The sequence below is a fragment of the Hakea prostrata genome, chromosome 10, assembly GCF_041222555.1.
Source record: "Hakea prostrata isolate BN-2017 chromosome 10, UWA_Hpros_2, whole genome shotgun sequence".
Classification (NCBI taxonomy): domain Eukaryota; kingdom Viridiplantae; phylum Streptophyta; class Magnoliopsida; order Proteales; family Proteaceae; genus Hakea; species Hakea prostrata.
Genome location: NC_142609.1, coordinates 3268140 through 3336911, shown reverse-complemented (window position 1 = coordinate 3336911; position 68772 = coordinate 3268140). Strand labels below are relative to the sequence as shown.

Here is a 68772-nt window from a genome sequence, read left to right as displayed (position 1 = left end):
ATAGAGAGATTTCAGAGTCGAGTAAATCGAGGGGTTTGATTTTGTAAATTAGTTTACTATTAAACCCTTATAATGTAAAATTAGAAAGTAATATTTATACGTAAAACCCCCACCTCCACTATTCGATTTTATTTTGATTGCATGGCGTCTGGTGGTTGTATGTAGCAGTGGCTGCAACAAATAAAAATCTTACTTTCACCCCAATAATAGTGGGTGCCAGGTAAAAAAAACTCTAAAATTAAATAGATAATTATTTAAAAATAAAAAATAAATATAAGTAACCAAGGAAGTTTTTCAACCAACTTTAATTAAATAAAAATCTATAAATGCAACAATAATGGCTTAACCTCTCTTTGTTATAATTTGAGTAGAACATTAAATTTGAGCACTAACTAAAAGTCAATAACATTTCTATCATACCAAGTATTGAGATTTCAAATGATTGATTTACCCAAAAAAAAAAAAAAAAAAATTCAAATTATAGTATGGCTTTCCATTCAAAAAAGTATACCAAAGAGAGTCGAATCCATGACCTCTCCGTTAAAAGATGCTGGTTGACTAACCGTCTAAACCGAGTTCGGATCAGCTCCCTCGACAGCGCACAAAACAAAACAGTGGGGCCCACGGTGAAAAATACTTTTTGAAAAAAAAAAATTTAAAATTTCATCCATGGGCCCCACTGTTTTGTGTGGTCAGGAACCCGTCGGGAGCACTCTGTGCTACCCCGACGGGGTGAGGATCCGGATTCGTCTAAACCAAACTCATGGTCACACGTAAAGATCATATTACTTTTAAGATGCCACGTGTCTAAAATCATAGTTTTGAATTTTTTTTTTTTTTTTTTTTTGGGGTTGTAAATCACTTTCACTGCAACGGTCCATCAATTTAGGATCTGTAATGGGTTTTTTTGGGTAAGCCTCTCCTGGTAATGGTAAGACAGGTAAGTCTCTTTTTGGTAAACTTGTAATGGCAAGTCTCGGTTTTTGAATGGTTGGTAAAATATATGCTCTGATACATTCCCAACGGCTAACAAAATCCTCTTCAAAGTTCAAACTTTGATAATAATAAATTAATAATGAAGAACTAAAAAGGAAAAATGCGACAAATGAAACCCTCAACGTTTAGCTAATTTCCCTCCCAAATCTAAAAATTTGAATCTCTCTCTCTCTCTCTCCCTGTGTCTCGATCTTACAAAAACCCAATTTTTATGTTCAGACAGAACCGGAGCCTCTCCGGAGATTCCGAAGGAGTGATCAGCGAAATCCTCCTCGCTGAAATCACGCCTGCGTTGAAGATCTTGGAGCCATGGAAGACGATCAAGAGTTTAACTCTGACGCCTTTCATGCTGCCCCAGCTCTTGTATCCTTGGCTCCATTCTCGCCTTCCTTCACGCCCTCTTCTCGACGTTTGTCGAGCCATTTCAGCCCTATTGGTCGTCCGGTTCCTGCATCTCGGCAGCTGGCTTGGGTTTCTCTCCAAGGTCGTCTCGTTGGTGCAGAAGAATCCAGCTCTGCTAAGGCTATTGGAGGTTCCTTCAGCCCAACAGAAGCTCTGGCGTGGGAGCTATTTACCCCCATTCAACGAATCCTCATTGTCGCCGTGATTGCTGTGGCTGCTGCTGATTCGAAGAAATCTCGACAAATATGTCAACTTAAAAGATCCGTACTTCTCAGGGTTAGTAGTAATTGCAACTTCTTGATGAAACTTCGAAAGTTCGGGATTCATTTAAACTGTTACTTCGGTTACATTTCCTCCTCTCGGCTGATACGTCAGTTACATTTTTGGGATTAGGGTTTCTCCTGGGAATGATTTGAGCCATGCGCTGCCTGTCAATTTCGAACATCCCTGCCATGGCAGGATTAACCCCAAATTCCATGATTTTGGCTCCCATCTAATGCTCAGCTTATTCCAAGAAAAGAAAACTTGCTCTCTAGGCAACTGATGATATTGGAAAGGAAAATCAATAAAAAACAATCAATTGGGAAGGTTGTGTGGTATTTTGTGTTATATATATATATTCTTTAATCTTCCTTGTAATTTACAATTATTCTGTTGGCTGTATGTTTTCTTTCTATATGATTTCCTTTCACATTACTTGGTGGCTTGGGCCAATAGACTCTCTTTGAAATGGAAGGTAGCCCCTTATAATGCATCAATTGCCGGTTGAAGTTGATATAAACCCCAGCTCTAATAGTTGCCTCGAACAGAAAACTTAATCTTACAGTTTGTTCAAAAAATGGCTGTCAATTGTGAATAATTTATCTTATGTGGGTTTAAGGAATTGATACCACGGTTTAGAACCAGATTGCAAGGTCAGAAATAAAGAGAGCATAGGTTGAAATTATTGTCATCAATGGCAGCATAATTTGTTGTTCCCCTTTTTATTTTATTTTTTTTAATTTTAGGGGGGGGTTGGATTGGTGGAGATCCAAGTCACTACTTTGTCTGCATTTTCTTTATATATTATTCCTTCATAGTTTTGCTCCTTTTTCCTGTATACATTTTATGCATTTTATTTGCTAATAGTTAATAGTTCCTTTTATTAGTGGAGTTCTGAATTTCCATTTTTGCCTTTCAGGATCAAGTTTTATCCAGCATGCAACAGAAGCTTGACGATCTATGCAACCAGATGAGCATAATGAAAGACCAGCCTGAAAAAGATGTTGACTTGCCACCAAATAGTGAAATCAAACTTGGTGAAACTACAATCTCTCCTTGTGGTTGCCAAGTTTGCCATGAGCATCTTTTTTCTTCAAATAATCCAATGGTAAGCACTGTAATTGATATTCTTCTATTAGGTGGGGTAGGATTCTTCTTCTGTTGTTGTATTGGTTGTCATATGAGGTTGAAATTGTGATTTGCTAATTTTGACACAGGTTCCCCTTTTTGAGAATTCTTGCTGTGGAGATGAGGTATTCAGGTACAGTATACCTTCTGCCAATTTAGCGGAGCAAGAAGAGCGCCGTATGTCCAGCTTGTCTGACTGGGCTTCAAGTGTGAATTCCTTAATAGATATTCAGTTAAGAGAATTTGATCCAAAAGCCAAGTTCAAGACACCTTCCTCAAATATAGCAGAGCAAGAAGAGCGTCGGATGTCTGATATGTCTGACTGGTCCACAAGTGTGAATTCTTTAATTGATATTCAGGTTAGAGAATGACATAAAAGCCAAGTTAAGTAGTTTGTTCTGAACTTGTATTCTAGTTTGGGGAATACTAGAAGCATTAACTAGTAACCCAATGTATCTGGTAATTTGGGTATTAATGAGTTCACTCTAGACAATGGGTGCCTGACCAAGGGAAGGTTTACGAATCTAGGTTTGAGTTTTGAATATGATTGTTCTGTTTGAAATTTTTATATTACCAACTGATATTTTTCTATTTCTATTTTTTGTTAATACATGACAATGATCTGGAAACTATAGATTTTTGCCTCTTTGTTTGGAAAATGTTAGGACTTGAACAATGAACATACAATCTTACTTGGATCAAGTTATGCTAGCATTTTAGAAACATGCTCCCTAGGGATGATAGTCTCACAGCCTCGGCTTAGTACATTGTGATACTACCTAGAGAAGGTTCTGTTGTTCATTTATCAAATGTTGAATCTGCCAACATGATTATCATCAAAGTGAATTTTCTGATAGGCAGTTCTTAGCAAACCTTTTGTGGTAAACATTTTGGCTAAATTTGCAATCTAAAGCATATTAGAGCTTACATACTATCAGCTTATTTTTTTAATGCCTTGTTGCACTGCTTACAGCTAAACTCAGAGCAAGACATCTACAACCTTCAGCAGGAATGTGATGAAAAGGATGCCATCATAAAGGAGCTGTCAGCTTCCCTTGATAGATCTGAAGCTGCCAGTTCCAAGGTAATTAGCATTCTTTATATTTTACTTAAACCTTGTTAGAACCTTAATTGCAAACTTATTATAGTTCTCTTCTTAATTACAGAGGATTGTGGAGCTAGAAGATGTTATTAAAAGAAAAAACGTTGTTATCACAAAACTGAAGAAAGATATTACAGTTCTAGAACAAAAGGTCAGAACAGTTAAATTTCGACTTGTATGTTTATCTTAAACTTTGTCTGGTGGTAGCAAAGAATTGCTATTTAATATCTTGAGCCAAAACCCCAGTACTTAATTTGGAAAGCTAAATGCAGGTGACACATCTAACAAGGCTTCGGAGACCCTCCTTCACTGCCTCAAACTCAAACATTAAGCAATCTCCAATCATGGCAGATAATCTCCTTTATGATATGGAGAGTAGCGCTAGTCCATCATCTTCTGACCCAGACTCTCCTGTCAAAAGTCAATTGTATGAGGATGAGAAAAGACCTGCTCGTGAGGAGGGAACTGGTTTGAGTGGAGAACTGATGTTGGGCAAGGCCAAGGCTTCAGTATCCCTTCCAAAATTATCAGACAGTTCTCAGAAGCCACATTCAAAGGCTCCGGTCTCCCTTCCAAGGATGGCTGACATTTCTCGGAAGCAGAGACCTGCAAGCCCTCTGAATGAGAGCTCATTAAATCAGAGACTTGATTCAACAACGAAGCAGAGGCAGAAAAGATTAGCATCAACTGAGAGAGATATGAAGAGGACTAAAAGACACACTCAGACAGTGTCAAAGGACAAAGTACAACCGAAGAGAGCCGTATAGTAAGTTCTATTTGTAAGTTCTTATATTAATGCATTGAGCCTTAACCAAGTAAGATGCGGTAGAGTCTACATGAATTATATTCCATTGTCCATTTACCCAGGGCCAGATCATATCAATAGTATTAAGTATGTAATAATAATTTTCAGGATTTATGTTCTGATTGGCTAAAAATTTTGCACGCTGAAGATTTGTCCACCTATACCCAGATTTATCCGTGTTCACCATGATCATAAATTTTTCCTTCAGTATTACTCAAAACCACCTTATTGTTTGAGGCTATCTTTCCTGGACAATTCATGTTATGGGCCTTACTGAGCCATACTCATGTTAGACATCTCTGGTGACCCAAGAGAGTGAAAATAGTATCTTTGTAGTGCCCAACATAGATGATTTGTTGTTTCCAGGTATGAAGATTCAGGTCTAATGCTTTGATCCTTGGCAAGTGGAACGTATTGCATAACATGGTTCATCATTTAAAAGAAGGATAGATACTAATGCCCATTGGATATGTTTGAACAGACAAACATTGAAACTTCAAAACCAAGACGTGTGAAGATTTTCTTGGAGTAAATCTTCCCACTAAACTTTTTCTTCTTTTCTTGCTCTCTAGGCCCTTGAAGGTGTAGCCCAAAATGATGTTTTGTTACTTCCCACCTCACTCCTACCCATATGGCCATATGTTATTTAACTTCGACATGGAATTCAGCATTCCTGGTATAACAAACTTCAACAGAGAATGAATATTCTGGGTTTGTTTTCTAATTTTTTTATTGTTTCTTTTTTTAATTAACAGGTCAAGGTGGGGATGTGATATTCAATGGATTCTACTCTGTCAAGCATCGAGAGCATCAAGGTCCTGCATGGCATAACCCTTCACATTTTTAAAACCACACCGTCAAGCATTTGAGCTCAGCATGGATACTGTGAACATAATAAGATGATAGGCTCCATAATATTTGTTGGTGTAACAAATCTTTTTGGTATTATGTATTTAATACTGTAAGGAAACTAATTACTTGGGGTGATTATGTAGTTGCAGAACAAGGAAAAACTCATTTGGAAGCCTGTCTTTCATAAGTTTATGAAAGTTCCTAATTGAGTACCTATATTGTGTCATTTGGGATTATAATGTGGAAATTTTGACTGTTGCGTGGGTGGTTTATGGTGAGGATTATCTGAATAGCCATAATTTCAAAGTTTAATTCAGTCAATACTCTTCCATGTTCTGGCATGTATCCTCTCGAATGCTAATGCATGGTTGATTCTTGTAGCACTCTGGTCACTGTTGAGCAATTCCCAAAGTTGTGAATTCGGAAACTGGGAAAAATTCCTGTAGTTTTTTGCTCTCCTTGTCCCAAATACGAAAGAAAAAGTACCAGACTTGTCATTCATTTGCCTGTGTCTCTCCTTTCTCCTCCTCTTCTCTCTGTTTGTCTACTTTTCCTCCATTTATGGTTGTGTACATCTCATCTGTGCAAGATTGGCACCTGCATCTATCTTACAGTCTGCAAGAAGGAACTTCACACAATCATGGAACATGCTCCTTGCCATCTGTTGTGTATGGCGGCTACCCTGCTGCTTCTTTGCCTCTGGTTTTAGCTGCCCTGTGGCTGATTCGCAATGTCAGCCCTATTGTTGCGACTTCAGTGTATCATGTGATGCTACAACCTTGATGCCCTCTGTGAGCTACATTACTCCTTGCTGAGATGCCCACTGTGAGGCCCCTTTTCACCACACGGACAGGATACTGTCTTGGTGAGCTTCGCCTACTTGTTTTATACATTTTGGCCAAAAATTGTGGTTGTGTTGTGTTGTGCTTCTAGCTTTTCTGAAGTTTTTGAGCCATTTGTTTGAGCTGTAATGAATTACTTACTCATCCAAAGAAAACTTCTTGGTAAATGATGTTTTGAGTGTTTTTATTTTCTACAAACTTGCCTGTTTATGGATTTAGACTCATTGGAGATGTAAATATATTAATTTTGAAAGATTAAGTTCTACATTTTAGGTTACTTCTGCATTAGTAGATGATAACAGTAACATAGATGCCAAAATTACCCTGGCTGTGGAATCTCAAACTTAAATTTAAGCAAGTTTCTTCTGTCTCATATAGAAGGGAGTGATCAGCCACTATCTCCAACTAATTTTATAACCGTTGACAATTTGAATTGAAATTAATATGCTTCCAAAGATTTAAATATTGTTTTAACAAATAAAAGTGGATTATTTATAATAGCAGCTGTAGATCATCAGCTTGTTACATGGAGTTGGGGCCACATCGTTTGTTTGTATATAAATAAACACACTCTCACACGATTGAAACAAAACCAAAGCAAACTCAACTCAACTGCTAATAACCGGTTTTGGTCCAACCCATGAGCGGTCCAGTTTCAATCCGGCTTAGTATATCTATGCAACTGATAAAGGGTCCCAAATTGATCCAATAGAGTTATAAATTTCAAATTTAAAGGCTTGTTTGGTTATATGAATCCAAGGATTTGAAATGAAATGGAATTTCAAATCTACAGATTAAAAAAAAGATTAACTGTTTGGTTAGCTTCAAATCTATCGAAGTTTGGAGAGTTCTGCTGGGTTACTCTACGTAAATCTACAAATTTTATCAATTTTATACTTATTGTGGAATTCATGGATTTCACTCAATATCCAAGAATGACTTAATTCATGATTTTAGGCAAAAAAGTGAAATTCCTGGATTTCACAAATCCATTAATGTTTTACAACCAAACAGGTATAAATTTTCGATTCATGAATCCAAGGATTTGAAATCTCTAGATTCAGATAACCAAACAAGCTCTAAATGAATCTCTTAGTAATAATGGGTCAACCATGTTGATCGTTACTGGTTCTGAATTCTGATGCTTTCTGAATTGAACTAGTAGTGGTTCGATGGGATTCCAACCGTATCGGTATCTGCTGCACCCGATTCCGGAACGGCCCTGAGTAGTCCGATACCGATACTGAATCCAGGGCGCGTGAGAAAACCGTTAAAAGGGTCCGAGCAAGCCGTTGGTTGGTCTCATCTTCTCCAGCTCCTTTTCTATTGCGGGAATCAGGAGATTCAGGAGAAGCTGTTCTTCCATGTCGTGAAGACCATTTCATCTGAAAACTGAAAAGTCATCTCTTTCCTCTTCATTTCTTCGCTTCTTCCATTTTCTTTACTGTAACCCTAAACTTGTAATTCGGTTGTATTTCTTCTCTGTTTCTGTCTGGAGAAACCTCATGACAATTCCTTACCTCTCACAATCTCCTACATTATCCGATTATAATTGGAACCCACTTGATCCTTCTCTATCCTGACTTATTTTGGATTTTAGTCCCTTTCTTTTGTTGCGAATTTAGGGAGGGGTTTCATTAGATTTGCGAGGGAGAGAGAAATGTCGAATTTGTATGGGGATTTCAATCAGAAAATTGATTATGTGTTCAAGGTAGTCTTGATTGGAGATTCAGCAGTTGGAAAATCCCAACTTCTTGCGCGGTTTGCTCGCAATGAATTTAGTTTGGATTCAAAAGCTACAATCGGAGTTGAGTTTCAGACAAGGACGCTTGTTATAGATCACAAAACTGTCAAAGCACAGATATGGGATACGGCTGGCCAGGAAAGGTACTCTTTTTGCACCCTTTTCCTTCCCTAATTCTGTGTTCTTCCTATTGTAAGTCAAAACATTCATTTTTTGTTTTGTTTTTGTTTTTGTTTTTGTTTTTGTTTTTTATCTGTAACTATATGTATGTTCAACCAATTCACTTCATCCTGTGTCATTATCTTTCCTGAGATTCTGTCATGCGTAGGATAAGAATAGACATACTGATGCTTGTGTCAACATTATTTTCAAGAGAAACCAGCTTGCTTCTACTAAAATCATGTATTACATCCTTATTTGTAATCTTGTTCGGCTGTGAAATCTTGGTGTTGCTTATTCATTTTAATGGTATTCAAATAGTCAACCTTCAATCTCTGTAAATCCTTCCTAGTCGCCTGCATGATCGAGAAAAAGAATTATATTCTAGAGATTATTATGAATTCTCTATATTTTTGTGGCAGTTTTCCATCATGATTGTAAGGCTAGGAGAGAAATCAAATGGAGAATTACGGGCAACATATTTGATCGTGCTTAGTTATTGAATTGATCTAACACAAGAAGCAGTTAATTTTGTTTTTAAATCCCACATAATTTCTCGGTCTTTGTTTTTCAAGGATTACATAGGAAGTCACTGGTTGCTTCTCTTCACTGTTGTAGGACTACACTTAGAGTTGCTGCCCAAAACTTCCGATTCTAAGATACTATATCCCTTTTGTGTCTTCTCTCTCTCTCTCACTCCCCCCTCATTTTTAATGAGTATCTGCTTGCTTATTCCGTATGTTATAACCAATTGGATATTACCTTCTTTGTCTAATGGTGGTATTATTAAAGCACCAGATTGAAACCTCAGTGATACTGGCAAGAGTTTTCTCAAATTTCTTAAAATACCTTTTGATGTGAACCAAGATCTAGGGTGAAGTTGATTGGAATAATGCCCTAGATCTAGGCTTACTCCAGGATCTTCTTCCCTGAGAATCAGCAGTCTTCTAAGGCTGGAATACCCTTCGATGGAGAGGTTTTTTGACAAATTCTAGTGATGCAAGTGTTAGGCTAGGGTTAAGGTAGGTTTGGCCAGGCTTAGGGGTCTAGGGTTTTATGTTTTCAATCCTTAAACCTTGCTATACTTGTAATTTCAGAACTGTAATTTTGAATTAGGGTTTGAGAATTTTAGATTTTAAAGAATTCTAGGGTTAGGACTTCCTAATAAGAAAATAACTTGTAGAATTCTAGGGTTTTATAGATAGGAAAGGGCTAGAAGTTAGGATCAAAGGTAGCGGACTGTAGTTTGGGTCTAATTCTGAAAGGAAAAGGGTTTAGGTCTTGGGAATAGGTTTCTAATTATTTTACAAAGCTGCTGCTGCAACTTAGGTTTTTAAAATCGGGGTTTTCCAGAAGCTGGTGCAGGTTTGTAAGGAAGAAAAGAAGAAGAAATGCTAGGGGGAAACGGCTGGAATGGTAGATTAGGATCAGGGGAGGGTAGGGGTTAGGTAATAGTGAAGGGGGAGGGTTCCTAAGGCTGCCACAGGGGTTGGGAGGGGCAGGGGGTTGTCTGCAATGGGGGGGGGGGGGAAGGGGCTGGAATTCCAGAATTAGGGTCATAAGGGTTGGGGAGACTTGTGGGAGAGAGAAGAAAAGGGAATGGGGCTGAGGTGGGGGAAGGGGGCTAGTACTTACTTGAGATCTTATTAGGACTGACTGGACTGAGGAAGAATGCTGGAATCAATGAAAAACTGCAGAAATCTCTTAGTTGAAGTAGCCACAGGCCCCCTCTAGGGAAGCCACAACCTCTCTAGCTTGCTTCCATGACTCATTAAATTTTTATTCGTCAAATCAACTTGCTGTTTACAAGGTTTGACGGCTTATTTGTCACGAACCCAGTTCTTAAGACTAGGTGGGACCCATGTTAAGGACACTAATGTAGGTGCTGAATTTGATTGAATCAAAACAGTAGCCAAATGAAGTAGATTCCGAATTTGATAAATCAAAACAGTACCCAAATAGGACCTTTTCACAGGGAGTCAATTGCAGAGTTGATAGACTTAAGGAGAAACAGAGTTTAGATGGGAAAGAGGACGGAAACTAAAGTGGTATTACAAGGATGATAACAAATAACCAAACGGGCTGAATCGATCTTCAAAACAAGGGGCAGAATTATGATGAAGAAAGTGACAATAACAATGTAACATGTAACACCCGGGCTTCTCACCGCAAGGTGGATTGACAGAGTTTAGATGGGAAAGAGGGCTAAAACTAAGATGGTATTATAAGGAAAATAACATATAACGAAATGGACTGAATAGATCTTCAAATAGGGGTAGAACTATAATGAAGAAAGTGACAATAATAATGTAACATGTAACACCCGGGCTTCACACCGCAAGGTGGATCGATTGGATCGAACACCAACCTACCTTGATCAAACACAAGGGTTCTCCAAAGAGGAGGAATGCTAACAAGCAATTTAACTTCAATTCATAAGTTCTTCTTTCCCTTCTTACATGAGTCTCTTATATAGCACTCTAAAGAGACCAAAACACTAGTGGAAACATCCAACCACTACACTCCACCACTAACCAAAACACTAATGGAAACAACCACCTACTACACTCCACCACTAACCAAAACACTAATGGAAACAACCACCTACTACACTCCACCACTAACCAAAACAATAATAGAAACATTCAACCACTACACAACACCACTACAAGCATTAATGGAAACATCCACCTACCACACAACATTAACCTACTACAAGCATTAATGGAAACATCCACCTACCACACCACTAACCAACACTACCTACTAGCTCCTTTTGTTGACTTTTCAAAGCTAGATTTGGGCTTAGTTCAAAATAGGTGGGTTGTTCTTCTTCCACTAAAGTGTTCCAAGCCCATGAAACCATGGGCTCATTTTAACCCACTCCAATAGTCCTAGCCCATGCAAGACATGGGCTGTTTTGGGTCATGTCCTTAGGCTTTAATGGGCTTGAGCTTTGGGCTTTTATCTCTTTTGTATCTGCTGCCAATTCTTCATCAGACACTCAACTGGGACAGGTGACAGTTCCTCTCAGTATCAATTTGTTAAAGAGCCACTAAAAAAAAAAAAATAACACTATACTAAACATATCCAAGGACAAATAGATAATCTATTTGACAGTTTGACTCATATACATATGTATACGGTCCAAAGTCCTATTTTACTTACATTTGAGTTTTCACCCAGTACCTAGTTAAATACATACAATGTCAAAAGAAATATATATTCCACAATTAAGTTTAACGAACATCAGTTGCAAAAAGAAGTTCTATCTTCTACTTTAAATGCGTTCATGGGTAGTAGCACCCTTGCCCTTATCATGTATCTGGGGATCTGTCAACATTTATAATAATGAGCTTTGTGATCCCAATAAGTGATATGATCAGCCCTGTAAGCAAACCAGATAAATCATCATGTATCCATTTACCACACCAAAGTATCATATGATATAATGCATTTTTTTTCTTTATTAACCCAGACCTATGCTCAACCTGTAGAGAGGACACCCTTAATCTAAACCAAACAAGTGGCATCAATCTCATCTCAGTCTTAGAGGTTCTCATTAGGAGATTCTCTTTTCAGTCTCTTGGCACAAGGCCAGGTGTTCTCCACCAGCGGTTATCATCGGTTTAGTCTCTCTTTTCACTTTCTGTTTCGATTCATGCCTTCCCATTTGGGTACACTAGGTACCAGGAGTTATAAAAGCCGTTAACATATTATTTCCTCCATTTTCTTTTCTCTTTTTATGTTCAGTTTCAACCTTGCATTACTATACCTCTTCCATTTTAGTGCACCTCTTTCATTTTAATTATCACTTAACCTTATGTGAACAAGGTTTGACACCTTTCATAAAGTTATCAATACAATCCCATTCTTTAAATAAAGAAACATACAAATTTCAAATTCAACGAGTATAAGCATTGTTTTTTATTCCTAGTTTAGCAGTTCGAGAATGTTACTAGTACTTCAATTCAAATATTTAAGTCAGGTACTTCAGCTATCATTCAATTCCATGCACTTCTATTTTATTTAAAAGGCAACATATCACACACTTTAATAGATCGAACAAGTAAAAGAACTAAGATAGGTTTTATATTAACAAGTGAATATTACCTGTTTTTACTGAGTGAAACCATCCACTTACAACATACATGGGTTAGTCAATACCACTTACCTGTTCTTGTTCTAGGCACATGGCGCACCTCCTAATCCCAAATCAATTAGAGCATGCCTTTCTCCTATATTCTAAATGGTTCTCAACTATTTAAGAATATGCGGGAACCAAACAAAGCTTCCCCTCTCTTTCTCTCTCCTCTCTCTCTCTTCTTCTCTCTTTCTCATTTCCTCTTTCTTCTTCTTTTCTCTTCTATCTTTGTTCTTTTTCCGTTCTCTCTCTTCTTTTCTCTTTCTGTTCTCTCTCCTCTTTAATTTCTCTTTCTCTTTCTCTTTCTTTTGTTTTCACGTACAAACTTTATCTTATTCTCTCTCTCCTCGCTTTTATTTCTCTCCTCTTTCTTATCGTTTCAATATTATATATATAATAATAATATATGTATATTCACTTAGTTAATAAGCGACACCCCACTTCCTCTTTTCTCATTTTAAAAATAAATATCATATGTATATTAATTTAAATGACACTTCACCTCTATTTAATCCTCGTTAGGAGGTGGGAGGGGGAGAGAGAATATGTGCCACCTCCTCCTTCCACTTGTCAGTATGTTTATATATAAGTTTGCATTTATACTATATTCTTAATATTATACATACATATATACACATATATATACATACATAAATGGTATTAAATAATCAGTGGGATTGCCTTATGGGCTTGTGGGCCCACTCAATTTTCTTACATAGGGCCCCACCCAAGGATGCGAATATTAACACCTCCAAGTTCAGAAAATTGCGCTGATTTTTTTCTTGTCATCAATTCAATCTCACTTCGCTGTATAAGAGACAAATGGACGGAAATGCGTATCAACCCGATTATGGATCGGGGGTTCAAACATTACTAATTATTTAAAAAATATATGGGATTTGGAACATATTAGTACAACATCAAAATAATAGTATAATGAGATGCAGGGCATCACATTATTTATTGCCTACTAAAAGAAATTAGACTAGGTCTCAACTTTAGAAAAGAAATCAAATTGTGACTCTAACTTGCAATTCAAATCAAACTGAAACTCCTAACACTTTGACTCACACAACAAACCTTCATAACTTACTCTAGAGGAATCCAACTTGAATTCTTAGAGTAGATGTAGATTCCTTGCAAGGAGTAGGACAAGTCTAGTGGACTCCTTAAACTAGGAATCCATCTCTAATCAGGACTCTTTAATAACTTGCAATAGAAGGACTCAAATTTAAAAATAAAAAATAGATCTTGGGCCCCACAGACATATTGAATCCAACTGAACCCTAATCTATACTCAACAAAAATAAGAAAATTACCAAGATACCCCTATGCTTGGACAAAATTGCCTATGTTGCTGGTAGGGCCGTAGGGTGTTAATAAACCCTCTGGGCCCTCTTTGGCTGGTCCTGGATCTAGTTTACATCACCTTCTAAAGCAACCAAGGAATTGGCAAAGGAGACAGGAAGTTAATGAAATTTTGATTTCTTTCCTCTTATCCAATTGTTTCTTGGTGAAACATTAGTTGGAAAACATCTAATAAATTGTTGCAAGCATCATTTATTCTACTTGTAGGCTTTTCTTTTCTGCTCTAATGTTCTAATAGAATTTAGAATTTCTTAGCAAGTGCCCCAGACTCATTTATGTTGGTTCCAATACCCTCCTTTAATTGAGAGCAGGTGTGACCATATGCTACTAATTACATCATTCACGGTTTCAGCCTGCCTTGGTCTCTTTTTTTTGGCAGGCCTAACCTGGAATTGGGTAGGGCATTTTGGTGAAGAAGCATTAATATCGGTATACACATGGTAGCTTTGGGGTAAGTATATCCCATATGTTAGATGTGGCTTGGCAGTGAGGTGGAAAGCCTTAGGATTGAGGATTTTGTTAAATGTTCTTTGATCATTTTCATACATTGGATCCTTTGGTGCCATTTCTGTGGAATATGCGCATTAGGTTTTGATTTTGTACTTTATCCAATGGGTCCATGAGGAGCCTTCAGTAGCATAACTCCTGGTTTCATCTACAAAGGACTTATAGTTCCTTATAGCTTCATACATGGTTAATCAAGTTTTACTTTGGGTTATTCTACTTTGATTTACTTCACCCCATTTCTTTGATCTCAGTTCTCAATGTGTGCTAAATTCTGATTTTGTTGCCTGAGTGGAAAAGGTGACAGAATTATGAAGTTTTTGTGATTAATTAGCAAAAGTTTGTGTATGGGGGCAGATTGGTGACTTGAAACAATCGCAGTCCAATATAAATGGTTGAGATGGTCAATATTTAATTCTTTTGTTTCCTGATATGTCATTTTAAGATAATTTATATGTAAGGAATTGAATCTCTTGCCAAATTTTCTAGATGGAAGAGAGATCATGAGTTTGGTTTGGTGGGTTTGGGAGAGATGGGCAGTACTTAGAAGGGAGAAGACTAAAGCCTGTCTGATGCTACTTCATGTCTTAAACAGCAAAAGTTTTGAGTGAGGTCAAATTCGGGAAATGTCTTGGTCTTAAACTTACTGAACTTTTGAATATCTTTCCCTAGAAGATACAAAGTTGGGAACATTTTTTCTTCTTGATTTTTTGAGTAATCATGTCCCTGAAATGCTTACTAGTTTTGCCAGATGCTATATGTGCACAAACTGAAGGGTTCCAAGTTTGTGCTATCGTATGTCGAGTAAGCTAAATTCTATTGTTGTCTTCTGGTTTTGTCAATCAAATTGATTCACACTATTTATTCTTTATTACTGTTCAGTTTCTTACACAGACCATGGGTAATGAATCAGGTACCGTGCTGTGACAAGTGCATACTATCGAGGAGCAGTGGGGGCTTTGCTCGTATATGACATGACAAAGCGTCAATCATTTGATCATGTAGCAAGATGGCTGGAGGAGCTTAGAGGGCATGCTGATAAGAATATTGTCATTATGCTCATTGGTAACAAGTCTGACCTAGGAACCTTAAGAGCAGTTCCAACTGAGGATGCCAAGGAATTTGCCCAAAGAGAGAATCTTTTCTTTATGGAGACATCAGCCCTTGAGGCTACAAATGTTGAGACTGCATTCCTTACTGCCCTTACAGATATATACCGGATTGTTAGCAAGAAGGCTCTCATTGCAAATGAAGAATCAGAATCCGGAGGGAAGTCAGCACTTCTGAAGGGAACAAAAATCGTTGTGCCTGGCCAGGAACCAGAATCTAATGGAAAAAAATTCTCATGTTGTTCTTCCTCTTAAGTATACCACTGACATTTATCTTGTTGAAACTGCTTGTGAGAATCATTATTTACTCTCCTGAGCTTTCTTACATTTTCTTCTCTCTTCTTTTTTATTTTCTGAAATTTTGTCATATGTAGCTATATTTTTTTCCTGTTTCATTCTTATCTTAGTATGAGTTGGGAAATTTGAAATGACAATCACTTACAGCAGACGATGAGTCATGCCATTTGGTATGTGAAATCATTTGCATTCTCTCTTCTTTGAATGTTGAAAAACTTGTACAACACTGATATTGTGATATTGTGACCAATTATTCATGTAATGTATCTCTTCTCAGTTAATACACTTCTTTTCTGTTGGCTGTTACTTTATATCAAGAAATGAGCAATCCTCTCTCTCTCTCTCTCTCTCTCTCTCTCTCTCTCTGTTTCTGTGTGTGTCCGTGTGTCTTGATGTACAATGTCGTTTGTTTGTATGCCTATACATATCTGAATACATGGTGTCCCAACATAGTAGCATAATAACCTGTTAAATTGGAGATGGTATCCTGCACCCTAGTTCTCAGATGCATCCAAGAACAAGCAAGAGAAACCAGAATCAGATGAGTAAGTCACCCAATTTGAACTGGAACAAATAGACCCAATCCCAATTCCTGCAACCCACTTCTGAATCGCCAAATATTCATATTTGATCTTATGTTTTGGGTTTTTGTCATTGTTCCCTTCTTACAGCAAGTGAAATTGCAGAATATCAACTAAATTTCTTACTTTGTGTGCTGCTTTCTTTTGGAAAAATGTTGTAACACAATGAAAGGTATAGGTTGGATAGAAATGAAACTAAAAAAATTACAGAGTTTTAAAACAAGAGAAAAGACAGGAAGAATTATACAATAAGTTGGGCACGAAGGAAAGGGGAAAATATATTTATATGATAGCTAAGATGAGGGATAAAAAGAGTAGAAATTTTGACCATGTTAAATGTATTAAAAATGAAGATAATAAAGTACTAGCATATGATGAGGATATTAAGAAAAGATAGAAAATCTATTTTTCTAATCTACTAAACAAGCATACTTCAAGCACTTATGATTCGGACGATTAAACCATTCACCAAGGCACCAATTTTCGAACTTATATACGGAGAATTTCGTTATCAAAGTAAAAGAAGCACTAAGGATGATGAAATTCGGCAAAACACAAGGTCCTGATGAAATCCTAATATAAATATAAAAGAGCTTAAAAACCTATGGACTAGTTTGGTTGACTAAGTTGTTTAATAAAATTATCAGCACAGGGAAAATGCCAAATGAATGGAGGAGAAGCATTGTGGTTCCAATTTACAGAAATAAATGAGATATTCAAAACTGTAATAACTATAGGGGCATAAATTGATTAACCATACTATGAAATTATGGGAGAGAGTAATTGAAACCCGTTTGAAACACTTAACTACAATTATGGAGAACTAGTTTGGGTTTATGCTAGGAAGATCTACAATGGAGGCTATTCACCTAATTAGGAGACTTATGAAAAAGGTATAGAGAATGTAGGAAAGACATTCATATGATATTTATTGACCTAAAAAAAGTTTATGATAGAGTTCCTAGAGTGTTAATTTGGCAAGTACTAGAGAAAAAAAAAGTGTTGAAGTAAATATGTAGACATAGTTAATGATATGCATGATGGTTTGGTAACAAGTGTAAGAATAGTGGGGGGACAAATGAATAAATTTTCAATTGTAGTTAGGCTACATCAATGATCAACTTTAAGCCCATATCTATTTACACTTGTAATGGATGAATTAACCAAAGAAATTCAGGATGAGGTCCCTTGTATGTTTTTGCTGTGTTGACTGATGAGACTCAGGTAGAGAGTAATACCAAAATAAAATCATGGAGAGCAGCTTAGAAATCAATAGGCTTTAAACTAAGTAGAACGAAGACAAAATATCTAGTTTGTAACTTTAGTCATGATCGGACAGATGATGAGGCAGTGATACTTGATAATAAGGAGATTCCTCGAAGTGATTGTTTTAGGTACCTAGGTTCAATTATAAATAAAAGAGGTGATTTAAAGGATGACGTTTTCCAAAGAATTAAAATAAGGTGGATGAAATGGAGAGGTGCGTCCGGGGTCTTGTGTGATTGGTGTATTCCATTAAAGCTTAAAAGAAAATTTTAAAGGATTGTTGTTCGACCAGCTATGATGTACAGTGTAAAGTGTTGGGCTGTTAAAAAAGACCATATAGATAAACTCAGTGTAGCAAAAATGATGATGCTAAAATTGATGAGTGGTAAAACTAAGAAGGATAACATAAGGAATTATCATATTAGAGTTGGTTTGTGAGTTGCTCCCATAAGTGACAAGCTTCGAGAAAGTTGTTTGAGGTGGCGCAACCACGTTCAATGGAGACCCGTAAATGCCCAAAAATACGGAGAGGTGATGTAATCCAGATTGAAGGGACTAAAAGAAGCTAGGGGTAGACCTAAGATAATTTTAAGAGAAGTGGTTAGAAAGGATATGTATACCTTAGGCTTTGTATCTAGCATAGCCTCAAACATGACTGATTGGAAGACAAGAATCCATGTAGCCGACCTCATTTAGTTGGGACACGGCTTATTGTTGTTGTTATTGTAACCCAGTGAAATTGCTTAATGTTGTTGTTCTTTTCACTTACTAGGTAAATCCTCTGGTTTCGCATATATTCTAAATACTCTCAGAATATAAAATAATGACAAGTTATTTTCAAACTATTTTCAAAGTTCACTAATTCCTATCTTAACTTTTGAGAATAAAGCATAAACCAAGGAAAAGAGATAAATTTGATTGTTTTCACCTTGTGTTTTTCTAACAAACAACTTTTCTACGATTACAATCTTGTTCCTCTTCCATCATCCTCAGAAATTTTACCAATAATTTCTTTTCCCAAATCTCTAATGAAATCAAGCACGGCTCACTCCATGTAGTAATCTGTTGGATGATCTTTCTTTAAAACTTAAAAGCATCACTAATATTTAAATTAATCTTAACATCATGGAAGTAATTTAAACTTACGTTAGTGTACTATAATTGTAGGCCAGAGGTCAATGTATCGAAACAGTTTCACTAAAAATTGTTAGGATAAGTCTACATACTTGCCAGAGGTCAAGGTATCGAAACCGTTTGGTTGCATGAGTCTAGAGATTTCAACTATTTAAAAAATTGCCAAAGGTGGTATGTTAAAGCGGTTAAAGATCTAACTTCCCTAGGGGAGATTTTGGGTTTGCACCCACTCGACGGCATTAATATAAAAATGCTCCCTTGAGAATGTAAATGTGTTTGGTCCAAGTGATTTTTGTGAAAGCATAAATGTTTAGGGCTTTTATAATAAATGTGAAATATCTGGATTTCACCCCATATCCATAAATCTACAGATTCACATTTTTAGTGTAAAAAATGAATCTCTAGATTTCATGATTCTAGGAATTTTCACAACCAAACATGTATAAATCTCATATTTATGAATCCAGATATTTGAAATCTCTAGATTCATGTAAGCAAATAGGCCCTAAGGTAATTCTACATACTTGTGAGGTAAAATTGCCCTCAAGACTTTGTTTGTGCATAAGCCTTTGGGATTGCCTCTGTTTAGAAAGTAATTTAAACTTAGATTGGTGTGCCATAGTTCTAGCCCAGAGGTCAAGGCATCGAAACAGTTTCAGTAAAAATTGTTAGGAAAAGTCTACATACTTGCGTGGTAAAATTGCTTTGGGGACTTTGTTTGTACGGAAGCCTTTGGGAGCAAGTTTACCTTTGTTTAGAAGTAATTTAAACTTTAGTTGGTGTACTATAGTTGTAACCTAGAGGTCAAGGCATCGAAACAGTTTTAATAAAAATTGCTCTGCCCTCGGGACTTGTTTGTATGGTAGCCTTTGGGACCGAGTTTGCCTTTATTTAAAGCAATTTAAACTTGGTTTTCCTTCTAATGGCAACTCAAAGGAGAATGAATTTTGAGTTTAGAGTTAATACGCGTATGACTATAAAAAGGGGCAGATCCAAACCCTCCATAAAGCATAAGTCTCGTCCGATTATAGATTTCATGCTTCTATAAGAATTCGGATCATCACCCTGAGGAAGTGTTCCCCGACGACTTTACCACCACAAACCCTATGGGACCCACAGGTAAAAAAAAAAAAATTAAAAAATAAAAAAAGATCCTATCACCCAACCCCTGGGTCCCCCTGTATTTATAATGGTAAACTAGACGGATAGCTGATCCGGACTCCTTCCATAAAAGATAAATATCCGTCCTCGTCGGTCAATCATGCCCACATGGGGAACCGATCCACATGACACTGTGGCTATGTTTGGTAGCGAAGAAAGAAAGATGTAGATGATACAATGATTGTTTTTTCTTTTCTCGACTACCAAACGCAGCTTATGGTAAGCCACGTGTACAACTTTTTATGAACTTCAATCATCATCACCATGTGACGAAAAGTTAAAACCGTAAACCGGTTGGTTCATAACACAACCACGGTTAAACCAAGCTCAACTCAAATGCCACCTAAAAAGTAACTTTTTAAGTTTCAACATTTTGGCCGCTCATTTTGAAATTTGAATTTCATTTTATCAATTCGTCAACCCTCCCAGAGAAGAGAGAGAACGAAGGAGCCAATTTTTTGTTTTTTCGCTTCTTCAAATCCAAGAGAAGCCTCTCTGTAATGCAGAACCCTCGAAGCACTCTTTCTTCTCTTCCTCAGTTCTGATCCCAAGGTTAACACCTCTACTCTTCTCTCAGAAATCTGATTCTTTGGTCGCCAGGAAGAATAGATTGGTTTCTTTGTGAACCTTTTTAATTTGTGGGTTTCTTCCTTCTTTCAGGCACAAGAACGATGCCGGAATCCAGAGACAGACTAGTGAGGCCGGATGCAGTGGAGCTGCTCTTCGTTCCTCAGCGACGGGTTGTAGGTATTCATCAAGATGTCCAGTCGCAGAGGAGTGATTTTGTGTCGCCTTCAAGACCTCAGCCGCAGAGGGGTTTCTTCGCTTCACCTTCAAGGACCATTGATGTTAGCGGCGGGAGGAATTTGTTTGCTGGGAGAACTCTGCAGCAAGGATCAACTACGAACACTCTTCGACGATGGCGTACGGGAAGACCCACTAGGCGAGGCCGTGTGAGTGGAACGACCAATAATAGCCCCTTGCCTTCTTGGTACCCAAGGAGACCTCTTCGGGATGTCAGTGATGTTGTGAGTGTAAGTGGGTTTCCCTAAAGTCAATTTCTCTTTGCTCTCCAGTGAAAACCTAACTGGATTTCTTGCATCTGAATGAATCATGTTACTTTTGCCCTGTACTTTCCGTTTTGGGCTTTATCTCTTGTGGGTTCATCTGCATTTCAATGTTGATCTATTGTAAAACTGAAGATGCTTTTCTGCTGATCTTGAAAAGACTGCTCAATCTTTGTGCCTCGATGAATGTTTCAGTATCTCGCTGAAATGTAGCTTTGATTTAGATTTCTATCCGCTCTTTGTTTGATGTTGTGACTGTAAGTGGGTTTCCTCTAAAGCCAATTTGTTTTTGCTCTCCGGTGGAAGCCTGATTGGATTTCTCTCATTTGAATGAATCACGTGATATTTGCCCTGTACTTTCTGTTTTGGGCTTTGTCTGTGAGTTGATCTGAATTTCAATGTTGATCTATTGTAAAGTTGAGATGCTTTTCTGCTAGTCTTGAATAGAACTACTAAATCTTTGTCCTACATGGGTATTTCATTATCTCGCTGAATGATGCTATGATTTATCTGCTTGTCATTTGCTGTACCTTGTGGTTTAGGCCATTGAGAGGAGGAGGTCTCGTCTTACAGATCCTGAAAATCTTCTACTCCAAAGCCCTCTGCCTGCTGTTCGGGACCAGAATACATTTTTCAGAACTCCCAAACCAAGAACTGCAGTAAAGCCCAGTACACCTTCCAGCAGTCGTTTATCAAAGGTTTTACAAGACTTGGATAAGAATAATCCTGCAGAGTCTGGTTTTGTTACCCCACAGAAGAAGCTTCTCAATTCCATCGAACAGGTTGAGAAGGTTGTGTTGGAGGAGTTCAGGAAAATTGAGAAGTCCCGCAGTGGTAAAAAATTGGAAAGGGAAAAGAAGGTGCACACCTTGATGTCCATAAGATGATTGGAGAGAGAATGGTTGAAGGGAAGTATGAGAGGTAAGAAGGGCTCCATGATCATTCTCTGATGATCAACTATGAATCTGAGGTTCATTGGGTGGTTAGATTAGTTTCACTTTCACTACGTAGGCTATTAATGCGTTCTGCTGAAGGTCTGTTGTAGGATTTGTAGGCAGGTTTTGCTTCTTATAGTCATGGGCTGAGGGTCTTGACTAGGACTAGAGGACATAGCCTTTAACAATGTAAATAGGGGTGTTTCCTCTTCATTTCTCATGAAATTCTTGGACGAATGTATGATTTCTGACATTGTTCAATAAAATCTAGTAAGCATTTTTCAGTTAATTTTGGTTCAATTATGGCTTTTCCATTACTGTGAGACAAAAAGATTCTATCTGGTTGTAAAATTTCGAGTCTTTTGTCTGATGGTTATAGCATTTTACTTCAATTTCCCTTATTTTGCAATTTGGGTTTGTCTGCAAAATTTTATTTAGTCTTACTGGATCATGGTTTTGCGCTTTTGCTGCTCAGCATGAGTGCAGATGAGATTGAATTTTCTTCTGTAAATTGTGCTCGTTTGATCATATTGGATGTTGTTTTTGGGTGAATAAAATTTTCTATTAACCAAATTTGGGAAAACTCTCTCTTAAGCCAAGTGCTATCTGCCCCGAAAATTACAAATTATGAGCCAGCCTGCAAGCTGAACACACCAAGGGGCAAAGACTATATTGCGCTTGGTCAGGTTGAATGCTGGTCTGACTTAAGTTGAGATCTTAGTGCAATTGAGATTTGAATTAATAAACCCATGGATGGTGAGCTAAATATATTTGTTTTGCTAAAATGATGTCTGTTGATGTTTCTCAATGGAGATTCGTAGCAAAGGAAATTGAAAAAATTCAGTAATTGTGAAGAAATATTGTTATATTCTGTTAAGTGATGATACAAATAATTGCTTATTTATCACGAAACTTTTAAATTTAATTATCTAAGAAACCCCATATGTTGCTGATGCATTAGCGGTGCAAACTGTTAGTTCTTTCTGCACTCCTAAATGGATCTTATGGATTGATGTATAAGACCCAGAGGACCTCTGAAAACTCCTAGCAGAGAAATTTCCATTTTGAATGTGATTGATGAACTGGAGATTTTTTCTCTCTTCCAGCATTGATTATTGGTACAAAGTCTTGCATACCACTTAGGAAGGTATCTATCCTAGAATGTGAATATTTAAAACATGATGATTTCATTTATTTGTTATACAACAGTTTATAGCAGGAAACAAATGTCTGAGTGAAAACAGAGCACTTTCTAGTACAGTTCCAATTGAGTAGGATTTTTTCATCACCAGGAACATCTGAAGAGTCATGAATCTATAGCTCACTGATCTATTTTGGTTGGATCAGCCAACTTGGATCAGAATTGGCTGAGCTCAGTCCTGATTTTGGTTAATATGGAGTGGCTGATCCATGCAAGCTTTCTAGGGTTCAGTCCAAAATCCGGTCAAGCACCAATTTTTACAAAGTTTGTTTTGCTGGAAAGGATCTTAATCATGATACTGGAGTCGGACCAAAAAACTTATAATTGACTGTCGGGAATTTTCTAAAACCGGACTTGGTCCTGGCTGATTCTATTCCTGAATCAGATTTTTGAATCTGTAATTAGGGGTGTTACAGTTGAAACTTTATGAGGGGGGGGGGGGGGGGGAGGGCTGATGTACATTGATATTTGATGGGGGAAAAAGAAAACCAAACATTCCAGGTGAACATTTTGAGCGATTCATCTGCTAAAGACCATCTTAAGCATGGAAGCACAAACTTTCAAACCAGCCACAATGGGAGTTTCATTTATAATGTCTTGAGAGATGGGCAAATGGAAATCTATCTTCTCAGTTGATACAGTGACTAAAAAGGAAAAAGAAAAACAGAAAAATATCTTATATGGAGTTCATGCAGAGATGAAATGCAAATTGAACTATACTAGGGAAAGAAAAATGACTTGAATGTGGAATTAACAAAATGTGATCAAATAGTTAGCTCCCTTGCATGTAAATGTGCTTGTGGAATCATCATAGGCATAGCTATATGCAGATGGGCAAGCAGCCTTGAAGGCCTTTGAGAAACTAGTTGGTTTGCAAGTAGCTGGAGAGCCAAAAGCCCCAGTGCAGCAAAACTCAGGTTTATTGAAAGCCATGCAAGCACTCTTGCATGCAATCACCCTCCCCTTGGTGTTCTTCACTCGCAGACCTCTTGGGCAGCTCCTGTTCAGGTTTGAGACACACTTGGTTGATTTACAATGACCGGTACCGCCGATGGGTACTATGGAGACCGGCAGGTCATAGCCGTCGACGAGGCTGACATCATAGAAATCCATTGGGCTATCAAGGGTGAATTCTGCAAGAGTTGTGGGTGGTGCTCCCCCATTACCATGACATTCTAAACCATTCCCACAGTCACCTGTTAGACAGGTTCCCTTGCCGGCATGATCGAAGGAGCATTGGCGGCGACCCCAGAAACGGCCTGACCACTTTGGTGGTGCATAGATGGTCACAGATTGACCGGGGTGTAGTCTGAACCCACCATTTTTCAAGAGGGGTTTGCCGGAGCCTGCTTGGATTCCAGGCCAAATGGAGTTCCTACAATTGTTCTTCAATGTGAAAGTAGCAGCTTGGGCTCCTGCAAAAGGTATCAGAACAGACACATTATCAAACTGAAATCCATGGAAGTTCAAATCATAACAAGAATGTGAACATTACCTGTGAAGGAGAGAAGAAGGAAGAGGTTGAGATACCACATTGCCATTGTAGACCTGCAAAGTAAGATAGATAGACAGTGAATGAGGGAATCTCTTAACAAGGGAGAATGGAGCAGAGACTTAAATAGATTGAGTTGCCAAGGAAGGATTGAAAACCATTTAAATAGATGGAGTTGCCAAGGAAGGATTTTCCATTTGGTTAAATACATATAACAACCCATTGTACTTGAATGGATGATACGAGTCTCTCTACGTGGACAATCTAAGTCAGTTTTGCCATTGTTGAATTTGACAGAAAACAAAAGCATGTATGGGTGGTAGTCACTCCTTTGTCCAACGAACTGCCCGGGCTTTGTGATAACAACATAAACAGAAAAAACACTAGTCAGTGTAGATGGGCTTGGGCCGTAGGTGGGCTTTTAGTGAAGCCCAGGCCCATTATAGTATTTTTGAACTGTATGGTTCTTATTTGACTCCTCGTACCCTTGGGCTACTCATACGGGTTAGGGCCAAAATATTCTGGCCTTGAACTAGGGCCAAGGGCGGGCCTGGGATTACTCTCTGGCCCGCCCAACCCATCCCGGCCCATCCCTGATTTTTGGCCCTGACCCAGGCCCTGATTTTGGCCATGATCTTGGCCCTGACCCATGCCCTGATCCTAGTCCTGATTTTGGCCCTGATCTTGGCCCCGATCCTGGCCCCGATTTTGGCCCTAATCCTGGCCCCGATTTTGGCCCCGATTCGGCCTTGATTTTGGCCCCGATCCCCCCCGATTTTGGCCCTGGTCTTGGCCCTGATCCTGGCCCTGATTTTGGCCCTGATCTTGGCCCTGATTCTGGCCTTGATTTTGGCCCTGATCCTAGCCCTGATTTGAGTCTAAAGACTTATCTGGACCCTCCACCCACATGGAGAGGAATTAATTGTAATACATATGGGTGGATACTTGACACGTGTCAAATTTTAGAAACATGATCATGTTTTGTAGAAAATTAATAAATATAAATTATAACCTCATTACCAATGTAATAAGCATCTATTTGATTTTGCACCTGATCCTGACCCTAATTTTGGCTCTAATCTTAATATTAATTTGACGATGATCATGTACTACAGTACTAGATTTTTACCCTGATCTTCATACTAACATTGATATGAGTCTTGATTTTGACATTTAGTCACTTTGATCATATTGGACTATAAATTCACTTTTTATATTATTTTTAAGGTAATTTTTACTTTTTCAACAAAGTCATTTTTAGTTCAATAAAATATTAATTTTGTTTTTTGCTTAAGGCGATATAATATATTATAAATAATAAAAACTATTACATAAAGAATTAATATTTAAAAAATCTATAACCCAACTTCTCATCATGAATATCTAACAAATCTACTGTGATATTTCAAAATTTTTTTATTAAAAACATATAGTTATGTTTGTAACTAAAATATCATTTTCTTTAACTATGAAAAAAATACATTTTTTTTGTTGAATACTAAATTATCGTCGATTTACTTATTAACAAGGTTTTGAATATGATTTTTTTTTGCATTGAATAAAGATATCAATTTATTGAACAGTTGTGAATAAAAACATACCTACCTACGGCTTAAGTTCTTGACTTTGAAGATAAAATTTTCATTTATCAGATTCCTTTTGAAAAATAGAATCTCTTTTCTAAGTTTACAAAAAGAGTTTTGTGACATTCTCTATAATTGACTTGACTTTCAAATATGCCTAAATTTAATTACAATTCTTCTCTCTACTTATTATATTTCATGAATAATTTTAACTCTTTGCTGTTGGAGAAAAACCAAAAGAAAAAACAGAATGAGAGAGAGAGAGAGAGAGAGAGAGAGAGAGAGAGAGAGAGAGAGAGAGAGAGAGAAACTTGGGGGAAAGACAAATTGGAAATTTGAAATGAAGTTTTACCATTGTCTTAGAAGTTAGAAATTAATTGAGAATTGAAATAAATCTTTTTCTTTTTCCCTTCGAGCTTACATATAATAACCATAATTTTCATCGAATAGCAAATTAGAAAACCCTAGAAATTTGAATTTATCTATTTCTCTAAAATCTAAATGGGTATAAATAGTTAAAAACATATTGAATATAAGTTTTTGATTATTTATTGACATCTTTACTATTTTATTTTCCAGAACTGAGTTTGGAATTTAAGAATTAATTACTTTAATATGTATTTTAATTACTACCTGTTTTACATTTGATATTTACGACCAAAGATATGGCCAATTAAAGCTAGGGACAAGGCCAATTAGGGCCTGAGCCAATCAGGCCAATTAGGGCCAGGGACAGGGCTAATCAGGGCCAATCAGGGCCAACCCATCCCGACCCGGCCCAATTAGGGCCAATTAGGGCGGGAATGGGCTTGGCTTGGCCCTGTAGGGCTTAGGGCCAGGGACAATAATCATTGGCCCTGAACTAGGGCCAGGGCGGGAATGGGCTCAAATTATATCATATAGGGCTGGGCTTGGGATTGTAAAAGCCCGGCCCAGTTGCAGCCCTACTTTTAGCGATAGTTGAATAGTTCTTATTTAGCCTTGGTATGATTTAGTCCATGTAATTAGATCTGCAAGAGTGATGATAGTTGAAAAGTTCTTGTTTTATTATTATTATTTTTTTTAAACCAAAAAAAGAGTTCTTGTTCGATCCGGTATAATTTTCTCCATATGATTGTGGTCAGTGAAAGTTGAATGGTTTTCATTTAACCCTGGTATGATTTAGTCTGTGTGGTTAGATCTACAAGAGTGTTGGATGAATAGTTCTTATTCAAACTCGATATGAGTTGAACATGTGATTGTGGAGTCAACATGGATCTACCGAATTGCTAAGCCAAAGGGTTATCGCCATATCGTGGTATGTGTGGGATGGGAGATTCTTCCTACATTAACAATGGAGTTGGGATCATTTATTCGTGAGGATAGAGAATTGCGTTCCCTTCCTAAATGCATGATAGAAAAGTGTGAAGGGAATACAACATTTTACTTGTTGGACTCTTAATAGTGAGTCTAGATCCTCTACATGTAGGGGTAGGATTGAGCTTTCCACACACCCTTTTACCATACATTTGGGAGGATGATCCACCTTTAGGCATTGACAAGGTGGACCAGAGATGAGCTTCCTTCATAACCAAGTGGTGGAAAGGTACTAGGAGAGCATAGTCCTCTATTTGCGAAGGAGTTTAGCTCACCTCCCTCGTTCTTCCCTAACAAATTTTTGTCGCACAATATTAGTGAAGCTCCCGTGGGACCCACTAAGGGGGGGGGACTGGGGAGGAGTTCCTCCTTTGATTATTTTATTAGTATTTAAAGGCGGACGTTTTTCCATCACACAAATATTAGTGAAGCCCATGTGGCACCCATTGGGGGGTGGGGGAGTTCTTTTGATTATTTTATTAGTATTTAAAAGTAGATGTTTTTTCATCACACAATATTAGTGAAGGCCATGTGGGACCCACGGGGGTGGAGTTCCTCCTCTAATTATTTTATCAGTATTTAAAGGTGGACCTTTTTCCATCACAATATATTAGTGAAGCCCATGTGGGACCCACTTGGAGGGGGAGGAATTCTCTTTTGATTATTTTATCAATATTTAAAGGTGGGTCCTACCATTCTGGGGAAGAGTTAGGGGAGCATATTGTTCTCTCTTGACGAGCAAGTGATCAAGACTCTTCGTGAAGCAAAGTATCTAGACTCTTTAATAGGAGTTCGGATCGTCTACCTTGAGGGAGGGAGTACTCTTGCTCCCTGACGGTTGTTGACAATGAATTACAAGGGACCCACAAGATTATGGTAATGAGTTTTTTTCTTTAATATTATATTATTTCTTACTTGTGAGTCCCACATAATTTATGGTTGTAACGCCGTCAAAGGAGATGATCCGCACTCTTTGGGGTAAATTTTTTGAAAATAGATAATATCTTTGGGAAATAATACTTTCCATTTGGACTTTTATTTGTAGTGAAGAAGCTGAGTTGTCCACATCAATCTGGCCACTGCCGTGTCACATTCCATCTTCTCTTTTGAGAGATATTCACAATTTCACATCAGCAGTTTGTTACAGGGAGATATCCACATCAACCCGTGCAGGGGGAGGGGCCCATCAAATGGTGGGCCATTAATAAAATCGTCACCAAATTCTATCTCAACCACGTCATAGTCTTTAACCTAATCATTAACGGCATTAATGATTAATTAAATAATACTGAATTAAATGATCTTTTAAGTTTTAACAACACTATTAAAGTGCAAAGGAGTTTGAAAAAAATGAGGAATCTTAATATTTAAAGTCAACTCTTATTCCTTACCGACCACGTGTATTATTATATATGCATAAAGAACCTTTAATTTTCAACATTTTTTCTAAGAAAAAGAGTTTCAATATTTTAAAATTCAGATCATTCCCGGAGGAATCGGTCAACCTAATTATCATAAATGGTCAGGATTTTCTTTGTGAAAAAAGGTTATTTATATTAAATTATGGAATACCTGTGTGAGGACTATTACATATACCAGTATTTTATTTGGAAGCAGTGCTGTTCGGAGCAGTGAACGTCTTAGATTTAATGTTCAGTCCAGATTATATCTAGAATGTATAATTAATCCACATATAAACGGTCCAAATGTCCATAGCTTAGAGCAGCACTGCTCCCAAACAAAATTCCATAGATTAAGTGAATAACGTTAAACGGTCTAGATGTCCATTGCTTAGAGCAACACTACTCCCAAACAAAATCCCATATACCAACAGGGAACTTCAAGCCTTAGACCTCCCCTAGTAGGAGGTATTGGTCATTGTCAAATGAGCTGTCATTTGATGGTGATGGTTAGGATTTTAGAAATTCTTTCTTTTTTCTAATCTAATAATAGATAAATCTATGGTCGATTTAGGGTTGAGGAAGGAGTTTTTAAAATCCTATCTTCGACCTTAATCTTAAAAGGCCAAGTTGCACTAGATGAATCAGCACTCTACTGGATCTTGATCTTGATGTTGGCCTTAAGTTTGATCCTGACAAATCTTAACCCTAATGAGAATCCGAAAATATAATAGAATTCCCATATTTTGGGTTAGGTTAGGCTGGCTACATAAGATGCTCAACCTTGACCTAATCCTTACACTAATCTAGTGCCACAAAAAATAACATAATTCCATATTTTGAGGGCCAAAAAGGTCTCATATAAAGAGAGTCAAGTATTGGTTTTCATACATGGAAAAAGGCTCAAAGAGGTCTCTATAGGGAAACTTTAGAAAGTCAGGTGTGAAGGGAATGTCAAATGTTGGTATTTTACACGTGGAAAAAGGGCCAGAAGGGTTGGCCATGGCTCCCCTTAGCCTTAGGGTAGCTCCACTCAAGTACAAAATCCTCGTACACCCCCTCTCCCCGCAAAGAGGAAAAAAAAAAAGATATTGATCTTGATGTTAACTATTATTATGCCAATTCAATCATTTTTATTTTTCATTTTTTTTGTCAACAAACTTGCATTCAAGGAAATTGAGAGAACACTTCGAATTACAATGCTCCAAATGCCAATGAGAGAAATTTGACCAAACTATCTTCCAGGAGGTGCCGAAAACAATCCTCTTATTGAAAAGCCACAAAACACAATGACCTTTCTACCTCTAATCTTTACTATAATTCTTTTTTAGATGTGTGTGTGTGTGTGGGGGGGGGGGGGGGGGTGGCATGGCCTCTCCTGGCCCCATAGGAGTTATGCCTATGCTCTACTCCACCTAATATATGTTTTGGGATCGTGTTCGATCAGCTGTAATATATGATGTAGTGTGTTGGTCTATTCAAAAGCATCATCAAGATAAAATCAGTGTAGTAGAAACGAAAATGCTAAGATGGTAGAGTGGCAAAACTAGTAATGATAAGGTTGGATAATCATATTAAAATTGGTTTAGGATTGGCAGTGAAGGTTTAGTGTCCTTGTACAAATAAGTGATTGAATCTAGATTGAAAGAATTAAAAGAACTAAAGACTTTTGACCTAAGATTAACTTTAGGAGAAGTAATGAAAAAGGATATGTAAAGCATAAATCTTGTATCTAGTGTGACCTCAATTAGGGTTGACTGGAAGGCAAACATTCGTATAACCAATGCGATTTAATTGTGATGAGACATTTTTTTTTCTGAGGTTCACCTGGGCCAACTTATAAGCATCTTGATTATATTATCAAAGGTATAGTTTTTTTACATATAATTTAAATATAAGACAGAACTACGCTTCTGATCCTGAAGGACAAGACTTATTGATATTGATGTTTTAAAAAAATATTAAATTTTAAGAATGTACATTAGGTTCATAAAAAATGTTTAGACAAACAAAATCAATTATTAAAAAGAACTGGCCTGCTAACATCTCTCCATTACAATGAAGTTAATTAAAAAATTTCATTAATTAATCTTAAGAAATTAAAATAAAAACATAGTAAGACAACCATGAACTTTTACTATGAAACCTCAAAAAATTATTGGCTTTTTGCTTTTGTTTTGTCATAAAGAACAACCACAAGCTTCACCAACTATCAGGAGATAATGATCACAATTTGATCATCAAATGGTCGTTTGATTTTAGATTGAAATATGATAATCGTGACAACCACAAACTTCAAATAAAATTGGAAACCAAAACATTTATTCATGGACAACTCATTACTTCATCTAACTTGGATGAATTAGGGTTTGATGATTAATGGGTTCACAACTATAATCTTTATGATTTAATTCTTTTATTGATTAATCACAATTTAGAACTCTATCCATTTGCGGGTTTAGTTGCCACAATCTTTTATTTTTAATCTCGTAGGTTCACTTAGATGTAAACGCGTTAGTTGTTAGTTGTCGGTGTTAATCCATTAAATAAGAACTTAAAAAACTATACTTTGCAATACCTTATATTTCATATACATTGTATCATATCTAAAAATTATTAAAATAAGTGATCAAAGCATGCTAATCTTATAATATTGCATGTTATTTATCATTCACAAAATCCATAATTGATTTGAGGCAATATTTCAGCTGTGACCCAAGAAAGAAAAGTTTATTTACATTAAATTGATTAATGGTAATAAGTTAATATTATAAAATAATTTACACAGCTGAACAACTAATTTGTTTTAAATTGTATAAATATATATATAGCTCTTAATGTCTATTTGGTAGTTGTTGGGAAGTTATCTTTATTGATAACATTATTAGACCTACCCTCAGATGATTATGCATCAAAATGCTATTAATATATCTCAAAATGGTTTTATTTTAAATAAAATATTATTAACTATATTAAAATAAATATGTTTAATGAGATCTTTCTTTATATTACACTCTCATGAGTAAGTTGACATTACAAAGAAAAATCTAAGAACAGGATGAGAAGAGTTATGTTGAAAGATGGTGATCAAATCCGTAGTTTAAAGATTTAGTAAAACAGTTTTCTTGAAAAAAAAAATATAGAATGTGAAGTGTAAAATAAATCAACTTTCTACCAAAGAAATTAATTGTCATTGTTTTTAACGCGCTTAAGCCTTCTCAATATGAGTTAAGAATGTCTAGTCACCTTTATTATTGAGAAACAAATAGAATTACTTCTAGACTATAATAAGTTCGGATTGACTAGACCTTTTAAAACCCTAATTCGGTTTTGGGTTCTCTTAATTGAGTGTAGATTGGATTGGCTATATTCTAATTAATGCCAAAAGGACCCAAACTAGCGTACCCTTTAGGGTACTTGTCTAGCAAGGTTGGGTAGAAAGAAGAAGATGAAATTTGATGAGATTGAATAAATCATGCTTTGCAAGAAGCATGGGTAGACTTTGACTTAGGATAAAAAATTCTCAACCCTAACTCATCTTTAAGACCAAAATATTCTAATCTAGACTTTATTCAGATTCTAGAGGAACAAGAATAAGCTTTAGTCTTCAATGTCAAGCTACATAGCATCTGCAGATCTCCAAGAATGGACCAAATGTTTGCTTCAAAGTCAAATGAGAAACCATGGAACAATTATGGGTCATGTCACAAATAAGTTCATTGACCAAAGAAATAATACCAAAAAGAGGTTAAAGACTAAGAATCTTTTTGGGTTGGAGATTCTCCTTTTTTTTTCTTTTCTCGAGGATTAGTCAAAGTGTGCATAAATTGACACCGACCTCTTAGTTCCAAACAAAGAGAACCAATTCGACTAATGAAACGATAAAAACTGATTGATTAATGAATGAAACTTATAATCTTACTCATAAGATATTGATGTTTACCAATTAAATCAGTCTTTGAAGTTAATCTTGAACTCTTAATCCTTGATCTTAATTCAGTTTAGACTTTTATTTTGATAGTCTAGCTTTTATCCTTGATGGTAGACTTCTATGGTTGAGTAAAAGTTTTGAATCTAGCAAAAACTACTATTAACTAATCTCATGGGTTTATATTGATCTTCTAGCTTAAAAGAGAAGCATTTAACTTTCACTGAAAGAGCTTGGCAAGTTTCTTGCGAATTTATTACATTTTCTAATTAATCAAGAGCAACCTATAAATGGAATAGTAATGATATGGACAAAATGATATAAGTGAACCACACCCCTCTGATACTGTATCGAATGTCGGAACTATTTTATATTGACTAAATATGGTACAGTAATGGTATGGCATACTTGTAGTGTTGATATTTGGTAAGATAATAGTTGAGGTAAACTTATTTGATGTCATATGTCACCCTTAAATTATTCAGTTTATCAATCAAACCACCTGTAAGGTAAAAATATATCAAAACATACCGTACTGTTATGAGATTACAATTAAGTGCTCAAATATTTCAAAAGGATAAAAAATAACCTTGAACAAAAAACCACGCTTGACTCAAGGGATGACATTAATATTAGGGGTAACTCGGGGGTGACATTTGAAAATTTCCCTTTCTCTTTTCTCTTTGGTTGTTTTCCATTGATGGGTAGGTGAATAATACGGTCCAGCCTGATATTTTTTCATTCCCAACCATGGTAGGAAATTTCGGTGAATTTTGGCCAAAACTTGGTAAATTGGCTTGGTTTAGAAGGTAGAGAATTGAAATGGGGTCGAAAATGATATTATCACTTCGCCGAAATATTGAGAGAAATCACCAATTTATCCCCAAAATGGCAAAATATCGCTAATTTATCGATTTCTCATCTTTGTTTCATGGGTTTTTCGCTCCCATTTATTGTATCTTACTCCATTTTGCTTCGACCTTCGACATTGATGCAGCGTGCGTGAAGAACAAAGCTAAAACTACTCAAAATTAAAAACCCAAATTTAACTAGCAAATTTTTTTTTGGTAATGAATTTAACTAGCAAACTAAAGGTGGCCCAAAAATGCACTAAATAATGGAATTTGATAATCAAAACATCTACTTGATATGTGTAGATCAAGAACATCAGTTTATGCGATGTTTAGGCCAAAATAACACTTCCGGTGTAATTATTGGTCTCAAATTAGGCTAGACATCAAATTTCTGTAAAAAATGACATAAAATACTCCCAAAATTGGAGGTTGAAATGTTACCGAAGGCAAAATTTCGGCGAAATTCTGCACCTTGGTCCCAAAATCGATTTGTCCTATGTCGCATGACTCGCATCAACAGTGACATCGAATACAACTAGATATTAGTGACCCTAATCCAATATGCGACGAGAAGGAGAAGCTCTAGCACTAAGAGAAGGATTACTTACTTCAGTGTTTAGTTGAGGGGTTCGAGATGATTGAAGCTGATATCGATTGTTTGCAACTTTACAATGCTCTTGAAGACAAGATTCAAACCCCTATTTGTGTGGACAATTTGAAATGGGATATTAAGTAGTTAGCTAGAAAATTTGTAAGTTGCAAATTTCTTTTCTCTCCAAGGAAGACTAACAATGTAGCTGACTCTCTGGCACGGAAGGCTATCTCCTCACTGGGGAGGTTTGACTGGACCATTTCCACTACCTGGATTTTCAGGCTTTGTAGCTCGGATGTATCTCCTTTTGTTTCTGTTGAATGAAATGTGGTTTACCAAAATTGATGGATTGACTGAGACTGATCTGATCATTGATGTTCTATTGATGCAGATCACCATTGATTGAAAGGTATCCGTATCGGTATCAGATTGCCGATTCGTATTATTAATATCATAATATCGTTAGCCGCCACCGGTTTCATTGTCGTTTTATTTCTGTATCGAGTATAATGGTTGGGATCAAGGATGAAAAGCTGCTGTTAACTTGTTAGCAGTGTGAAGCCCTGAAGCTTTCATGGCCGTTATTCTGTTTGGCAATTGTTCCTTGGCTCGTGGGTCGTGCTGCCTCGTCTGTGTGATCTTCGATATTGTTTTCTGAATCATCATTTCTGTATCCATGGTTGACTCTTCTCTCATTGGGAGCTATTAACTCCAAGAAATCCCCCTCTCTCTCTGTCTCTCTCTAGTTTCAACGTCAACGTCGACCCATGGCCATCATAGCGTTTACAGATAAAGCAAATGGATTTTGAAACATTGTACCTACCCTATAGAAAGACAGGAACGACCGTTCATCCTCTTCCTCTCTTCTTTGTTCTTTGATTCCTCAAGATTCATAAAATCCAACCTTCAGTTCTGTTCTTGCGAGGTAGAGTTGGAGAAGCTTCTAGCAGTCTTACCGGACCCACATCTCCTACAGCTCTTCATTTCTTTAATGGCTAAACCCATTTCTTTTTTCGTCTTTGATTCCTCTCTTTTCTTATAAGTGTGAAACAGATACGTCAGGATCCCCCAAGATTTCAGAAAATCTGGTTTCTTCCTCTTTCTCTCTCTTCCTAAAACCCCAATTGCTGCTTCACTCAGAATCATAATCTTTAGTACCCAGATAAGTTTTCTCCCTCTTCTTTTGCTTCTATCCGTTCTGGTTGCAGAAGGCTTGGTGGGTTTCGAAGGAGTCTTCCTAAAACCCCAACTGCTGCTTCGCTTAGAATCGCTCATCTTTGCCCAGATAACTTTTCTCCCTCTTCTTTTGCTGTTACCCCTTCTGGTTGTAGAAGGGCTTGGTGGGTTTCGAGTTTTCTTTTGGATTCTTGAGAAGAAGGTTTCCTTATAATCGATGAGGAATCAGTAAAGATGACCATGGATCGAAGCTTGTCAGGGGAATTCTACGAGTCGAGTGGGAGAGGAGGAGTAGTTGTGTTGGCGATTGAATGCTTGAAAGGGAGTTCTAAAGCGGACGAATGGAATGGAAACATGCTTCAGACGGGAGATATCGTTGAGGAGCTTAAGATCGGGAGCTTGTTACACGTTCGGTCGCCATTCAAGAACGGAAAGAGTGGAGTTCAGAAGCTCCTGCACAATTCTTTCAAGAAGAAAGAGACGTCGATTCAGGTCCGAATTCGACGCATTCGAGACGAGTTCGTTGAATTGCAGGCTTGTATCGTCCCAAATGAAGCTGCTGGGAGGAAACAATACATGCTTAGATCCATTGATGATCCAAATTACACCGTCGGATTCGTTGATCGAACGGAAGGAGATTGTCTCGCTTTACAAAGTAAGCTTTCCTCTTTTCTTGGGCATGAAAGGCTAGTCATCAACTGAAATAGAAATAATTGCTTCTTCTTACCCTACAAAAGATTTGTCCCTAGCTTTAGTAAACCCTGAAATAGAAGTGGGTTGATGATCCATTAAGGGTATACAGTTTTATACTCTTCATTGTTGGTTTCGTGACATTTATACTATCTGTGTATCTGGAGAAATTCAATTGGATCACCAAAGCTATGTTTTGTAGGTATTTTGCTTGAAAGATTTCTGCAATGATTCTTTCTAAATTGTAAGAAATCCTTGGATGAGTGAGATGTTTGCATAAATCTGATATGGCTGGTATCAATACTTTCTGGGTAATCTTTAGGTCAAGTGTTGTGTGGATTCTGTGTGTTCTTGGCTGCTGCTTGCTGCTTGGTGCCACCAGAATGCAAGAGCTTTGTTGCATTTCCTCCAAGGTGGTCTGGGTTCTTTTGGTTGGTCAGTTCTGCAGAGGATTGTTGTTTGGGTTCTTGAGTCTAATATGCTATTGTACCCATACAAAATTCACTGATACATAGTCACACAGGTCATGCAGATCTTTATGTTATTTTAAGTAACTTAAAAAGGCAATCTTTTGGATCCACAGGTTCGAGAGGCTCTAGGGTGGTCGGGGCATTAAGCAGGGCACAGCTCCAAGATGGCTATGTGCCGTACGCTTGGGAGGCAAAGCTTCAGTTACTTGCTGTTCCCAAATCAAGTTGCTTTCTGTCTTTACTACTACTTCCAAAAGCATCAGACCGGATTTCCTCTCGGTACAATGATGTGGAAGACACACTTGCTAGGGCGAATGCCTGGCTAAGTTCTGCTCAGGCCGCAGGAGTCCCTATAGTATTCATGAATATCCAAACTGAATCTCTTCTTACAAAGGTAAATTTTGAAGTACAAATATCTTTGTTTGTATTTTTAATATTCAAAAGTTTGTTTGTTTATGTTGGGTGCCATATATATTCTTACTTTGAGAAGCTCATATGCTAGCCTTTGGTCAGCTTGGACCAAAAGTTTGAACTTCCCCACATATGATGAAGGATGCTTTAAAGAGGAAAGAGTTTGCTGGTATGATTTGAAAACTGTTAGCTGTTGAGCATGTGCGCTGTTCTGAACCATAAAAAACAGAGGTTGTTCTTTCGGAAGGAGCTACCAACTAGTTGAATAGGAACAATCCAGGGCGGATGATTATCTGTGTCACATATCCCCAAGTTGGGATGCAAAAATGTTCATTGTGGATCCCAGGACATACCTTTGTTGTTGTGTGTTTTGTTCTTTGGTCTACTACATCATCTCTTAGATCTAGATTGTATAAATTTCTAGAATGTTTGCAGAGTGCCTAAGAAAGTTAAATCCACGTTATTTATTTGGTAACAGATATCTGGGGAGACTGCGTCAGCTACTGTCAATGCTGGGTCATTTTCTGATCTATCAAATCTTGCAAATGTCAGCCTTTATGGGTTTGAAGATTACCATGGAGTTGATATTGGTGTGGTAAGAGCAGTTCGTCTCTGGTATGCGCCTATTGGAGGAGAGATTGAATTGGAGATTAATTTAAAGGAAGGCGACGAAAAGCTTGGGTTTGCAATTAGTCGTACAGATGAGGTATGTTCTATATATAAGAGATCTTATACCCTTCAATTTCGTTTTCTTAATGACATGACATTGTAGTGGACCACATAAATTTGGAAAGTGAAACTTCATTCACCAGTTAGGAACTGCACAAAATTGTTAGAAAGATTGTAGTTTGTTGTTCAGATTTTTCTTATGTTTCTCCTAAATGGTGGACAGGGTTTCATTTACATATCATCTGTTGTTGATGACGAAAACAATGAGCTTGCATCTACACGAGCAGGACTTAGAGATCTGTACAGAGAGGCAGTGAAAGCATCTAAGCTCCTGGTGATCTCAAGAGTATCAAACCAGAAAATCCTTCCATGGATGGTTTCCTCTGCAGGGGCAATACGTTGCTTTGACACGGTATCACTGAGCCACAAGTTATCGTTACATCGCCATGCCTTGCGGCCAATTTCCATCCATGTGTTCATGTGGGATTGCACATTGGATTCCGTAAGGGAGGCAGTGGCAAGTTTAAGGTCAGCACACTGCCTGCAACTGAATACATTTCTGAAGTCCACTCGCCAATGCAACCTTCAAATGACAGTCAAGTTCTACCTCTACGTTCTGGATCCCAGTTGCCACCACGACCTTCAAATGAAAGTCAAGTTATGCCTCTACCTGCTGAAGTTCAATTCAGACAGCCTCTCAGTGAGAATCATATCTTGGGGGATGGGTCCATCCTAGAAAGAGACACAGCAGGTGAAGAATCATTTAGATTCACTAATTTTCAAGCCTCCAGCAACTGGGTATGATTCCCTGTCTTCGACAAACCACTCCCCACCCCCAAATACCAAAAAGAGCCCCTCTTTAGCTTGCTGTTTAGTGTACATATGAGAAGAGTTGATCCCCCTTGAGTGATGTTAGTCGTTGCTGCGAGTTTGAATGAGAGAACATAAGTACAGTTTATCACTTTATTGCCAGTATATTACTCCAAATAAACTTTCTTGTTAGTATATTACTCCAACATTGAGAGTTCACAGATTTCAGTTTTTGTGATATTAGAATTATTTCAATTTACAATTTGCATTTGATAGCCATATCTTTATTTACCGCTGAGCGTAGCAGAGTAGTAAGAATTATTGGAAGGTGGCATTGATCATTTACTCCGCTTAGATTTGGATCATTACTAGGCCAATTTTTCTTGATGAACATCTGTATATGCTTTGTGATACTTCTGTTTATCAGCCTCTGTACTCTTCTGCTCAAGTTTCAGCCCTCGGCATTGTTTTGAAAATTTTCATCACCTGAAATTTCACATTATATGTTGAGCTATGTAGAGCTGATGTATACTTATAACTCCTGTTTCATTAGGCTTTGAAGAATTTATATCAACACAATACAATAGTTTTAAATTGAGGTTGAATTAATATGGCTCTCTCCCATGTCATTAATGAAAACAACAATTGGCTATGTTTGGTTTGCATTCAGAATGGATTATGGTTCTGGAATTCGTTTTAAAACCCACAACTCTTTTTTCTTGTCTATGAATGCATTCTAGACTCAGTCGATTCCAATAATACAAATCAAGTTGACTCATTCCACCTCAAATAATTGTAAGAAGATGTGACTTCCACAACACTTTCCATAGTAATATTCTTCCCCCAAAAAACTCTGAAACCCAGCTAAATTAGTTGGCTTGACTATGGAGGCAGGTCCAGGAAAGTATAATAGATATAATTAACTTGTTTTTGTTGAAGAATGATGGTGCAAGAGAATCTATAAGACTGCTACATTGCTTGGTCTTGGTGTTACTATTTGTTGAGTCTCCATCAAATTATTGATTTGATCCTAGCTTTGTGAGATCAGGTCAGCTTGCTCTGGTGTCATGTGCAATGTATGCGAATGTCTAATTCTTTGAGTCTAATGAAGGCCATAGCAGAAAAGGGAGTTGTTGAACTCTCGAGTTTCAACTCTAGTCTTTGTTAATAGAACAACTATAATTGGAAATAAATCAATCCATCTGATGATTGCAATTAAATCAATCCATATGTCTCCCATCCAACGGTCAGACGGACAAGACGGATGGCAATGTGGGATGGAGATGATCTAGATCTAGTTCCATTTCCTGGTCTGGTTTTGGAATTTGGATATTCTCTTTGAAGTTGACGAACAATCTGTGTGGTCCCTCATGATTGTGTGTGGATTGATCTATAACCTTGTCTTCTTCAGCACATGAGAAGCCTCCAATTTTGAAATCTTTAGTGCATTTTCTGCCCAAGACAGAGAATATAGGATAGAACATTAGAACCACAAGAGTTTCCCTCAATCAATTTGTCTGGTTCTGTCAATCATCAACTCTTATCTCTTCTTGCAAGTGGAACCCAAAAACCATGGACTTCATATTCCAAGGGTGAAGCTGTTTTTCAGGTCTAACATACAAAATTCTTTGTTTTCGTCTCTTCAAAGATTTTCTCTGTCTTTTACTTGGAGTAGTAAGTTGCAAGGCAATTATTCAGAAATTTCTAATCAGATAAGGATTCAAAATTCTATATAAGATAATGCTTAAGCTTTCACAAAATCAACCTACAAGAACAGGCTTCCTATCCTCTATTTTCTTCTTCATTTTCCACTTACAATGAGTCCCACGAACGGATCAAACACAATGAATAATCCGGCAATGGCAACCGCCACCACCGACATGGAGAACCAGTCATACTATCGGCCGTCCGGCCAGCCATGGAAAAAAGAAGATTATCAGGTGATTCTCAGGGGAGTAGCGTTGGTTACCTCATTCATTTCCTTTATAGTCATGGTGACGAACAATCATGGCTATACAACTGATGGGATACTAAATTACAGTAATAATTACGGTGACTATGAAGTTTACAGGTGATTGATTCTATTCATTTGCTTCTCTTTGATCACTGATATTGATCTCTGTTTTTACTAAATTTGATAAAATTCATCAGGTATCTACTAGCAGTAGCCATTATTTCTACTGTTTACAATCTATCTCAGCTTTTGCGCCGATTCTGTAATGGGAAGCCCATGTTCACTCAGCAAGGATTGCTCTGGCTGGACTTTTCTGGTGATCAGGTGAGCTTTTGAGTTGTCTTTTTGTTTGATCTTCTCTTTGAAGGATGAGTTCTACCTGAATCCCAAGTTCCTAATAAGTGGGTATCATTTTTTCTGTTGTAGATCATGGCCTACTTGTTGATGTCTGCAGCATCATCAGCAGTTCAAAGTGTTAGAGATCAAAAAAGCTCAGGAGTAATGCTTAACTCATTCACAGAGTCATCTGCGGCTTCAATGAGTATGGCTTTCCTGGCCTTCTTGCTTATGGCTCTGTCAGCCATAATTTCTGCATTTAAGCTCTCTTCTTAGAGATGTATCAAAACATCTTCTACATAATTAATTAAGGAAACTTAATTTTCTCTGTATAATTGTTCCTTTGAAAGATTGTTAAGAAGTGTAATATAAGAAGGTCCTTTGAAGACTCTTCGGTGTTTGGGTTGATTTTGTAAGTGAATCTTGTTGTAGAAGACAAGACCCAATCCAAGGATCCGGGTAGTTGAACGAATCACCTAAATGAACAAAAATAATCCAAGGATCCGGGTAATTGAACGAATCGCCCAAATGAACAAAAATAAACCAAAGATTTCGTTCAAATGAGTTGAAGACAATCACAAAACAAGTAATTAATAACAAACCACCACAAGAATGAAAGAGAAATGCAAACAACACACAATAATTTTACGTGGTTCATTAACCCAAAATGTTCAAGATTAGCTACATCCACAGGGAGGGAATTTAGTATTTTAATCTTCAAAATAGTATAAGATTTGAGAATAATACAATGCTACCTCAACCGGTCACACCACTTCTCAAATCTCCTTGAAAACACTCTTTTACCTTCAAGCTCTTGAAGAAAACCCTTCAACCAAGCAACGTCGGGTGACGAGGACCCATTCTTACAAAACCAAAAACTCCAAAGTTCAATCCTGTTTTTGCTCAAAACCCACTTTGGAACTCATTATAAATTTTCTTTTTCTCTCCCCATTTACCTCTCCCAAGGCCTCTTAATGATACCAAACACTTAACCCATGTTTAACACTAAGTGGGACCCACCAAGTTCAAATTTGAACTCAAAAAGATAAAGTGATTTTCATCACGAACCCAACATCTTTAACCGATTCTGTAGCCTAGAAAACCACTTGTACATGGTACCTGATTTGGATAGATTGTTATGATTTTCATTTTTTGTTCAATGTCAAAATATATGTGTTCGGTCTTTATATCAGCAAGCCTATTCTTCCATGGTGTCAGGAAACTCTCTCACTAGTGTTTTCAGCTTCAATTCTTTATTTCATTGCTTTCTTAATTACTACAAAAATATCAACTGGGAAGGGATTTTTCTTGGGAGCAGTAGTGGACATCTGGATAGTCTACATGTGGGTTAATTGCACGGTCCATATTTAATCTGACAAAGCAATGAATCTGTGCTGTCCATGGCTCAGAACAGCGCTGCTCCAAAGCAAAATTCACAAGGAAGACATTTCTGATTGTGCCATTTTGCCCAAGTCCGTTGGCCCAGTCCTGAACAGGTGGTCGAGCCAGTTAGCACCGGTTAAGCCAAGGGAGATAAATCAGACTTGGGGCTTGATCCCGGGAAACTTCAAAAAATAATTACCGAGGTTGTGGTGTTATCTCTAAATCTAAAGATGGCTTCTTGATTATCAAGGTGGGACACACACTTTTCTCTTCTGCAAACAAGTTTAGGTCCAATCCTTCAGAGTTCAACCATGGTTCACTTGAGGGATCAGATTTGGACGCAACACTGCTCTTCATAACATAAGGGTGAGATCGATCTAGCTGATAGGAAATACTTTGTGAAAATTCTTTTCCCTATAAAATGAATTGTTAAGTGAACTTTCAAATTGAAGAAGGTTTCAAAGTACAGAAGTTCTTCAATTGCTTGGTCATGGTGTGAGTGTTTTTAATCTTCAACCATATGATTGGTTTCATGTCAACTTTGCCTTGAACAATGTCCAGCTCATGGTTTTCTAATGTCATAGGCATCAGCCATACTCTATCACCTAGCTAATGGTTTTCCTGTCATCAACATTTTCTCACTCAAATTATTGGTTTTGGCTTTTAAAAAAATTGACCAAGACAAATTGATGGAATTCACTTAGAGGAACAATGACTGTTTTAACACTATAACTATTTATTCTCTCTCTCAATAATATATAATCTAATGGTTATAACCCAAAACAAGCAATCAAGGAATGATCTTAACCTTAGGTTATGGCTTTTCTCCTCTCTTGTCTAGCTCAATAATGTGTATAAAAACTTGGGCTCCTAGTTCTATTTCTCTTTCAATGTTTTAATCTTCACTTCTTCACTTACTTTAAACATCAATTGATCGATTCAAGTGATCTGCAAGTGGCTTGATCTCTAGATAATATCATTCTATTGTATTTAGCATCATATGTATAGTCGTGTAACCCACAAATATGAGAAAAACATATGATATAGCTACTATCAATCATACATTACAATCTTGCTTCCTGGAAAGTTTTATCACACCAAATATTAAAAAGAATTACAAGTGGAACTCAAACCATTGACTTCTTATGCGAGGGGTTTCCTTCGTCAACATACATATTTCTTTGTATCCAATTTAAAAGTACAAGTGGAACTCAAACCATTGACTTCAAATGCAAGGAGCTTTACTGGTCATGTTATAAAATTAATAAGTTTCATATAGAGCAAAACTCTATATATAAGATAGTGCTTTGGTTTATCAAACTTACAAGACAACTGCATTCGATCGTAGAAGAATTTTAATTCTTCAAACTTTCTTCTTCTTCATCCACTTACAATGAGTCCGATCAATGAATCACAGCAGAATGCCCCTAAGAATTCGACAATGGCACCACCAGCCGACTTGGAGAACAACCATGCAGCGCCTGTGAATCCCCCAAGATGGCAAAAAGAAGATTATCAGGTGATCTTAAGGGGATTAGGGTTGGTCACCTCACTAATATCCTTTATAGTTATGGCAAGAAATAATCATGGCTATACAATATATGGTGACTTTGAGTATTCTAATAATTTTCGAGACTATAATACTTACAGGTAATTCTTGCTTCAAAATTCATCTTCAATTAGCTTCTCTTTGTTCATAGAAATCCAAAGATTGATGATTAATGATGCTTTGATTTAGGTATTTGTTATCAGCAGCAATTATTTCTTCTGTTTACAATATATCCCAGCTTTTGCGCCGATTTTGCAATGGAAAACCTATGTTTACACAACAGGGATTAACTTTCATGAACTTTTTCGGTGATCAGGTGAACTTTTATGTTCTAGTTTTGTTTGTTTATATGTTAAAAAAAAATAATTCAATACCAGTTATGAATAACTTGGCATGATTAATCTTTAAAGATGAGTTCTACCCAAGTTCTGATATCATATGCTACTTCTTATTATTAATTCAAGATTGAAAATTTGCAGATAGTCTCGTACCTGTTGGTATCAGCAGCATCATCAACTGTTCAAACTACGATAAATTTGAAGAACTCAGGAGTGGTTCTTAAGTCATTCACAGATTCATCTTCTGCTTCTCTAAGTATGGCTTTTGTGGCCTTCTTGACTATGGCATTATCCGCTATAATTTCTGCATTAAACCTCTCTTCTAATTAGACATGCATCTCTCTCTCTCTCTATTATTGTGTTCTGGAAAAAATCTTTTGTATGATCGGTTCCAATGCTTTCAATGGTGTGGTGGGATATATTGATGTAATGTAGTTTCATCTGATGAATGAAGTTGTTTATTAATGAATTGCCGAGAAAAATAACATGTAATGCTCGATCATCTATCACATTAAAAACACTATTTTTTAGGGTTTGGTCTTCAAGGATTGATTGTTACGTCGAAGTATAATACTGAGTTGAAAGCACGTCTGTACACGTTGAAAATGAACCAGTCTGGAGATTGCTCACCGGGAATCATGGAAGAAGATGAATATGAGTTTCTTTCTTTCTCTTTTTATTATGAATAATAATTATCATATCATATCAGATCTTCCACCAAAAATTTGACATAGAATATCATTAATTTGACATAAAATATAATAATGATATTCTCTGGGGATAACTACTACCCTTTATATTATTGCTTGATTACTACTTAATCCAACTTTGTGCTTTATAAAATTACTATTGCTCACTATTAAAACAAAAACCATGAAATCACAATTTGAAACCGAATGAAAGCTAAAATGTGCAGAGATCTAATATGGTTCATACGCAAATGTGGTATACTATGTTCATAAACAAATATGAAGAACTTTTCATTACGTGGAAGAAAGAAACAGTGGATATCTCGCAACTAATCGCCAAAACGGAGTTACAAGAATGCTCACCCAAAATCCTAAAGCGAAAAATCTTAAATCTCTTGATGACTTAGTAAGCGAACATATATTACATATATGTAGACTCCAAACGGGTAAATGGGTAAATTCATCGGGTCGGATCCAAGCCATTAGCTCATCATAGATCTCCAAAAACGGGTCATTCTGTTGCCCACCGAAACCTGTCGGTGCGCGTCCATCTTTAAAGATGAGTACCACAATTCGGGTCACAACACGACACTCCCTTCCTTTCTAATTGTGTTAGGTGACTATTAAGGTAGGATGTATCCATTTTGCCCTTAATTACTGATGCCCCCCTTATACTCTAACTTGATTGCTATCTTATTTTGTGTATTTTTTTAAACTACTAACCCAACCTTAAACTTTACCTCAAATTGCTAATGTTCCTGTTGTCAAGTTCCTTTAGTGAATTAATGACATGACATGTTTGTATTATTTAAAAATCCCAAATAACCGTGAAGTTTGTTATTAATTACCAACCCTTTATGTAATCTCATCGGGAATTGAGTCTTGGACCGGCGGGCCCCCCCCCCCCCCCAAACAAAAAAAAAAAAAAAAGAAGAAGAAGAAGAAGGAAGAAGAAGAAGAAGAAGAAGAAGAAGAAGAAGAACAACAAGGGGTCGGCTATGGTTCGTGGAGGGCAGTGTTCGTGGTGGGCGGTGGTGGAGAATAGTTTCAAGCATAGGAAGAAGATGGGTGAAGAGATTGGGTATGTCATCAAAGGGCACTTAGGTAATTTTATTACTCATTTAATAGCAGAATTTAATTGTGGATAACTTGTAATTATGAATCCAAGTGCCATGTAATTTTGGAGACAATAGTAGGTGGTCACTAGTTTCACTTCAAAAATAGTGGGTGTCATGTAGTTTTTTTCAAAAAAACAACAAAAAAGTAAAAACCCTACTTTGGAGAAAGACCAAATTTGTCTCTCCATAAAAAAAACACCCTAAAAAAGGCTAATAAGTAATCATTTCGAAGAGCTCAAAATTCATGTGACTCATTGTCTGCGTTAGGGGTGTCAATGGTGTGGTTTGGGGCGGTTTTGATTTGGGCTGAAAAACACCAACTCCAAACACAGACCATTTGCGAAGTAATAGTTTCAGTTTGGTGCCATTTGGGTTTAGGTTGTTTGGATTCGAGTTGGGCAATTTTGAAACCATCACCAGTTATCAAACCGTTATAGCCCATTTGCATAATTGTTATTCACTCTCAACAATAGGTTTTGAATAGAAAATACAGAGCATTTGAAGTAAAAGATATTTTTATGGCACTGGATATAAGTTAAACTTGAAACATATTAAAGAAGTGAAGCTCAAAATTGAACCTATGGTTATTTCATAAATGTGGATGCTATTGAATAGAAAACTATATTTCCAAAAGTACATCTTAATGGAAAACTAAGACCTCTCCAAAGAAAAAACCTAATGAGCTTAATAGAATTAGTCAACTAAACCTCTTAAAACTATATCTTAGTAAAACTAGTGGGCTAATGGGCCGCATATAGGCTGACCCGATTCAGTTCAAAGTATTCGAACTTTGCTCCCTTAACCCAAACACAGCCCATTAAAATTCAGTTTGGGCCATTTTGGGCTCTACGTTTATTTGGCTACTATTAATCATAGCTATAGAATCAAAATGCACAAATGGCCTTGAGAATGTTTCAAATTTATTTTTATACTTTGATGTGTATATATGTTGGTTTCCTTCCTACCGAACTTAATATTTAGAATAGATCCCTCGTCCCTTGAATGGAATTTTGATTTCTTCACGTACGATTTCTTTTGGCATTAAAGTGAAACTTCTCTGGATGTTCGCTAGTACTATTTTTTCCTTCCAAATATCAAAGAAAAGAAAAGGGGGAAGGGAAGTGTATAACGGGAGGCAAACGGCAGAGCCCTAATGAAACCAAGAAGACCCTGATTAAGCAAAGTAAAGTAAAAGAAGAATTGCCAACACAGAACTGTTCTAGTAGTGAAACCAACACCGCTTAGTGAAGAAGTCGTGGGTTTAATTCTTGCTAAGACATTAATTATCTCTATCCCTGGCCCCTTTGTACAAAAAAAAAAAATGTAAAGGAAGAATTGAAGCTCGACACAAATCTAAGTCCAAAAGCCAAAATTAAACATGGCACAAGGTTGAGATCAAATACCAAACTCAAGAGGCGAACTAGTGCTTCCTGTTATCTTTTTTCTTCTTTCTAAGGAACTTGAGCTAGAGAGGGTCGTGGAAGGGGAAGGTGAGGGTGGGTGGGTGGGTGGGAGAACAACTTAGCTGGCGTGGAGAATGAACAATAACTTAGTAATGCTAGTTTAGGATATCAAAACCCTCCATTGTGGGGGTGTTGGGAGAATTTTTTTAAGGAAGATCAATGGAAAAAGAACCTTATGTCTCTATGGGAGAAGAACTGATTCAATTACAAGTGACTTACTGAAATTAGGGGGCTGTTATAGATACAACAAGAGAGTCAAACTTGTGACTTCTTCACTAAGAGATGTTAGTCATTACAGACTAAGCAACCCTTCAATGTTAATCATATATTTTTCTAGTTTATACCAAAATATAAAAAATCACAAATTTCAATCATTCTCTATGAGATCCTTAATAAGGGACTTGTCCATCTTAGTATTGAACATAGCAATCTTTGGTGCATTTTCTTTTCAAGACAAAAATATAGGATGGAGCCTTGGAGTTTCCATTATGGAGACTTGCAAGCAAGAATGTTTATATCATCAATATGATAGAACCTTACATCAAGAATTACCATAGCGCACACATAAGGAGCTGATCTGGACGCGTTGTCATCGTATAGATTTTTTTAGACTAGGTCTATCACGGAGAACATTAAAATATATTTATTTTTTGTTTTAATAAATTTCTCATCATTAGTATGTATCAAACATTCACAAATCCTACATTATGCATTCACAAAAACTTATATATTGAAGCAAAAAGAAAAAGATTCTCAACCTACTAATCGGAAGAGAAATCATCACTGGTACCCCCACATACACAATGTTAATTTGTCCTTTAAAAATTATAGAACCCAAATTTGAAAACATAAAAGAAACAAATAAACAAAACACAAGTTGAGAGATCACAAAAAAGAAAAAGAAGAAGGCACAAGAAGTTGAGAGAGATAACATATTAATTAGCTTCACGATTAAGCTTCTCAATACTTAATATAAAAACTCAAGTGACTTCTTACGCAAGTAGCTTCACTGGTCAACTTACAAATTTCTTTCTATCTTACTAAAGAAAAAAGAATGTATTTTTAAAATTTTCTATTATTTATGAAAAAATGATCTTTTTTACACCTTAAGAATATAAAATCATCAAATGAATGACAATTCGTGACCTGGAAGAGAAATCCTTACATGTACCACATATATATCAATGGTTGTTGTTAAAAATTGTAGAACCTATATAGGTCTAAATTTGAGAACATGAAAAATATATATATATAAATGTGTATACAAGTATATAACAACACGAGTTGAGAAAGAGAAGACTTTAGCTTCACGGTTTAAAGTTTTCCCTAATTAATATATAAACATGGGTTTCATGATCAATGTATAGATTTCTTTATAGATATTAAAGAAGAAAATAAATTTGATTTTTTTTGATTATTTATGTAATATTCTTTTGCCACCTGAAGAACATAAAACTATTTATAGATGAGAAAGTGCTTAGGCTTCACAAAACTAAACAAATAAAAAGTTACATTTCAAGTCTTCAAATTCGTTTCTTTTGCTCTGTCTTCTTCTTTTTCTTATTTTTACTTCATCCTCTTAAAATGAGTCCGATCAATCAATCACAACAAGGGAACACCCTTAAGAATCCAGAAACGGTATCAGCAGACAACTTCAAGAGTCATTCGTTAAACTTAGAGAGCCAATCATTAAACCATGCACAGGCAAGCCCAGGATGGAAAAAAGAACAGTATCAAGTGCTCCTAAGGGGAATTGGATTGGCCACCTCAATCATTTCTCTTACAGTTATGGTGAGGAACAATTATGGATATACACTTTTTGGTCTGATTGAGTATTCAAATAATTTCGGTGACTATACTGCTTACAGGTAACTAATCTTTTTTGTTTTTGGTATGAGTTTTTCTTTTCTTTTCTTTTTTTCTTTCTCCAGTGTAGTTCAACTAGCTTCCCTTTATTCATTGAGACTCAAAGATTCCTAGGTGATTTCTTTTTCAACTATGACTTGATATCTAAGTTTGAGGGTTATCTGATTCTGCAGGTACTTATTATCAGCAGCAATTATTTCTGTTGTTTACAATATGTATCAGCTTTTGCGTCAATTCAGGAAGGGGAATCCCATGTTTACGAAGCAGACATTGAGCTTGCTAGACTTGATTGGCGATTTAGTTGAGTTTTTTTATATTCTATTTCTCTTTGTTTAAATGTAAAAACAATAATTCATCATCAGATGTAAATAACTTGGTATATAGTCTTTTCTTATAAATCAGCTATTTTTTCAAGATGAAATCTACCCAATCCCACTCTTAGTAGTCTAGCTATCTTGTGTTTTGCATTAATTAAATTTGAAAATTTGCAGATTGTCTCATACCTGTTGGTATCTGCGGGATCTACAGCTCTTCAAATTACGATTAACTTGAACAATTCAGGAGTTACCTATAATTCATTCACTGATTCATCTTTTGTTTCACTGAGTGTGGCTTTGCTGGCCTTCTTGGCAATGGCATTATCGACTATAATTTCTGCATACAAGCTTTCTTCTTAGACATGTTTTTGAACTGTTTCTTGTAATTACTTTTTATCACTATTGTTTGGGTTTTCTCTCTCTCTCTCTCTCTCTCTCACACACACTCAACTGTTGTTCTTTAAATCTTTTGTATTGGTTCCTATACGTGCAATGGTGTTGTGTAATGTCTTGTATTGATGTAATTGATACATTTCATTTATTAATGAATGAAGCTATTTTGTACATATATGGTGGTGAAGGATAACATGTAAAAGTTGGTACACGAAAAGCATATGATAGACTAGAATGAGTCTTTATTGAAAAGATGCTTCTTCAAGTGTGTTTCAAGGTGGAGTGGGTTACTATGGTATACTTCAGCTAGTTATAGAATTCTATTTAATGGAGCTATAGGGCAGATGGTATTACATACCATCACGGGGTTTAAGGTAGGGAGACCATTGTCTTCCTATATATTCATATTATGTGCACAGGCTCTTCCAGTCTCATTGAAAACGCGGCAGCTGATTGAGTAGTTAGAGGAGTTCAAATTAGAATCCAGGGGCCTTTCCTTAATCATTTAATGTTTGCTGACGACTGCCTCCTTTTTTCAGAACTCAAATCGATCAAACCTAGCTTACAACTTAAAAAGGATGCTTGGATCTCTATTGTAGGGCCAGTGGGCAATAGGTGAATCTTGCCAAATCCAAGTTGACCTTTGGTGCTAGTACTTTTTTTTTTTGGTGAAAGACGATTTTATTTAAAGAGGAAACCTCTGGAGAAAGTACATTGACTATAATCAAAAAACAAAAGCCAAACAATACTAGGATGAGGAGTTAAAGCAGAGAAATAAGAAGACTGAGAGACTGCCGCTTGATGAGCCAAATGATCTTCCACATTATTAGCTTCCCTCAGAGTAAGAGAAAATTTGTATTGAGGGATCTGGATCAAAAGATGTCTAATATCTTCAATGATGGACTTAATCCACCATGGCACAGATGTAGCTTGGCGCTTGAGAATGGTAATAATACCTAGGTTATCACTTTCAATAATCACCTTTAAAAAGTGCTCTTGAATAGTCCAAAATAGTGCTTTCCTAATAGTTAATGCTTCAGCTATTAGATCCACATTCTTCGAAGAAGCAAAAAAGCAATTTACCAAAGGAATCTCTAGCTACGCCTCCAAAGCTAAACTGTGTAGTAGAATCAACATGTTGGGAAGAACCATCCACATTTATTTTAATCCAATCCTCCTCAGGTGGTCTCCACTTTATATTTGCATGTTTCACACTTGATTTTTTAGATTGGCTGCTCATATTGAAGGAACCATACTCCAATGCTTTTAGATGGACTAAGAAGGTGATTTGATGTGCTGTCTTGGCTTTGACCTCCATGAGTTTTCTCATTGTAATTTTTCCAAATGAGCCATACTGCATTGACAACGATATTAAAGAAGTTGAAATGACTGCACTGCGCTTCCCATTTAGCTTTGAGGAAATTTTGAATGATTGCTTGAGGGGAGAGCTCCAAAGTCCAATTGAAACCTAAGAGCTTTGGGATGAAGCATTGCTTCCTGGATTTCTGAATCTTTTACTGTGAGTGATGAGAGAGTTGAAGTCTTCAGCTCCAACTCTACCTTTGATAACATTTAGATAATCTGAGGGTATAGCTGGATTTGAAGATGTGAAAAGGGATTGAAAGTGACGAACAAACACTTGTTCAATTTGTTCTTGATCAGAAATGAAGATATATACCCTGATGATTGATTCCTCTAATCCGGTTCCTGGCTCTTCTTTTAAGTGTTGTGAGATGGAAGAATCTTGAATTTTTATCACCAAACAATTTCCAATTCAATCTAGATTTTTTTTATGCCACTTTAACACTTTTTGTAACATGACTAACCTCAATTGAGCAAGAAGATGATTATTTTCTGAATCCCATAAATGATCTCAAGAAGATAGGTTATAAATTTGAGAATGTGTATTTACTTTGAGCTAGCCTAGCTCAGTTCCTGTTCCTTCGCATCAAGGTTCTTCACTATGGAATGATTCCACCTTTGTAAAGCCTGTTGCATGTCTTCCAAGTGCTTTTGTATAAGAAAAATGGCCGATCCATTTACTTTTTGCTTCCAAGTAGTTTGAATCAGAGAAGAACAAGAAGGTTCCAAAGACCAAAAGTGTTCAAAACGAAAAGGTCTGAAAAGTTTCTTCGGCTTACTTTCAGTATTAAGTAGGATTGTTGCATGATCAGAAAAAGTGAACTTTAAATTGAGCACATGAGATTCTGGATATGCATCCAACCAGTCAGAGTTACACATGAATCGATCAAGTAGATCTACCTTCAATTCTTGAGAGACCTTTCTGATTATTAGACCAAGTCATGCGATTCCCATAAGATTGAAGTGGCAAAAGACTAGCTGTCACTACCTAGGACTGGAAAGGCTTGATATGCCTTAATCTAAGAGGCAAACCGCCTTTTTTTTTTAAAGAGAAAATCGTACTAGCACCCTAAAATAGATGTTTTAAAGCACTGACACTCCACTTTATGTTTGAAAAATACAGACACCCCAATTCATTAAACAAATTAGTCGATTCTGTTAGTGAAACAGTTAACCCAATATTTATTTTTCTTTGAGCAAATTGTACTGCCACCTCAACATTGAGGTCTTAAAGCACTGACACTCCACTTTATGTTTAAAAAGCACATAGACCCCAAAATTGAATTTTTATTGGATATATTTGTTAAAATTTTTAGTAAAAACCTTTCAGACACAGTTTATTATAGGGATATTGTAAAAAATAAACAGTGATTTAACTGTTTTCATTGAAAAATTAGACAAATATATCCAATGAAAATCCATTTGGGGTCTCTGTGCTTTTTAAACATAGAGTGGGGGTGTCAGTGCTTTAAGGTCTCCATTTTGAGGTGTCAATGCAATTTGTTCTTTTCTTTAATTCAAAAATACCCTTATCAAAATTTGAAGAGAAAAAAAGAAAAAAATCCAACAACAATGTATTCACCAAATAACCTTCGAAGGCGGAAGATTTTTTTTTTAAGTAAATGACAATAAGATTTCTTAGAAGGGTATAAAATTCTTTGCGAAAATATCCCAATTCACCCCATTTGAGAGGGTTGAATCACACACTTGATCAACTACTCTCCAAAGTAATTTCAAGCTCTCAAATCATAAGAAAACTATTGGGTTTTGCCTCTCATCCTCTTTTCAACCTTGAAGAACATACCAAGGTGTTATGTAAGCTTGTGGAAGTCAAGCTTGAAGTGATTGAAGGCTTTGATGGTGCATGCATTTCATATCTTGAGAATACAACTCTTATTACATCACACTCACACAAGAGGTAAAGTGTCACACCTCTTGTTAGGTAACATCCTTACTCTTGTAACTGTTTCAATTCTAAGTCTAGGTAGATTAGAATTTGTTTTTGGTGCTCTTACTCGTTAACAAAGATTGTTTGGGTACTCTTGCCCATGAATAAAGATTGAAGAGAATGCTCTTGCCTTAAGATAAACAAAGATTGTAATGGTGCTTTTGCCTCGTAACAAAAATTGTAAAGGGTTTGATTTCCACCCATTGTATTGAAAGAGAATCACTAGTAAAATTCTTTCTTGAGGCCAAAAGAGGAGTGAACGTAGACTTGTAAAGTCGAATCACTATAAATCTTGTGTTGTGGTTGCTTGTCATTGTTTAAATTCAATTGAATTCTCAATTTACCGTGTATTTCCAAACAAACTGAAAAATTGGGACAATCCACTAGTTGTAGCCGATTCACCCCCTAGGTTGCACAAATAAGTAGTTTTGCATCCATGGATGATGCCAATTACAGAGTTTTGGTTTCTTTGTACGTAAAACAACCATCAACATGAGATGACATGGAGTGACTTTAATTAAAAGAATAATGGAGCATAAGCTTGAAATTGTAGCCTTTGGGCCTTGTACCACAGACACGGTATTACAAAACACAAAGCTGACGAATCCACCGAGGCATAGTACTTGGTATTGAGTATTGACATGTACTTAGTTGTATACTAGTATAGTAGTATTTTTTAATGATGTTTATTACTCTATTGTCATTTTGCAAATTTATGTTGGTTTAATTGTTTAAAATAATGTTATAAAATTTCAGATTTACCCGTATACAATTGGCTATGTGCCAATCGAGAACACCAATTTGGGTGAGGTTTTAGGCAAAACCAATTATTTCACTTTGTTTATTGGCATCAAATTAGGGTAGTCACCAAGTTTCAATCCAAAATGACAAAAAAATACCTCCCCAAAATTGGGGGGGGGGTGAAATCTGTTGATATTTGGGCAAAATCTTGCCGAAATATCGGTGAGATTTCACCATGTCGGCTAGTTCGCTAGGTAGTGAACCGGGGACATTGAGCAAAATTTCTCTCCTTGACAATTACAACCTATGTCTCTCATGGGAGTACGAACTGACTCAAATTACAAGTCATTTATTGATATTTTAATTGATTTTTTAAAACATCATAAAAGATATTCATATTTTCTTTTAATTTATGCCCAAAAAAAAACCCTAAATTTTCAATCATTCTCTATGAAATCACAATAATAGTCTTGGACTTTACATTATGGATGCTTGCAAGTAAGAATATAATCACAAAATTGTACATAAAGAAGTTACACACTCAACCATATAGGGAGCTAATTCATATATATATTTACACACACAACATATAGGGAACTGATTCATATATATATATATATATATATATAAGTCAAAGGTAGGGGATGAGACTAGGTCTACAACAAAGAACATTCCAACGTATATTTCTTAATTTATTGTTTTATTAAGTTTCTCATCATTATGCATGAAAAAAATATATATTCAAGCAAAAATAAAAAAGAATATATAAACTATCATCAAATTATACGTAAAGCATGACTCTAACAAGGTCTTTCATAGTTGGGTGAAAGATTCTTGACCTGCCAATCTGTAGAAAGTCAACAATATTGTATCACACAAATGATTGTCCTTAGCAAATTGTAATACGTTAAGATTCAAATTTGAAAACGTGAAAGAAATACATATACAACAACAAAAGCTGAAGAAGATCTCATTCTAGCTTCATGGGAAAATTTCTCATTACTTGATAATTAAATATGCAAATGAAACTTGACAACGGTTGACTTCTTATGAAAATGGCTTCATGGGAAAATTTCTCATTACCGTTTACTCTTAATGCAAGTGGTTTCATGATAAATGTACAGATTTCTTTATAGATATTAAAGAAAAAAATAAATTTGATTTTTTTTTTTGATTATTTATGTAATATTCTTTTGCCACCTTAAGAAGATAAAATCTATTTATAGATGAGAAAGTGCTTAGGCTTCACAAAACTAAACAAAGAAAAACTTACATTTCAAGTCTTCATCAAATTCGTTTCTTTTGCTCTGTCTTCTTCTTTTTCTTATTTTTACTTCATCCTCTTAAAATGAGTCCGATCAATCAATCACAAGGCAACGCCCTTAAGAATCCAGAAACGGTATCAGCAGACAACTTCAATAGTCATTCGTTAAACTTAGAGAGCCAATCATTAAACCATGCACAGGCAAGCCCAGGATGGAAAAAAGAACAGTATCAAGTGCTCCTAAGGGGAATTGGATTGGCCACCTCAATCATTTCTTTTGTAGTTATGGTGACGAACAATTATGGGTATTCAATTTTTGGCCTGATTGAGTATTCAAATAATTTCGGTGACTACACTGCTTACAGGTAACTAATCTTTTTTGTTTTTGGTATGAGTTTTTCTTTTCTTTTCTTTTTTTCTTTCTCCAATGTAGTTCATCTAGCTTCTCTTTATTCATTGAGATTCAAAGATTCCTACGTGATTTCTTCTTCAATTATGACTTAATATCTAAGTTTGAGGGTTATCTGATTCAGGTACTTATTATCAGCAGCAATTATTTCTGTTGTTTACAATATATATCAGCTTTTGCGTCAATTCTGGAAGGGGAATCCCATGTTTACGCAGCAGACATTGAGCTTGCTAGACTTGATTGGCGATTTAGTGAGTTTTTTTTATATTCTATTTCTCTTTGTTTAAAAGTAAAAACAATAATTCATCTTCAGATGTAAATAACTTGGTATATAGTCTTTTTCTTAATCAGCTATTTTTTCAAGATGAAATCTACCCAATCCCACTCTTAGTAGTCTATCTTCTTGTGTTTTGCATTAATTAAATTTGAAAATTTGCAGATTGTCTCATACCTGTTGGTATCTGCGGGATCTACAGCTCTTCAAATTACGATTAACTTGAACAATTCAGGAGTTATCTATAATTCATTCGCTGATTCATCTTTTGCTTCAGTGAGTGTGGCTTTGCTGGCCTTCCTGGCAATGGCATTATCGGCTATAATTTCTGCATACAAGCTTTCTTCTTAGACATGTTTTCGAACTGTTTCTTGTAATTACCTTCATCACTATTGTTTGGGTTTTCTCTCTCGCTCTCTCTCTCACACACACTCAACTGTTGTTCCTTAAATCTTTTGTATTGGTTCCTATACGTGCAATGGTGTTGTGTAATGTATTGTATTGATGTAATTGATACATTTCATTTATTAATGAATGAAGCTATTTTGTATATATATGGTGGTGAAGGATAACATGTAAAAGTTGGTACACGAAAAGCATATGATAGACTAGAATGGGTCTTAATTTATTGAAAAGATGCTTCTTCAAGTGTGTTTCAAGGTGTAGTGGGTTACTATGGTATACTTCAGCTAGTTATAGAATTCTATTTAATGGAGCTACAGGGCAGATGGTATTACATACCATCACGGGGTTTAAGGTAGAGAGACCCATTGTCTTCCTATATATTCATATTATGTGCGCAGACTCTTCCAGTCTCATTGAAAACACGGCAGCTGATTGAGTAGTTAAAGGAGTTCAAATTACAATCCATGGGGCCTTTCCGTATTCATTTAATGCTTGTTGATGACTGCCTCCTTTTTTCAGAACTTAGATCGATCTGACCTAGCTTACAATTTAAAAAGGATGCTCAGACCTCTATTGCAGGGCCAGTGGGCAATTGGTGAATCTTGACAAATCCAAGTTGACCTTTGGTGCTAATGCTTTTTCTTTGGGAATTCAAAAGAGGAAACCTCTGGAGAAAGTACATTGACTATAATAAAAAAACAAAGGCCAAACAATACTAAGATGAGGAGCTAAAGTAGAGAAATAAGAAGACTGAGAGACTGCCGCTTGATGAGCCAAATGATCTGCCACATTATTAGCTTCCCTCAAGTATGAGAAAATTTGTATTGAGGGATCTGGATCAAAAGATGTCTAATATCTTCAATGATGGACTTAATCCGCTATGGCTCATATGTATCTTGGTGCTTGAGAATGGTAATAATACCTAGGTTATCACTTTCAATAATCACCTTTAAAAAGTGTTCTTGAATGGCCCAAAATAGTGCTTTCCTAATAGTTAATGCTTCAGCTATTAGATCACTATTAGATCCACATTCTTCGAAGAAGCAAAAAAACAATTTACGTAAGGAATCTCTAGCTATGCCTCCAAAGCTAACTTGTGTAGTACAATCAACATGTTGTGAAGAACCATCCACATTTATTTTAATCCAATCCTCCTCAGGTGGTCCCCACTTTATTTTTGCATGTTTCACACCTAATTTTTTAAAATGGCTGTTCATATGAAGGAAGCATGCTCTAATGCTTTTAGATGGGCTAAGAAGGTGATTTGATATGTTGTCTTGGCTTGACCTCCATGAGTTTGCTCATTGTAATTTTTCCAAAAGAGCCATAGAGCATTGACAAAGATATTAAAGAAGTTGAAATGACTGAACTATGCTTTCTTTTTAGCTTTGAGGAAATTTTGAATGATTGCTTGAGTGGAGAGCTCCAAAGTCCAATTGAAACCTAAGAGGTTCCAAGTGCTTTTGCCCAAAGGGCAATGCAGAAAAATATGATCGGAGTGAGCAATGGGTGCTTCACAAAGAGCACATTGTAGTGGAATGTAACAACCTCGTGTGCTAGGAGATCAGGCGTTGGAAGTTTTCCTAACAAAAGTTTCCATAGGAAAATTTGAATGCGAGGATAGAATTTTGAGTGCCATGCATAGAGATAACCATATGTGCGAGCTAATGATGGGATCAAAACTAGAAGAATTAGTTAAGTTTAACTTGTGTGCAGATGCTACCGAAAAAACACCTGAAGAGGTAGGTTGCCAAATTAGTTCATCCTCAATTGCTGAAATAGGAATGTGAATACTACATATGGCGTGAACATAATCAGGTAGCCACCACTGCATAAGATTATCTTTCTTCCAACTTTTTGAACAGTGATGTATGAAGTCAGAGACCTCGTAAGGAATATTCGAAGAGCTAACTGCTGGCATAGGAATACGAGGAAGAGAATGGATCCACCAATCATCCAAGGGTGGATAGATCTTCCATTTCCTACTACCATAAAAAAAATGCCTTCCTTCATGAAATCTCAAGCCATTAAAATAGATTTCCATCCCCAAGAGGCATTGGCTTTAATGGATACATTTTTAAAAGTATCATGCTAAAGATATTTCTGTTACATGCGTTTGCTCCAAAGTGAAAGAAGATCAGGGTCATGATATAGTTCCCAAGCTTTTCTGGCCAATAATGCTAAATTCGTTCTGTTAAGACTATTGAAATTCAAGCCACCTTCTTGCTTGGAAGAGCAAATGGTATTCCAGCTGACCGTATGAACTAAGGATCTCTCCTTAGAGGACCAAAAGAGAGATACCTTTGATTTTTTTGGATAAGAAAGCATGACCCAAATATAATGAGAGAACTTCAGCACGAAGAACAAATATATAAGAGGATAGTGGATCACCTTGACGAAGCCCTCAAGATGGCGAGAAGTATTCTGTGGGATTACCATTTACAAGAATAGCCAGTTGAGTGGAAGATGTGCAATACATAATCCAGTTGATCCATTGTTGTGGAAAGCCATATGCAATGAGCACTTGATTAACAAAGCTCCATTTGAGACGATTGTAAGCCTTACTCATATCCAATTTAACTGCCATTAACCCTGATTTTGCTTTTTGACGCTGCTTGAGTCGATGCTTGACTTCATGAGCTATGAGAATATTGTGGTATATGTGTCTACCTTTGATGAAGCCATTTTGATAGAAAGAGACTAATTTAGTCATCAAGCTGATGAAAATTTTGTTGAAAGAGTTAGCAAAATGACCAGTTGCAGAGAATGAAGATACATCTTTTGTTACTTGTGTACCTTGTGTTTCCCAAGATTGTTGAAAGAAGAAAGCTGGAAAACCGTTTGGACCAGGGGCAAATAGAGCTTTGAGATGAAACATTGCTTCCTGGATTTCTGAATCTGTTACTGGAGTGATGAGAGACTTGAAGTCTTCAGCTCCAACTCTACCTTTGATAACATTTAGATAATCTGAGGGTATAGCTGGATTTGAAGATGTGAAAAGGGATTGAAAGTGACGAACAAACACTTGTTCAATTTGTTCTTGATCAGAAATGAAGATATATACCCTGATGATTGATTCCTCTAATCCGGTTCCTGGCTCTTCTTTTGAGTGTTGTGAGATGGAAGAATCTTTGAATTTTTATCACCAAACAATTTCCAATTCAATCTAGATTTTTTATGCCACTTTAACTCTTTTTGTAACATGACTAACCTCAACTGAGCAAGAAGATGATTATTTTCTGAATCCCATAAATGATCTCAAGAAGATAGGTTATAAATTTGAGAATGTGTATTTACTTTGAGCTAGCCTAGCCTAGCTCAGTTCCTGTTCCTTTGCATCAAGGTTCTTCACTATGGAATGATTCCACCTTTGTAAAGCCTGTTGCATGTCTTCCAAGTGCTTTTGTATAAGAAAAGTGGCCGATCCATTTACTTTTTGCTTCCAAGTAGATTGAATCAGAGAAGAATAAGAAGGTTCCAAAGACCAAAAGTGTTCAAAACGAAAAAGTCTGAAAAGATTCTTCAGCTTACCTTCAGTATTAAGTAGGTTTATATATCACCACCTCCCCACCTCCCTTCTTGTCTTGAATTTTGCTTTTCTAACTCTCTTTGTTGTAAACTTCCTCGTGGTGGCTTTGTTTTAGATTAACAATATATGCATGATTTCAACCAAAAGAAAAAAAAAAACTAAGTCATGTTTGGGACCAGGTGCATTGGTCTACTTGGAGGGCGATTTGATCATATAAGGCTACCTCCAAAGTTAAAACCAATGTCTCTTATGGGAGAACGAACTCACTCAAATTACAAGTCATTTGTTGATATTTTAATTGATTTTTTAAAACATGATAAAAGATATATAATCATATTTTCTTTTAACTTGTGCCAAAAAAAAAAAACCCAAATTATCAATCATTCTTTATGAAATCACAATAATAGTCTTGGACTTTACATTATGGATGCTTGCAAGTAAAAATATTTATGTCGTCAATCACAAAATTCTACTTAAAGAATTTACACACTCAACATATAGGGAGCTGATGATATATATAGGTCTACAACATAGAACATTCTAACGAATATTTCTTAATTTCTTGTTTTAGTAAGTTTTTCATCATTATGCATGCATGAAAAAATATATATTCAAGCAAAAAGAAAAAGAATATACAAAGTATCATTAAATTATATGTAAAGCATGAGTCTAACAAGGGCTTTCATAGTTGGGTGAAGTCTTGACCGGCCAATTAATCTGTAGAAAATCAAATAATATTGTATCACGCAAATGATTGTCCTTAGCGAATTGTAATACGTTAAAGTTCAAATTTAAAAACGTGAAAGAAATATATATATAACAAAAGCTGAAGATCGAATATCTCATTCTAGCTTCATGGAAAAATTTCTCATTAATTGATAATTAAATATGCAAATGAAACTTGACAACAGTTAACTTCTTATGAATATAGCTTCATGATTAACGTACATATTTATTTGTAGATATTAAAAGAAAATTTGATTTTTTTTAATTATATATTAATTTAATAGCTGTTCTCCACCTTAAGAACATAAAGTCTATATATATATATATATATATATATATATATATATATATATATATATGTATGTATACATACCGAAAGTGCTTAGGTTTAAACTTCATTTCAATTCTCTAGCTTCTTTCTTCTTCTTCTTCATCCACTTAAAATGACTCCGATCAATGAATCACAAGGAAACGCACCTAATAATCCGACAATGGTATCACCGGCCAACTTGGAGAGACGATCATTAAACTTGGAGAACCAATCAAACTATGCTCCAGTGTGGTTGGGATGGAAAAAAGAACAATATCAGGTGTTTTTAAGAGGATTAGGGTTGGTCACCTCACTTGCTTCTTTTGCAGTTATGGTGAGGAACAATTACGGATATAATATGCTTTTTCCGATTGAGGATTCAAATAATTTTGATGACTATGATGGTTACAGGTAATTTATATTTTTCTTTCATCTTGAAAAATATATATATATATATCCATGATTTGCCACCATTGTGCTAGAAGCACATCCACACAGGGGCGGACCTATGAAGGGGCCGAGGGAGCCATGCCCCCCCCCCCCCCCCGGATTTTTAAATTTTTTATACAAATTCCCTTGTTTTTTTCCACTTTTTTCTCTTCCTATATGTGAAATGTCGTTATTTGGCCTCCCTCCAAATATTGAGAACAATTTTTAAAGGTAAAATAATGGGCACATATATCATTCCTAATTAAAAACTAATTCCTCAATCCTTATTTATTCTCCTCACTGTTGTCTCCTATCTTTTCTTCCTATTTATTCTCTTGTTCTAATAGTCAAGGGTTTTTCCCTTTCTTCTTTCATTCTCTCCCTTTCTTCCCTCCTTTTTTGGGATCTTCTTTTCATTTTTCTTCAAATAAGTGTGGGTCCCACAAAATATATGTGGGTCTATTCTTCGCCCCCCCCCCCCCAATATTGCATCCTGGGTCCGCCCCTGCATCCACATCTTCAATATAGTTATTAAAAAAAGAAGAAGAAACAAACAAACAAACAAAATAACTATTTCTTGTATGATTTTTTTGATCTAATCACTTAATCTCTAAGAAGCTTGATGTTAATCTGATTCAGGTACGTGTTATCAGCAGCAATTATTTCTGCTGTTTACAATATATTTCAGCTTTTGCATCGATTCTGTAATGGGGAACCCATGTTTACGCGGCATGGATTGAACTTCCTGAACCTTTTTGGCGATCAAGTGAGCTTTTATTGTCTCTTTTTGTTTGGTTCAATGTGAAAAACTAATTCAACATCAGATATAAATAACTTGGTATACAGTTTTTTCTTTATCGACTAGTTTTTAAGGATGAGTTCAATCTGATTCCATTCTCAATAGTATATCTTTCCTTTTATATTAATTAAAATTGTAAATTTGCAGATCGTCTCATACCTGTTGATATCTGCGGGATCTTCAGCTATTCAAACTACGGTAGAGTACAAAAATTCAGGAAAGTTCTGTAACTCCTTCACAGATTCATCTATTGCTTCAATAATACTGGCTTTGCTGGCCTTCTTGGCTATGGCATTATCATCTATAATTTCTGCATTCAAGCTTTCTTCTTAGACATGTATCAAAACTGTTTTCTTTAATTACTTTCGTCACAACTGTACTTTCCCTCTCTCCCTCCCTCTCTTCTCTGTTGTATTGGTTCTTATACGTGCAATGGTGTTGTGTTGGTTCTTATACGTGCAATGGTGTTGTGTAATGTATTGATGTAATAAATCTTCTTCCATTAATGAATGAAGTACGTACGTTGTTTTATAGATGGTGGTGAAAGATAGCATTAAAGCCAATGGTGTTTGGTAACCATATCCACACACCCCTTGCAGCTATTGTTTTGATAAAAGATTATCGGTATTATAAAGGGCAGCCAACGAAGGGTTGCTTGATTGGTAAGACTAACACTTCTTAGTGAAGCTAGAGGTTAATGGGTTCAAAGGGAAAGGCAAACCAATGGGTGTGCCATACCTAGAGTTAGCTCTGTGCCATGTTCCAATTTGGCAAGAACACCATCCACGACATTCTCTCTCCATGAATCTTCCAATCAAAGCATTGGACCATTGAAGCGGCTCTAAGGCACATAACAGTCAAGGCATGAGATGATCCAAGACAACCTCGCCTCCCTCCAAAGGGGACGAAATTCATGTTGTCCATGGTCATCTGGGTTTGAGTGTTCTCTTTGGAGTTAGACATGAACCTCTGTGGTCCAAACTCATTTGGTTCCTCCCATGAGTTTGGGCCTGTCATGATGGCGTACACGTTAACCAGAACCCTTGTCTTCTTCAACACATCAAAACCTTCAATTTTGCAATCTCAGTGCATTTTCTACCTATAACAATGAATGTAGGATGGAGCCTTAGGGTTCCCTTTATGACTGCTTGCAAGTAAGGGAGTTTGTGAATGACAAATTCTTCAATCCAACCACCAACTCTATCTCCTCTCTCACTTTCTTGAATTCATCAGGATGGTTGATGAGTGATGCTAGTTCCCATTGCATGGCTTTGCTTGATGTATCAGTAGACAGTATCTGCACTAAAATTTTCCTACAAAAAATACGAACACTTAATTAGATCTTACATGTGAGAAAAAATTGATAAATTTCAGCTGGACTAGTCCACCTTTGTGTCTGGATCACCTCTCCATCGGGGAGCCCTATGTGTGGGGCCCATGTGGGATGCACTGCAGGTCCTACCCTAGAATTATTTTATTAATATTCAGATTGAGCCTCATACGATTTGCATGGTTAAAAAGTGTCAGGGGAGCAACTAAGAGGTGATCCAGACTCTCCACCTTCATTCATGCACACTACCATCATGTAATGAATGCATAAGAGGCGTCAAAGGTTGGTCTTACATGCATGGAGAATCCCACTTGGATGCTTCATATGCATTCACATATATAAAGATTTATTGGATTAGGACCGGATGTCAGCGAGTCTAGATGTCCTACTTGTTAGGTTAGATCGATGAATGTGTTTCCCTCACACTTCTTCACGATACAAAAAAAGGTGAAATCCCATGTTTAAATGTTGACAAAATGAACCAGTGATGGGACTCTAGTGGGCCTCACATGGACCATCCTTACCATGTGGTGGAGAAGTATTGTGAGTGAGCATAGACCTATATCTTGATGGATTGAGGATCTAGACTTGATGTCGGCTCCAAATTAAATATAAAGAAATGGTTCAGCTTAGAAGTCAGAAAACAAATACTTACAAGGAGGAAAGCTTTGATCCCTTTCTGAGTTAACTTCACCTCGGCCTTTTCATCTTGGGATATCTCCATCAGAATATCCATTAAATCTTTATGTTCCCTTTCATCACCACCTTCATTAGTGTGGCTGTTGATGTATGGTTTCCTCTGATGTTCTTGCAAGACCCTCTCCATCAATTCATCAAATTTCTTCAGAGCCACATTCATTTTCCTATTATATCGAAGCCAAACCAATTTCCCCAAAGGACCAAACACCTCACCCATACTCATCTCTGCTCCCATTGCACCAATCTCATGAACCAAATCCCTGCACTCTTCAGCTTCATCAATGCTCCCTAAATGTGATCTTATTCTCATTGCCATCTTGCAAATGATGTTATTGGTCAAAACCCCTAGCTCCACACCCATATCAACAGGCTTTCCATCTTGATAACTCTTAAGCAATCGCTTCAAGAATCGTTGGACCTCCTCTTGTTTTAAACAAGCAAACCGGTGGAGTTGCTTCTCACAAAGGAGCACTGTCATGCAAAGCTTCTTCACGAAACGCCAATATGGAGCATAAGGTGCCATGAGGAAGCTTAAGCCATGATATAAACCCTCTTCTTGGAAGGCGAACTTAGAGCAAAAGGCAAAGAACAGGTCATGGGTCTTGAAGATTTCTTTAGCCATAGCAGCAGAAGATGCAACAAGACAGTAAGAAGCACCGAGACGTAAACTGATGATAGGACCATATTAGGGAGAGACTCTGCAAGGATTGAAGTAAACCAGAGTGGATGAGATGGAGATGGCCAATGATAGAAAGAGAAGGAGGACTTGGTGGTAGCTTGTATTGATTGTTAGGCTTTCTGCAACTGCAAAGCAGGAGGGCTGAGATGAAAAGGATGGAGAGCAAGAAGAGCAAGTTTTGCTGCTCAATGGTAAAGATCACCATGGTTGTCTGCTTCTTAAGTTCTGGTCTATCGTGTCCTTGACCAGTACAACCATGTCAGATTGACTCATCTCGTATTTATAGATAGAAGACAACAGTTAAAAAGTGATGTTGACTGGTAAAGAACCAATTTTAATTCAGACCATTCACAGTTTATGGACTAAACCCTAACCAAAACAAAATATGTCTTCTTGTTTGCCATTTCTATTCACTGATGATGCTTACGTTGACAAATACTGATGACTTCATGATTGAAAGGGTGAGAATTTCAGTAGAGGAGAAATTTTGATTTGAGATGCCAGAGTCCAAATAAATTTGTAGTACTACTGTAGAATTAGTGAATCTTGACTGTGATTTTGATTTGTAGAACGGCTGTAGGTTTGTTGTTGTGAGTTCGATTCTTCCTGATGACATATATAACATCCACATCCTCTATATATAAAAAACACCCTTATAAAATTTTATTTTTTGGCTCTCTGATCATAATCTCTCTACAAACATTTCTTCCAATTCAATTTTTCAAGAAGAAAATTAACCTGGTTTGAAAGACCTTCGTGTATTCTCTTAAATCAAAGAGATTCTTTAAGTTAAGAGCTCACTGGTGCAGCAACAAGGCCCTTAAATATCGGTGGCATTCTTACCCATAAGGGAAAAAAAATCGTTGGCATGGAGAGAGTTCAAAACATTCATGTCATCCCTGGCAAAATTTGATAACCACTGATTCTCTTTATTGCTAAATGATGATATTCTGTGACAAAATGACTAAGTTACTGCTAATACAAACTTAAATGTGAAAATGGATCCAGAAACACTTATTATGAGTGTCTTTTGGGGGGTTTTATAGAACTAGTACTAGGTAAAAGAAACGAACTAATATATAATTCAGAACCATACATATATAATCTTATTATCGATAAACCATAGTATCTCAGCACATAGAAAGATCTCCTATAGCTCTCTATGAACTTTATTAAGAACCAGAGTTAGGCACCCACATCAGCTACATCCGAAGATCACCTGCATTAGAGAAAATTTTTAAGAATTGTAAGTGTTGGCACTAGAAAGAGTACTGGGTACCATTACTATGGTGAGCACATCAAGTACCAAATGCTGGTTTTAAGATTAATCTTGTATGCTAGGAGTGGCTGAGCCAGAGAGGGAAGCTGTAGAGCAAATTGAAAGAAAACAATGGATACTTACATGGATCAAAGTTGGCTGAACATTTTGCTGGAAGCTGCATGGCCATGTTGCGGTCGACACCGGATATTGGAGGGCCATTTAGAATCACACACAGGCATGACTGTCCAAGCATCTTCACAGCATTGCAGCAGGCATCACTAGGTGGTAAGGGGCTGAATGCAGCAACAGAAGGCCTACAAGGCATAAGCTGAACCAGAGATGAGAAGAAAGTGCTACTACATCCTTGGGCCATTCCATGCTTTACCAAGCTTCCCATGGCCACCACGAAAATGAACCATGCCACTGCCTTCCCTGCACCAACCTTCATGTCTACACAGTTCCTCTTCTCTAAGCTTAATCCTTTCTATAACTGTTAATAATCCCCTGTAAGGTCTTATATATAGACCATGAAGTTTTCCATCATTTACCTTCATCCGGTTCACATGCACTGTGTCATGCTCGTTTCATGCTGGTTCTACTTCAGAGCTGATTTATCACAAGGAAGCATCCTGGAAATACATTAAGCATGATAATAGAAACCGTTTCAGCCAAAATTCCATTTCCTCCCTTCCAGAGGATAAACCATGGGGCACTGTAAGCCTTGCATCAAAGCATCTTAAATATTAAGACTCCAGAAATGCATTACTCTATCCAACTAGGCCAAGCGACTTGCGAAATATCAACGGACAGTTTTAAAATCCAGTGAAGTTCAACAAGATTAAGATAAGAGGAAAATGTGCAAGAAACTATGGGTAGATTTCTTAGGAATCTGCTGCATTTACAGCATCAGTTTTTAATGGAACCTGACTTGTTCCTTAAATCAGTACCAATTCTAGGTAACAACTTCACCAAGTTGAATTCATTGTATAATGTCCAGTGAAAATAAGTCTTTCCATATGCTTGTGTCATGAATTGAAAATTTTTCTGATCATAAATACTTTTCAGACTTCAACCATGTTGAGGGTGTAAAGGTTCTAAAATTCTGAATCTACCTGGAAACCAGAGTGAAGAATACTTTCCAAATACACAAAAAGTACCTAGAACTTAATTCTTATCATTTTCATAAGACCATAACTTGCAAATACATCACAGAATACAATGACAATTTTTTTGGTGGTGGTGGGGGGGGGGGGGGAATGGCATTTTTGGTTAAAATAGAATCCAGAATACACTAAATGCATCCTAGAAGGAATTTTAGGGGAACTATAAGGATGAGAATTACAAACCATAAAAATCTCTAGAGATATCCCAGATAAATAATCTGAAGCAAAATCATGGTGGATCTCTCTTTTCCCACTTAATGAACAATGACGCATCAGATATTTCATTCTGTTCCATTTTCATTCATTTTTTTTTGTGAAATGTAGAACCTGCTTCCCCTCATGCCATCAGTCAATGTGCTTCTTTCTTTCCTTCCGGTTTTGTCACTGCAATCTGTCTCTTAACAAACTCTCCTGCAGACATAGGAGGATACCTTCCAGCTTCTGAGGAATTAGCGAAGTGGCCCAATGGCTTAAGCACAGCATCAGATGCAATATGTCCAAACAACTGATGACCAGCAGAGACATTAAGTCAATTCTATGAATATGATGGCCCAATGGAAACAATTTGCATGGAACCTTTAAAACTAGAAGTTGAGATTTTTGTGTTTCCCAGATCCATTTTAGATTCCATTTCCTTGCTGACAAAAAGGTAGCAGGAGAACTTCTGCTACCTAGATAGCAGCAAAATTTGATCCGAAGTCAAAAGGTTTACTGCATGGCAGTCCTGAAAGGTATGTACTTGATGGATAGCTCCATATCCATCTGATTTAATTTGACGGAATCATCATTTTCATCTTCCATCCCTAAACCATGCAGAATCCAAACTAGCACCACAATTTGGCTGAAGGTTCCATATATAATCAAGCATTTTTTTCTTTTCATGATTCAATAAAATCATTGGAAACAATCTCTCCAGAGAAAATGAAGATTTAGAAATCGTGGGAGAAGATCATGACACCAGAGTTGCAGTTGCTAAACTCATGGAGGAAGGGAGGAGTTGTCCAATTCTTGACCAGCCAAGAGATTACCTTCTGACCTTTCTGGGTACAGCATTCAGGAAAACCATGCAATTTTTGTAAGGCATATATGGCTGATTTCAACTCACCGTTGAAGAAACTCTCCAGAAGCTCCGATTTTGCTGCTGGGCTTGTATGATTGCCTCTATTGTCCTGTTAGTTGCAACAACCTCATGCATCAAGGCCAAACAGTCCCCTGCAGTCAGCCATTCTATCTGCAAACATTTTATAGGGATGTTCAATCATATAATGGAAGATGATCTCAATGCCATATCCTGGATAACTACCGTATAGCCCACAAAATTGGATTATCAAAAATTAAAGTATGCCCAAGGGCAACCAGTGTATTTCTAATCACAGGAGTTCAAAATTTCAAAGTTCGATATTTCATCATGGGAACACAATTTTTGAAAAACTAACAGAATTTTGTTTTTGTTTTTTTTGTTTTGTTTTGTTTTTGCTTTTGCTTTTTTTTTTTTTTTTTTTTTTTTGGGGGGGGGGGGGGGGGGTGTTCACTTAGCTTGAACATTCAT

At 36.6% G+C, this 68772-nt stretch overlaps 11 protein-coding genes and 2 pseudogenes across 13 annotated transcripts in view; 9 read left to right on the top strand and 4 right to left on the bottom strand.

Annotated features, from left to right (window-relative positions):
* Positions 1-1187: 1187 nt before the first annotated feature.
* LOC149001515 (inactive rhomboid protein) lies at positions 1188-5950 on the top strand. The gene is made up of 7 exons (XM_089138526.1): positions 1188-1674; positions 2579-2767; positions 2877-3146; positions 3761-3871; positions 3954-4040; positions 4162-4655; positions 5450-5950. Coding segments are annotated over exons 1-7 (1521 nt in total). The 5' UTR covers positions 1188-1305; the 3' UTR covers positions 5451-5950.
* Positions 5951-7708: 1758 nt separating this feature from the next.
* LOC149001514 (ras-related protein RABA4c-like) lies at positions 7709-16010 on the top strand. Its single transcript, XM_089137328.1, has 2 exons — positions 7709-8275; positions 15221-16010. Exons 1-2 carry the CDS (start codon positions 8049-8051, stop codon positions 15669-15671), a joined length of 678 nt encoding a protein of 225 aa, XP_088993454.1. The 5' UTR covers positions 7709-8048; the 3' UTR covers positions 15672-16010.
* Positions 16011-20248: 4238 nt separating this feature from the next.
* LOC149001513 (protein POLYCHOME-like) lies at positions 20249-22171 on the top strand. The gene is made up of 3 exons (XM_089137661.1): positions 20249-20407; positions 20516-20889; positions 21465-22171. The coding sequence occupies exons 2-3, from the start codon at positions 20527-20529 to the stop codon at positions 21807-21809; spliced, it is 708 nt and encodes a 235-aa protein (XP_088993787.1). The 5' UTR covers positions 20249-20407; positions 20516-20526; the 3' UTR covers positions 21810-22171.
* Positions 22172-23808: 1637 nt separating this feature from the next.
* On the bottom strand, positions 23809-24599 carry LOC149001512 (pathogenesis-related thaumatin-like protein 3.5). Its single transcript, XM_089137446.1, has 2 exons — positions 24554-24599; positions 23809-24473 (listed from the first exon to the last, which is right to left on the bottom strand). Exons 1-2 carry the CDS (start codon positions 24597-24599, stop codon positions 23809-23811), a joined length of 711 nt encoding a protein of 236 aa, XP_088993572.1.
* Positions 24600-34795: 10196 nt separating this feature from the next.
* On the top strand, positions 34796-39684 carry LOC149001511 (uncharacterized). Its single transcript, XM_089138004.1, has 4 exons — positions 34796-36094; positions 36713-36993; positions 37489-37716; positions 37903-39684. The coding sequence occupies exons 1-4, from the start codon at positions 35674-35676 to the stop codon at positions 38413-38415; spliced, it is 1443 nt and encodes a 480-aa protein (XP_088994130.1). The 5' UTR covers positions 34796-35673; the 3' UTR covers positions 38416-39684.
* A 165-nt stretch (positions 39685-39849) lies between these two features.
* LOC149001510 (CASP-like protein 4B1) lies at positions 39850-41425 on the top strand. Its single transcript, XM_089138005.1, has 3 exons — positions 39850-40560; positions 40641-40767; positions 40870-41425. Exons 1-3 carry the CDS (start codon positions 40307-40309, stop codon positions 41053-41055), a joined length of 567 nt encoding a protein of 188 aa, XP_088994131.1. The 5' UTR covers positions 39850-40306; the 3' UTR covers positions 41056-41425.
* A 2045-nt stretch (positions 41426-43470) lies between these two features.
* On the top strand, positions 43471-45095 carry LOC149001509 (CASP-like protein 4B1). Its single transcript, XM_089138291.1, has 3 exons — positions 43471-43812; positions 43901-44027; positions 44191-45095. Exons 1-3 carry the CDS (start codon positions 43556-43558, stop codon positions 44377-44379), a joined length of 573 nt encoding a protein of 190 aa, XP_088994417.1. The 5' UTR covers positions 43471-43555; the 3' UTR covers positions 44380-45095.
* A 4012-nt stretch (positions 45096-49107) lies between these two features.
* LOC149001508 (CASP-like protein 4B1 pseudogene) lies at positions 49108-49862 on the top strand (annotated as a pseudogene).
* Positions 49863-55294: 5432 nt separating this feature from the next.
* On the top strand, positions 55295-56244 carry LOC149001507 (CASP-like protein 4B1). Its single transcript, XM_089137061.1, has 3 exons — positions 55295-55575; positions 55744-55870; positions 56059-56244. The coding sequence occupies exons 1-3, from the start codon at positions 55295-55297 to the stop codon at positions 56242-56244; spliced, it is 594 nt and encodes a 197-aa protein (XP_088993187.1).
* Positions 56245-60996: 4752 nt separating this feature from the next.
* On the top strand, positions 60997-62424 carry LOC149001506 (CASP-like protein 4B1). The gene is made up of 3 exons (XM_089137584.1): positions 60997-61274; positions 61932-62058; positions 62239-62424. Exons 1-3 carry the CDS (start codon positions 60997-60999, stop codon positions 62422-62424), a joined length of 591 nt encoding a protein of 196 aa, XP_088993710.1.
* Positions 62425-62794: 370 nt separating this feature from the next.
* On the bottom strand, positions 62795-65004 carry LOC149001505 (cytochrome P450 93A3-like; annotated as a pseudogene).
* A 449-nt stretch (positions 65005-65453) lies between these two features.
* Positions 65454-66516, bottom strand: LOC149001504 (protein M7-like). The gene is made up of 2 exons (XM_089138029.1): positions 66202-66516; positions 65454-66018 (listed from the first exon to the last, which is right to left on the bottom strand). Exons 1-2 carry the CDS (start codon positions 66506-66508, stop codon positions 66002-66004), a joined length of 324 nt encoding a protein of 107 aa, XP_088994155.1. The 5' UTR covers positions 66509-66516; the 3' UTR covers positions 65454-66001.
* A 22-nt stretch (positions 66517-66538) lies between these two features.
* LOC149001503 (2-oxoglutarate-dependent dioxygenase FGSG_00048-like) overlaps positions 66539-68772 on the bottom strand; it is a 5837-nt gene continuing 3603 nt past the window's right edge. The window contains exons 6-8 of one of the 3 annotated variants that reach the window (XR_016170339.1): positions 68329-68454; positions 67407-67728; positions 66539-66689 (exon numbers count right to left, since the gene is read on the bottom strand). Coding sequence is in view for 1 of the 3 variants with exons in the window: in XM_089138028.1 (XP_088994154.1) it covers positions 67573-67728; positions 68329-68454 (282 nt within the window). In the remaining 2 variants the exon portion in view is untranslated. Of the gene's footprint in view, positions 66690-67317; positions 67729-68328; positions 68455-68772 lie in introns of those variants that run through there. The other 2 variants (XR_016170340.1, XM_089138028.1) reach the window with 2 other exon arrangements.

Excerpts from the sequence above, each read along its gene's own strand:
- LOC149001515 (XM_089138526.1), top strand. The coding sequence starts at position 1,306 with ATGGAAGACGATCAAGAGTTTAACTCTGACGCCTTTCATGCTGCCCCA. Across the intron at positions 1,675-2,578 it reads AAAGATCCGTACTTCTCAGG|GATCAAGTTTTATCCAGCAT; the intron begins GTTAGTAGTAAT and ends TTTGCCTTTCAG. Across the intron at positions 3,147-3,760 it reads ATTCTTTAATTGATATTCAG|CTAAACTCAGAGCAAGACAT; the intron begins GTTAGAGAATGA and ends CACTGCTTACAG.
- LOC149001514 (XM_089137328.1), top strand. The coding sequence starts at position 8,049 with ATGTCGAATTTGTATGGGGATTTCAATCAGAAAATTGATTATGTGTTC. Across the intron at positions 8,276-15,220 it reads GATACGGCTGGCCAGGAAAG|GTACCGTGCTGTGACAAGTG; the intron begins GTACTCTTTTTG and ends GTAATGAATCAG.
- LOC149001513 (XM_089137661.1), top strand. The coding sequence starts at position 20,527 with ATGCCGGAATCCAGAGACAGACTAGTGAGGCCGGATGCAGTGGAGCTG. Across the intron at positions 20,890-21,464 it reads ATGTCAGTGATGTTGTGAGT|GCCATTGAGAGGAGGAGGTC; the intron begins GTAAGTGGGTTT and ends CTTGTGGTTTAG.
- LOC149001512 (XM_089137446.1), bottom strand. The coding sequence starts at position 24,599 with ATGGCAATGTGGTATCTCAACCTCTTCCTTCTTCTCTCCTTCACAG. Across the intron at positions 24,474-24,553 it reads CCTTCTTCTCTCCTTCACAG|GAGCCCAAGCTGCTACTTTC; the intron begins GTAATGTTCACA and ends TACCTTTTGCAG.
- LOC149001511 (XM_089138004.1), top strand. The coding sequence starts at position 35,674 with ATGACCATGGATCGAAGCTTGTCAGGGGAATTCTACGAGTCGAGTGGG. Across the intron at positions 36,994-37,488 it reads CTGAATCTCTTCTTACAAAG|ATATCTGGGGAGACTGCGTC; the intron begins GTAAATTTTGAA and ends ATTTGGTAACAG. Across the intron at positions 37,717-37,902 it reads CAATTAGTCGTACAGATGAG|GGTTTCATTTACATATCATC; the intron begins GTATGTTCTATA and ends AATGGTGGACAG.
- LOC149001510 (XM_089138005.1), top strand. The coding sequence starts at position 40,307 with ATGAGTCCCACGAACGGATCAAACACAATGAATAATCCGGCAATGGCA. Across the intron at positions 40,561-40,640 it reads GGTGACTATGAAGTTTACAG|GTATCTACTAGCAGTAGCCA; the intron begins GTGATTGATTCT and ends AAAATTCATCAG. Across the intron at positions 40,768-40,869 it reads TGGACTTTTCTGGTGATCAG|ATCATGGCCTACTTGTTGAT; the intron begins GTGAGCTTTTGA and ends TTTCTGTTGTAG.
- LOC149001509 (XM_089138291.1), top strand. The coding sequence starts at position 43,556 with ATGAGTCCGATCAATGAATCACAGCAGAATGCCCCTAAGAATTCGACA. Across the intron at positions 43,813-43,900 it reads CGAGACTATAATACTTACAG|GTATTTGTTATCAGCAGCAA; the intron begins GTAATTCTTGCT and ends GCTTTGATTTAG. Across the intron at positions 44,028-44,190 it reads TGAACTTTTTCGGTGATCAG|ATAGTCTCGTACCTGTTGGT; the intron begins GTGAACTTTTAT and ends GAAAATTTGCAG.
- LOC149001507 (XM_089137061.1), top strand. The coding sequence starts at position 55,295 with ATGAGTCCGATCAATCAATCACAAGGCAACGCCCTTAAGAATCCAGAA. Across the intron at positions 55,576-55,743 it reads GGTGACTACACTGCTTACAG|GTACTTATTATCAGCAGCAA; the intron begins GTAACTAATCTT and ends TATCTGATTCAG. Across the intron at positions 55,871-56,058 it reads TAGACTTGATTGGCGATTTA|ATTGTCTCATACCTGTTGGT; the intron begins GTGAGTTTTTTT and ends GAAAATTTGCAG.
- LOC149001506 (XM_089137584.1), top strand. The coding sequence starts at position 60,997 with ATGACTCCGATCAATGAATCACAAGGAAACGCACCTAATAATCCGACA. Across the intron at positions 61,275-61,931 it reads GATGACTATGATGGTTACAG|GTACGTGTTATCAGCAGCAA; the intron begins GTAATTTATATT and ends AATCTGATTCAG. Across the intron at positions 62,059-62,238 it reads TGAACCTTTTTGGCGATCAA|ATCGTCTCATACCTGTTGAT; the intron begins GTGAGCTTTTAT and ends GTAAATTTGCAG.
- LOC149001504 (XM_089138029.1), bottom strand. The coding sequence starts at position 66,508 with ATGAAGGTTGGTGCAGGGAAGGCAGTGGCATGGTTCATTTTCGTGGTG.